The 72,089-nt window shown below is 34.7% G+C and overlaps 1 protein-coding gene and 2 pseudogenes across 3 annotated transcripts; all 3 read left to right on the top strand.

Moving 5' to 3' along the window:
* The first annotated feature begins 21,114 nt into the window (after nucleotides 1-21,114).
* LOC309806386 (SH2/SH3 adapter protein NCK1-like) lies at nucleotides 21,115-22,148 on the top strand (annotated as a pseudogene). Its single transcript has one exon. The product of its transcript is annotated as an SH2/SH3 adapter protein NCK1-like (transcript).
* A 20,835-nt stretch (nucleotides 22,149-42,983) lies between these two features.
* LOC309806027 (uncharacterized protein) lies at nucleotides 42,984-43,205 on the top strand (the record flags this gene model as incomplete). The annotated part of the gene is made up of 1 exon (XM_082624378.1): nucleotides 42,984-43,205. One exon carries the CDS (start codon nucleotides 42,984-42,986, stop codon nucleotides 43,203-43,205), a length of 222 nt encoding a protein of 73 aa, XP_082480504.1.
* A 66-nt stretch (nucleotides 43,206-43,271) lies between these two features.
* Nucleotides 43,272-64,524, top strand: LOC309806026 (annotated as a pseudogene). Its single transcript has 3 exons — nucleotides 43,272-43,311; nucleotides 56,117-56,350; nucleotides 64,352-64,524. The product of its transcript is annotated as an uncharacterized misc_RNA (transcript).
* The last annotated feature ends 7,565 nt before the right edge of the window (nucleotides 64,525-72,089 follow it).

The raw sequence follows: 72,089 nt of genomic DNA, 5'->3' as shown, positions 1-72,089 counted from the left end.
ATCTTCAAGCAGCTCTAAAAAGTAGTTAGAATATTGGGAATAATATGGGTCTGTGAGCAAAGAGACTTAGATTTATATCCTCTCTTTATTACTGACTAATTGTATGATATAAGGCAAGTTTCTTAACTTTTTGATATATTTTTAATTAATCAAATCTGATGACAATTTTTATTTTAAAATACTGTTTTAAAATAAACCTACCCTACATTACACACACATGCATGCAAGCAAATTAGTATATTATGGTGCATAAGACACAGTAGGTGATTGTATTAATTTCCTAGGACTGTTGTAAAAAAGTACCAGTGCTTGGGTGTCTTAAAACAAGAGAAAATTATTTTTTCACAGTTTTGGAGGCTAGAAATCCAAAATCAAGGTGTCAGCTAGACCACACTCTCTCTGAAACCTGCAGGAGAATCATTTCTTGCCTCTTCCTAGTTTCTGGTGATATGCTGGTAGTTGTTGGTGTCCCTTGTTTGCAGCTGTATAGCTCCAATCTCTCCCTGCATCATCACATGGTGTTCTCCCTCTGTGTTTCTACATCTTCTTCTATAAATGTCTGTCTCTGTGTCCAAATTTCCCCTTCTTATTGGGACAACAGTCATTAAATAATAGCATTGAATTAGGGTCCACCCTAATGATCTTGACTTCATCTCAAGTTGGTTAAGTCTGCAAAAGACCCAATCTTCAAATAAAGTCACATCCACAGGTATGAAGGGGCAGGTTACATCTTGAATATATCTTTGGGGGGGGCAAAGTTTAACCAAGAATAGTGATCAATATTCTATGTTTAGCATTACTTTATTTAGATCATGTAATTAATAGGTGATTGAATAGAAAGAGATAATTCAACATAAGACTTTTGATTTCAGTCTTAAAATTCTTTCCACAATTCTAAACATCTCTTCCTATAACTGAAAGAGATTTAAGAAGAGAAAATGATGACTTTGATTTAGAATAGAGTGTGTTTAAACTGACAAATAGACAGCCATTTATAACTGCCCATAAGAAAGCTTGTGATTTAATTTATAACCTCTCATAAATATGTACAGTGAAACAGCCTCATCAGCAAAAGCAGAGGTATTAGCCCAAGGCAGCTTATAATTGATTTCAGAGAACAGGTTTGTGATTTTTCACTAGTTGTTCAAATTAATGATGTAAATCAAGATCTTTCCCCAAATTTTCATTGCCAAAAAGATTTCAGCTTTTTTAGATTATGCATGCTTTTCTCCACATCTTTCTTCACCAACCCTATGTAGACAGCCCTATTAAACTAAATCCTTAGCTCCTAACATCATGAGCTACAATAGAAATTACTACAGAGTTCTGGGTTATGAGTGTAGAGATGGATGCTGTAGCTTCCGTAGACTGGTATATGGATGTGCCTCTGTGTATGGTGGCTATCATACAATTTGTTGTTTGTTCTCTGGCTTCTACAGAATTACTGTCGTGATTATCTGATAACTGCTTACCAGAAGTGGACTTGACAGAGTAAACTGCAGACTACAAGGTCACCATTAGCCTGATAGACTCAAATTTTGGCCCACTACTCCCTAACTCTGTGAACTTGAGCAAGTTAATCTCTATATGCTTTCATTTTCCCCTCTGCAAATTGTGTTCAGTGCCTGTCTCATATGGTTTTGACAGTTAACTAGAGGTGGCTCCTAATCATGGAATTGTGATGTTTAACTGAGTTGTTTATTTTATTTTAAATAAAACTGTGACATTTATAGGACTTAACAATAAATGATTTTTATGTTTCATTTCTTTAATAAGAAAGGCACTTAGTTTAAAAAAAATTGTAAGGAAACATGGTTTTGCTTCCATTCATTTATTTCAACAGATTATTTTCATTTTTTTACTCCTGCCAAAATGAGCTACTAAGAGCAATTATGCTGATCTCTTGAGCTATGACTGTGGATATGAAAGCTTAGAGACCTGGACCATTCCTTTGCTGGCTACAGCTATAGCTCTGTGTGACTGTGACTATAACTGCTGCTGTCAACCTTGTAAGATAGAATTGTTAGGTTAAAAGCTTCTATTGAAGGACTACCATATAATAAATGTGATATTTTAAGTGAGTATCAGTAACTTCAGTTAGTGTCCAAGAATCAGTCAAATGGCTCAACAAAAAATAGAGACAGATGGTTTGAAAGTGTGAATTCTGCAAAGATTGTTTTTTTATTTTTAATAAATTTATTTATTTAATTTATATATTTTTGGCTGGATTGGGTCTTTGATGCTGCTCACGGGCTTTCTCTAGTTGCAGTGAGAGGGGGTTACTCTTCACTGCGGTGTGCAGGCTTCTCACTGTGGTGGCTTCTCTTGTTGCGGAGCACGGGCTCTAGGCGTGTGGACTTCAGTAGTTGTGGCACGTGGGCTCAGTAGTTGTGGCTTGCAGGCTCTAGAGCGCAGGTACAGTGGTTGTGGAGCACGGGCTTAGTTGATCTGTAGCATGTGGGATCTTCCCAGACCAAAGATCGAACCTGTGTCCCCTGCACTGGCAGGTGGATTCTTAACCACTACACCACCAGGGAAGCCCCAGATTATTTATTTTGGAAGAAATATATTAGTGTCCTATGATTCCGCTTCTAGAAGAGAAATAGGGTATTCTCTCTCCCTTACTTGAATGAGCAGGATTTAAAAACCACTCATAATGCACTATATTATTTTTCTTCAGTTATGTACACAATAGATAAAGGTCTGACTCTTATCTGTGGACTAACTCTAATGGGTAAGAGACTCCTTATTTTAGTCTGGCTCCTCTGGTAATGGGACTAAAGGAAAGGAGGCTACTTTGGCAGCAGGCAGTAATACTGGAAACCATCAGGAAAAAAATACATGTGTAATTTACAAAATCCAAGTAAGAACTCATTGATGGAACCAACGTGGAACCATTTTTTTTTTTTGCTGCAGCCAAGAGTACCATTTGGCATGCAATATTAGACTCTAATGTCATATTAATAGTGGCTTTATAAATACATACTGATCTATATACTTTTGCATAAGTTTTTCCTTTGAGGTACTAAATAGATATGTAGCTAGTGTGTTTGAATTTTTTCTGCAATCATAATTTTTCTACAATTTTGGAATGCTTTCAGTGATGAAGCTATGTTTCTCTAGTGAGGGTAAATTTGGTGTTTAAAAATATTTACAAGTAACTTAGGTACACAAATATTCATAGCAGCTTTATTTTTGGTTGCCCAGTGCTGGAACAACCTAAATATCCTTCAAATGGTGAATAAACAGTGACACATACATACAATGGAATTCTACTTACAGTAAAAAGAAAAGATTCAATAAATTCAATAAATTGCACAAGACTCAAAGTCATAATTTTGGATGAGAAAAGCCAATCTTAAGAAATTGCATAGCATATTAGTTCTCTTATTTGAGATTCTCAAAAAGTAAAAGCTATAGTGATAATAAACAGAGTAGTTGTTGACAAGGAATATGGTCAGGAAGATGATGTCACTAAAAAGCTATACTACAAGGGAGTTTTGGGAGTGATGGAGCTGTTCTGTATCTTTATTGTGGTTGTGGTTATACAAATATGTACATGTACAGAAACACAGATCTACACACCAAAATAAAACAAAATACTTTTAATATATGATAATTTAATGAAAATTAAATTAAAAATAAGTAATTTTTTAGGCTCCTGATTTTAGTTTAGAGATGTAGAAGGTTAGAAAGTGGGAAACTATGAAAACCAAAATTTTCTTGCCCTATTAGAGACTAAAGTTGTAAGTCAAATGACCATCCTGAAATTTGGAGATAGGTGCCTTTGGAGAGAAACAAGCTCCAAGCATTTTCTTCCCTTGGGAAGATGCCACAAGATGCATTTAAGTCAGTAGAAGATTAAATCAAATGTTTTGACTAAGGCCAACTGTGGGCTAGTTTAAGGGTATGAAGTTTGGGATGTCACATTCATAGGGAGTTCAAACAATGTTGCTTGTTTTTCTTTCAGGAATTTCATGATAATTACAGAGAACTCTGGAGAATCCATAGAAAGGATTCTACCTTCCCCCTCCCCTTACCCCTCCCCTGCCCCCTCCCCATGGTGTTGCCTGGGGAAGGGGGAACAGCAGATGAATAAAAGGCTTAACCTGTAGGAAGAAGAACAAGGTGGTTTATACTCTGAGCACACTAGTGGAACATCATTGTAACCAGAAGAACATGAAGACATCACAAAATCCTACCCCAAAACTTTTTTTTTTATTCATCCCTAGGTAAAAGAGAAAACCCTCAATCTTCAAGGGGATGTGCTTCAAACCCATAGCTAAAGGACATTGGTGGATAACCACTGCATGCAGGAGAAAAGAATGGAAACAATTAAAAAAAAGAGAAGCTTCACATCTAAAGAAGGGTAAGGCTCTTCTGAAGGCCACACTCCTGAGACCCAGACTCCAAAATCTGTCAGTAATTAAAACATCAGTCTCACTCTTTTTCATCACTCCCACAGCCACACTAACAAAACTTGAGTACAAATAACAGTGGAATACAGCTGAAAGAAATGAAAGAAACCGATACTCTAAAGACTAGCAAAAATGTAAGACACAAGTCCAAATATTGGCACAAATAGGAGGAATTTGAAGTTTCTGGTGCCATTATCAATAACAAATTTTCACTCTGGTTACTAGAGCAACAAAAAAATATGTTCAAACATGGGTCTAAACCGGCCTATATTAACACAAATCTACACATTAAAGGCCTTAAAGGAAACAATCTTACCTCCAAGAAAATCCTACATTTACCACAGTATCTTCAATCCTGTGCAATATGTCCAGCTTTTGGTAAAAAGCTACTAGGCATACCAAAAGGAAAGAAAAATTACAATCTTGAAAGAGAAATCAATCATCAGAACAAGACACAGTTATCACACAGGTGTTGAAATGATCAGAGAGGAAATATAAAGTAATGATTAATATGTAAAAGGCAGTAATGGAAAAGGTGGACAAAATGCAAGATCAGATAGGTACTTTCAGTATGGAAATAGAAAATATAAGAATCAAATGGAAATGCTAGAAATAAAAAATATACAACAGAAATGAAGACTACCTTTGACATACTTGTTAGCAAACTCAACACAGCTGAGAAAAGAAACAATGAGCTAGAAGAGAATGTAACCAAATCTAAAAATACTGAACTGCAAATATAGAAAAAAGGTAAAAAAGAAAAAAGAATAGAGCCTCTAAGACCTTTGGGAAAATATTAAATGGTGTAACATGCACATAACTGGAAACCCAGAAGAGAGAATGAGGCAGAAGAAATATTTGATAAAATAATGTATGAGACATTTTCAAAGTTAGTGACAGACTCCGAACCTCAGATCCAAGAAGCTTAGAGAATAGAATGCTAAGCAGAATAAATACTAAACAAACTAAACCAAACAAAACTCCCAGTGTATCAAGGCATAGCATACTCAAACAGATGAAAAGTAGAGAGAGAAAGAGAGAGACAGAGACAGAAAGAGAGACAGAATATACCTTGAAAGCACCCCGGTAGAGGGGTGGTTATTTACACAGCAATAGGATAAGAATTACAGCGTATTTCTCATCAGTAACCACACAAGCAACAAAATTGATTGAAATATTTAAAATGTTGAAAGTAAAATAAAACTATCAATTCAGAAATTTATGTCTAACAAAAATATACTTTAAAAATGAAGGAGAAATAAAGACATTCTAAAAATCAGACAAATAAAAACAAATGAAAACAACAACAACAAAAACAAACTGAGGAAAGTCGAGAATTTTTCAAAGAAGATTTCCATGCAGAAGGAATATGAGTTAGGTGAGAAACTTGGACCCACACACAAAAAAACTAACAGTGCAAAAATGTAAAAAATAAAGGTAAAAAAGTATTTAAAATTTTTTTCTTATTTTTATTTTCTATTAAAGATAACTGACTAAAGCAAAGATGATAATAATGCATTGTATATTTATAGCTTTTGTAAAAGTAAGATATATGACAATGACATGAAGATGGAAGGGAGGAATTGGAAGTATCTGTTGTAGGGACTTATACATTATATGTGAAGCAGTATATATTATTTGAATGTGGATTCAGATTACTTAAACATGAATATTGTAAACTCTAGAAAGATTAATAAGTAGACTTTTCAAAAAGCACAAATTACAAATCAATAGATGAGATAAAATGTACTCAAAAATAATACTCAATAAAAACCAGAGAGAACAGAATAAGAGGAAATAGGTAACAAAGAAACAAAAATGCAGTCACCATAAAATAGGTAAAAAATTGGCAGATTGAGATCAAACTATATTAAAATTTCTTTAAATAAGAATTGTCTAATCATACCAGTTTACAAACAGAGATTGTCACAGTAGATGAAAAAAGCAAGATCTTACAAGAACAAAAAGCCTAATTTAAATATGGAGACTTACATAAGTTAAAAATAAAGTTTTGGAGAAATCACAGCAAATTTATCAGAGATGAAGAAGAACATTACATAGTGAAGAATGGGTCACTTCAAAAGTAGAAACAGACAAATGCATAATTTTAGGTGGAGGCTTCAAGATTCCTGTCTGAATAATTGACAGATCACATAAGCAGAAAATCAGTAAGTATATAGAGATATCCACTACCAACCACCTTGACCTAATATTTAGATAACACTATACCCAGTTTCTTCACGGGTGCATGGTATGTTCACCAACAAAAAAATGTGTTAGGCCATGAAACGAACCTTAAGACATTTAAAAGAATATAAATCATATAAAATATGTTCTCAAACCCTAACAGAATCAAGTAGAAACCAATAACAAAGAAATAACTAGAAAGTCAACAAATACTTCTTTTTTCTTTTGCGGTATGCAGGCCTCTCACTGCTGTGGCCTCTTCCGTTGCAGAGCACAGGCTCCGGATGCGCAGGCTCAGTGGCCATGGCTCATGGACCCAGCTTCATCTTCCCAGACCGGGGAACGAACCCATGTCCCCTGCATCGGCAGGCGGACTCTCAACCACTGCGCCACCAGGGAAGCCCAACAAATACTTTTAAATTAAACAACACATTTCTAAATAACCCATGGGTTAGAGAGGAAGTCTCAAAGTAAATTAAACATATTTTGAAATAAACAAAAGTGGAAATACAATATACCAAAATTTTGGAACACAGCTATTATAATACTTAGAGGGCATTTTTTACCATTAAATGAATATTTTACCAATGAAGAAAGCTCTAAAATGAGAAATCAATGTTTTCACTTTAGGAAACTATAGAAAAATGGGAAATTTACCCCAAACAGGCAGAAGGAAGGAAGTGATAAAAATCTGAGCAGGAATCAGTGAAATTGAAAACAGAAATACAATAGAGAAAATCAATGAAATAAAAATCTGGTACACAGAAAACATAAAGTAAACTGATAAATATCTAGGCATGCTAAACAAGGGAGGAGAAAGAGGGAGAAGACACAAATACAAAAATGAGAAATGAAAGATAAGAAATCACTACTGATCTCACAGATATTAAAAGGGAAGGAGGACAGAGCACATTCCAACTCATTTTATAAGGCCAACATTTCTCTGATGTCAAAACTGAAGAGAGAGTACAATACAAAAAAACTAAATAACAATTCACCTCATGAAACTAGATGAAAAAATCCTCAACAAATTTTAGCAATCCATCAGTCTATAAAAACAATAATATCCCGGGGCTTCCCTGGTGGCACAGTGGTTGAGAATCTGCCTGCTAATGCAGGGGACACAGGTTCGAGCCCTGGTCTGGGAGGATCCCACGTGCCACGGAGCAACTAGGCACGTGAGCCACAACTACTGAGCCTGCACGTCTGGAGCCTGTGCTCTGCAACAAGAGAGGCCGCGATAGTGAGACGCCCACGCACCGCGATGAAGAGTGGCCCCTGCTTGTTACAACTAGAGAAAGCCTTCTCACAGAAACGAAGACCCAACACAGCAAAAATCAATAAATAAATTACTAAAAATAATAAAAAAAAATAATATCCCATGACAAATCCCAGGAATGCAAAGCTGGTTCAATATTTGTAAGTTAATGAAAGCAATATTAGCAGGCAAGAGAAGGGGGAAAACCCCTCATGATCATTTTTATTGATACAGAAAATATTTTGACAAAATTCTGCATACATTAATAAAAAAGACTCAGTGAATTAGGAAGGAGACAGTTTCACCTTGAAAAATGTATCTATAAAAATCCTGATTAAAATCATACTTGAGGGCCTCCCTGGTGGTGCAGTGGTTGAGAGTCTGCCTGCCGATGCAGGGGACACGGGTTTGTGCCTTGGTCTGGGAAGATCCCACATGCCGTGGAGCGGCTGGGCCCGTGAGCCATGGCCGCTGAGCCTGCGCATCTGGAGCCTGTGCTCCGCGACGGGAGAGACCACAACAGTGACAGGCCTGTGTACCACACACACACACACACACAAAATCATACTTGATGGTGAAAGACTGAATGTTTTCTTCCTAAGATTAAGAACAAGGAAAAAAGTCCAGTTTCAGTACCCATATTTGATATCAAACAGGAAGACAGTCAGTAAAATATGGCAGATGAAATAAAAGTCATATGTGTTAGAAAAAAGTAATAAAACTGTCACTGTTCATATATTTCATAATTGTGTATGTTGAAAATCCTAAAGTATCTACAAAACAACTTCAGAATTAATAAGTGAGTGTAGAAAGATCACATAGATTTCAACGAGTGTAGAAAGATCATATAAATTGCAATGGTTAAACAAAAGCAAATAAATAAAAGAATCAAGTTATACTATAAATAAGTTATCGTATAAATAAATTAAATATCATATTTCCCCAGATCTTTTTCATCAATTGTGCAGTACATCCAATTAAAAAGATACTAACATACAAAGAAGTGAATTTGTTAAAAAAAAAAGACCCAAAAAACAAAAAATCTACTTAACTCATAAACTACCTTAAACTAGGAATGAGGAAAATTTTTAGAGATGTTGCCTGAGCTTATAGTTTAGTGTCTCTACAAAAATGGATCCACTGTCTTACCTTTTTCTAATTGGCTAAATTTTGAAGGTGAGGTGAGGGCAATTGAAGTGTAGGGGACTAGCTACTTCACTTTCTACTATTTCCAATAGAGAAGAGTCTTGTGCCAGCATGGTACAACAGCAGCAAAAGTACAAAAACAGCAGGATATTATGTCCCAAGGTAAGAGTAAAGAATAACCCCAGATTCCCCGAGGACCTCAGAGTAATACAAGACTCTGTACAAAAGCTTCTGGACCTCATGGAAAACAACAAACACAAAAACAAACACAAACAAATTTAATTTGAAGTTCATATTACCAATGAGCTGCCATGTCAATTACCCTGGTGGTCTTGGCTATAGCCTTAATGTTTTTGGAAGCCTGTGATGTAGCTGTGGCAATGACTCTGGCTATATTGACTATGGTAGATTCAGCTAGAGCTATGGTCCCTCTTTTTAGAGAATATATTTGCCCTCTGGGGTCCACTAAAAAATCTTTCAATCACTAAAACATTAGAAACTTTCTATCACTCTAACTGGGGAACTTCTTTTTTTTTCTTCCTGTCTTCAAAGTCAGCACACTTTTAACCTTATTAACTGCAAAGGCTACTAATGTCACACACCTTTACAGAAGGCCATTTGAAGAAAGCAGAGCAAAAAGACACTCCTCTTAGAGAATATCATCAAAGAAACTGGATTTCCTTTCAGAATGGCTGCACTTTGAAACTGTTGCTACTTCATTGATCCCCGTGTGACAGCTCTATGCCTGTTTCCTAATAAAGTTTCTTCATTGGCATTGCAATGTTGTTTTCATTTTTATTTGCTTCTGTTAAAGATTTTTTTTTTTTTCTTTTTTTGCGGTATGCGGGCCTCTCACTGTTGTGGCCTCTCCCGTTGCGGAGCACAGGCTCCGGATGCGCAGGCCCAGCGGCCATGGCTCACGGGCCCAGCCGCTCCGCGGCATATGGGATCCTCCCAGACCGGGGCACGAACCCGTATCCCCTGCATCGGCAGGCGGACTCTCAACGACTGCGCCACCAGGGAGGCCCTGTTAAAGATTTTTATATACAACCAAGTATGGGGTTTTCTTTGCAAAACCTAAGTATAATTTTCTGAAACATACATTTATATGTTAATATTTATGTCTATAGATATGATTATTTTTATTATTAATACTTCTCTAAAAGTTATGCTCACAGAAGTGTTTAAAATGAACATGTATTCTATAATATCTTGCTCAGAAGGATGCTCTCTATCTGATTTGACATCCAAGAGAGTCAACAAACAAATATTCCTCATATCCTTTGAAATTTTGCCCTCTCATCCCACAACTATAAAGTTTAATTTATCATTCCCCAGTCTTAATATAAATATAGTATGACTATTAATCTTCATTGCTATATAGGAGAGGGGTCTTCCTTTGTGAAACATTTTCTCCTTGACTTACCTACATCTCCTAAAGGGAGACATCTTCTTTGTGTTCTGTGGTTTTGAGTGGTATTCGTCTTTCTAGGAGTTGAAGGTAGTTTCACTTGTTGAACCCTGCCTAAGGTCCCATTTCTATGCCACTACAATAAGTAGAGAGCATTTTGTCTTTATTGAAACTTTTTCTTATTCATACATTTGGATTTAGATGCTGAATCAATTTTCTGCTTATTTTTTACCCCTGGTATTTACCTCTTAATATATCCTTGACAGATTTCTGATATGCTCTGGTCCCTATATTCAACTTTCAATTGCTTTTGTTTTCTACTTCCCGCTTTAGGGATTTATGTAGCTATCCTCATTTTTTAAACAATTCTTTTTTCCCTATTACAACCATAAACTATGAACCACATCAAATTTCTACTGTACATCATCCTTGTTCTCACTTCTACCTTTACCACAAGAATATCCACTTACCTATATCCTTATATTCCTTGCCTTACTTTCCCAGTGGTATCAGTTTTTTGAAACTACAACCCTTGCTGAAATCCAACTCTTTGCCTACTCTGCTTGCTCATATACAGGGGATTTGGGCTAGAGAAATACAGCCTTGTTGAATTGTCTTATGTTAAATTGATTATATTAAATCTTATTTAAGCATTCTGCCTTCCCCAGAAATTCTTCCCTATTTTCCTATTAAATTCACTCTCCCACTCTCTAAAATAATTATTTCATTCCTTATCTTTTTATCAAACTTCTGACAAAATCTGCCTTACTCCTCATCCAATTATGGTTTGTTTCAAATGTTACAAAAATTAGGAACAATAGAGAATTAAACATCCGCCCATCATAATTGCATTTGTTTCTTATTTCGGCTGTAACAGATTCTCACAAATTTAGTGGTTTAAAACAATGCAAATTATTATCTTGTAGTTTCTGTAATTCAAAGGTACATGTACAGAGTAGCTCAGGTGTCTATCTGTATAGAGTCTTACAAGGCAGAAATGCATTCATTTTTGGAAATTCTGAGGATAAATTTGCTTCAAAACTCCTGGTTGTTGGCAGAATTCAGTTCCCTGTGGTTATAGGGTTTAAATCCCCATTTCATTTCTCAGCCTCTAGAAGCTGCAGGTATTCCTTAGCTCACAGATTCCATTCCTCCATCTGCAAAACTAGAAATGGCAGATCAAATCCTCTTCAGAAGTCTAATACTTGAGTTCCATTTCTGACCTGCCCCTTCTGCCTTTCTCTTTTGACATATCTCTCTGATTTCTCTGCCTTTCTCTCCTGCTTTTAAAAGTTCATGTGGCAGAGTAATATTCCATTGTATATATATATACCACACCTTCTTTATCCATTCATCTGTTGATAGACATTTAGGTTGCTTCCATGTCCTGGCTATTGTAAATAGTGCTGCAATGAACCTTGGGGTATTGCTCAGCCATAACAAAGAATGAAATAATGCCATTTGTAGCAACATGGATGGATGTAGAGATTATCATACTAAGTGAAGTCAGCCAGACAGAGAAAAACAAATATGATATCACATATGTGGAATCTAAAAAAAATGATACAAATGAACTTATTTACAAAAGAGAAACAGACTCACAGACATCAAAAAGAAACTTATGGGTACAGAAGGAGAAAGAGGGTTGGTGAGGGATAAATTAGGAGGTTGGGATTAACATATACACTCTACTTTATATAAAATAGATAACCAGCAAAGACCCACTGTATAGCACAGGGAACTATACTCAATACTTTGTAATAACCTATAAGGGAAAATAATCTGAATTACTCTGCTGTGACATCTGAAACTAACACAGTATTATAAATCAACTATACTTCAATTAAAAAAATACTGTCTCAGTGCTGAAAAATATTTGTTTCCATAAAAAAAAATAGTTCATGTGTTTACATTGGGCTCACCCAGATAATCCAGCATAATATCCGTATTCTAAGGTCAGCTGATTAATAACTAATTATATCTGCAAAGGGAATTCCCTGGTGGTACAGTAGTTAGGATTCCACTTCCACTGCCGGGGCCAGGGTTTGACCCCTGGTCAGGGAACTAAGATGCTACAAGCCACGGTGTGGCAAAAAAAAAAAAAAAAAAAAACCCAAAAATTATATATGCAAAGTCCTTTCACAGCAGTACATAGATTCATCTTCAATTAAATAACCAGTAGAGAGAAAACGCTTATGGTATGTCTTTAGAATTCTGTCCACTACAATCATTTCTCAACATATAATCTACCTTCTATATATTACAGTGCGTGGACAATCTTAACCTGTCTAAAAGCTATTCTTCCATTTGTGCAGTGGATACCAAGGCTCCTTTGCTGGATTCTTTTTCTGTTTCCTACCTTTACATGCTGTAAGTCCCCAGGGCTGAACTCTTAACTACTCTCTCTCCAATTATCCCATGCAGTATCATGCTGTAAACACCGTTTTAATAATTGTCTCTCTAGTTTATATCTTCATTCCTAACCTCTTCCTTGTAGCTTGATGTTACATATCCTACTATCTATTCAACATTTTAAAGACATCTCATGCATGCACATCATAACTCTTGATATTTTAACATCCTGCCCCCATCTAGGCTTCCCTTTAAATATAATGTCACAGACATTCAACAAATTCTTGTCTCAAACCAAGAATGTCACCCTTTATTCCATTTTTATTTCTACTCACCATCTAAATCCTACCCACCAGCAAGCCCTTATAGAGTCCACTACTATCTCTTTCCTGAATTACTGCAATACCTTGGACTCTTCTACTCTTGAGCTCTTACAATTCATGCACCACACAGTAAGTAGCAAGATGTCAATCAGATCACCTTCTTCTCTTAATTAAACATCTTCGATAGCTTTCCATTACACCTACAATTCCATTAAAAATCATTATCAAGCCCCAGAACACCCTGGATAATCTAACTCCTGCCTAACTTTCTGACTTTATCTCCCCACACTCTCTCCTTTAACTGTAATCTAGCCACAATAACTTTCTCACTGCTTCATTATGCAAAAATAATTCCCACCTTAGAACATTTAGATGGAAATTTCCTTCTGCGTAGCTTATTCTTTGACTTATACACTTAACAAATGTATCTCCTTTAATTCATCTTTGTGTTCAAATATCTCTTCAGAGGGACTTTTCTTGATCATCTTATGTTAGTGGCATTTCCCCCTATGCTGCCACGCTGTATATAATTACTTTCTTTATACACATTATCTCTATTACATAACATAATTTTTTGCCTTCTCCCTGGAATGTAATACTAATGAGGACAGGCATTTATTTTTAAGCTTTGCCTTTGAACATAGAACATTGGCATAAAGGGAGCTCTAAATAAATAATTATTGGAAAACTGATGGAATCCAGTCAGGATCCTGTCACGTCACTAAGTTGTTAGTTCTCAACTCTTGTTACATTCTAGAATCTTCTGGGAGCTTTTAAAAATATTGATGCTTTGACCTGATTCCAATTCAATAAGAATTTCTGGAGATGGGGTTGGCCACTCCCACTCATGAGAGAATATAAAAAACAACATTGTAGATGGTGGAATTATGAGCTTCTATAAATCTACTATGATAGCCTGAGCCCTGTCTCTCTCTGTCTCTGCCCCTAACTATGGATTGATGGCCATCGTGGATATGGCTTCATCTTCCACTGTTCCTCTTTTTTTGAAAGATTTTTTTTCTTTCTATTCTACTGAAAAGCTTATATTAAGAAGATCAGATCTTTTATTTCATTAGAACAATATTATTTATTCTACTGAGTTCTTCAATCTTTTCAATGTTATTTTCATTTTGGAATTATTTAATTTTAACTACTTTATTTGGAGCCCACGTTTGGCCACAAAAGGTAAAAACTCAACAAAAAAACACTTACCTTGGAAATAGCTTCCATATAAAGGACTGATTTCTCTCATTATTGTGGCTCATTAACATGGTACTAACTTCCTTATTTATGATAATAATCCTGATCATATTTCCTATAAGCTTATTTTGTTACCATTGCAAATTTGGTTTCTTGTCCATGCATTAAGATGAACATGTTTTATGTAAGTTTTGGAATATCTAAGCAACATATTTTCATATTGAGCAATTACTTTCCCTCCAGGATTAATTTTCTTAGGAAGAATTCTTTAGAAATTGTTCTCAGAATAAGTTAGCTGAGACACTTTCTTGAAAGAGAGCTTGTGCTCCTCACACCCTTGACAGGTATTCTAATTTTAGGTATGTGGCTTGGAAAATGCCTTAAAACTTGAATTTAGTTACTTTCCTTGACTTTCACTACTGTGACTTAGATCTTCATAATTTCTCCTTCCTTTCTATAAATTACACAGAACTGCAGACTTCAGTACTAATGCTAAGAAAACATTGTTATATAATTTGTTATTTTGGTCACTTTAACTAACACAGATTTTTCACTGGTCTTATCATTTTATGAAGAGTCCTGCCCTCACTATCTTGCCATATTTTTCGAAATTTTGTTGGGAATAATTGTCATCAAGTAAGGTCAAGCTCATTGCAGCTGTATACAACTAGAGAAAATTCATATAAATGTTGCTTTCCCCCTTAGCTTCTAATTATTGAAAATTCATTTATTTAATTAAATCATTAACAACTTAGTCTTTCAGAAAAAAATATATTATCAACATAGAGATAAGAAAACAGAAATAGGGTAAGTATTTTCTAAAAGTCAGCTAACAAGGGTACAGCAGTAGCAAGAATTAGAAAGAATCTGGAACTGAGGAATGTCAGTTATGAAAAGCATTAAATAAAATAAATTGTAATAAAATTTAAACCAAGCTTAAAGTCATAAAGCAGCTAAATATTTTTGTTCATTTTTCTTGGGAAATTAATAAAAAATAACAGGGTAATGCTGACTACTCTTTTCAAGGTTGAATTGTAAACACCCATCTGTAGATGGTGTCCTTTGAACTCAGAAGGTGCATCTTTTCTTTTTTTTTTTTTAAACATCTTTATTGGAGTATAATTGCTTTACAATGGTGTGTTAGTTTCTGCTTTATAACAATGTGAATCAGCTATACATATACATATATCCCCATATCTCCTCCCTCTTGTGTCTCCCTCCCACCCTCCCTATCCCACCCCTCTAGGTTGTCACAAAGTACCGAGCTGACCTCCCTGTGCTATGTGGCTCCTTCCCACTAGCTAGCTATTTTACTTTTGGTAGTGTAGATATGTTCATGCCACTCTCTCACTTCGTCCCAGCTTACCCTTTCCCCTCCCTGTGTCCTCAAGTCAATTCTCTATGTCTGCATCTTTATTCCTGTCCTGCCCCTAGGTTCTTCATAACCTTTTTTTTTTTTTTTTTTAGATTCCATATATATGTGTTAGCATACGGTATTTGTTTTTCTCTTTCTGACTTACTTCACTCTGTATGACAGACTCTAGGTCCATCCACCTCACTGCAAATAACTCAATTTCGTTTCGTTTCATGGCTGAGTAATATTCCATTGTATATATGTGCCAAATCTTCTTTATCCATTCATCTATCAATGGACACTTAGGTTGCTTCCATGTCTTGACTATTGTAAATAGAGCTGCAGTGAATATTGTGGTACATGACTCTTTTTGAATTATGGCTTTCTCAGGGTATATTCCCAGTAGTGGGATTGCTTGGTCATATGGTAATTGTATTTTTAGTTTTTTAAGGAGCCTCCATAATGTTCTCCACAGCTCATGCAGCTCAATATCAAAAAACCAAACAACCCAATCCAAGAATGGGCAGAAGACCTAAATAGATGTTTCTCCAAAGAAGATATACAGATTGCCAACAAACACATGGAAGGATGCTCAACATCACTAATCATTAGAGAAATGCAAATCAAAACTACCATGAGGTATCACCTAACACCAGTCAGAGTGGCCATCATCAAAAAATCTACAAACAATAAATGCTGGAGAGGGTGTGGAGAAAAGGAAACCCACTTGCACTGTTGGTGGGAGTGTAAAGTGATACAGAAGGTGCATCTTCATCATCAAAACTGAACTCTAGCCTCTGTGATCTACTGTGGTAAACAACTATGGAAGTCTAGACTATGATTGTTCTTGATATATTGGTGGCCTGGATTTAAAATGGGCAGTTTACTGATTTAGGCTATGGTCACTAACTACTTTCTTGCTATGGAGCAAATAGTTTCTTTACATTGCATTCAAAATTTGTTGATCTCTCAGTGTTTTGGACCTTTATTATTGTAGTCTATTTCTTCCTTTGTTTCTTCAGTGTCAGGCAAGTCATGAATAGTCTTGACCTCTTTATTACAATTGCTCTCCTGATAGTCTACAATGGACCACTAATGAAGCAATCACACTGCAGACTGCATTCTCAGGACATGTGAAATAGGAGAGCCTATTTCTCTTATTTAGAATTCTACCCCCTAGAGAGAATTTCTTATATCATTGCCATATTATTAACATTGTTCTAACTTTCTTATTCCATGGAGAAAATATCTGTGTGTGTTTGTAATAAAATTGCTTTATTGACATAGCAAAAGTGGCTTAAATTTTATCTATTTCTCTAAACAGAGTTTTTTCACTTAAGTTTTGCCAGTATTTTTACAGTAAACAACATGTTTCCTTTTGAATTATGTTTCTTAGTAATGATTCCTTATAAAAGACTTAAATAAAGCTTCCTTATAATATGTCCTACCTTCTTAAAGTGATACAATCTTCTCATAATTAAAATATTTCAGAACTGATTAAATATAGATTTTCCCCCAAATGACAAAGGTATTGCCCTTTCATTTTACAGATAAGAACTCTCACATATCTTCTTTTTCTTGTTGTTTCAGTTTGTGCACATTTAAGCATCTTTGAAGGTATCTAAGAAGGGAATCTTCCATGGTTCTGTTTTTATTCCTTTGACATAATTACTTTTGTGATTTGAGAGAGGAGTAAAACAGACAGGGATTGTTACTCAATGCTTGTACCCTTTGAACAACATTTCCCCATTTTTCTCCAGCCCCAGTCTCTGGTGACCACCATTCTACTATGTTTCTATGAATTCTGCTCTTTTAGATTCCACATATAAGTGAAATCATACAGTATTTATCTTTCTCTGCCCAGACCCTTCTTGCACTGTAATCTGTGTACCTCCCAAATTTAATTAGTCTGTATATAAACTCTGCTCCAGATACACTGATCTACACGTGCTCATCGAGGATACATGTGGTTAAGTCTTGCCTCAGAGCATTAGATAAAGTCATTGCTTCTTTCTAGTTTCTGTCTGTCTCTTTGATGTTTAATGAATCTTACACATCCTTCACATCCAGTGTGCCCCATCTCTTCCAGAATTCTTTGATGAATGAACCTAGCCCATAGAAATCTTAAGCTCTTTTAAGCTGCTTTTGAAATAGGAGTCGTGACCTTTCATTTTACATTTCTCTATACTCCCTCATGTGACTCAATCTATTCCCCACCCTCAGCCCTGCCTCCAGGCTACAATACTCAGAAAATCATAGACACACAAGACACAGATATTTTTAGACCACAGCTAAAGGGCAGGCTTTCTAAGACCATGAGTGGCCATTTATATCTTTCCCTTTTATCATATACTTTGTTCAAAGCAAAGTGAAATAACTTTAATATTCCAGTTACTCAATCAAATTTATCATTTGATTGAATGAATCTTCATTTCACCTGTACTGCTTTCTGTGTGCAACCTAAACTTTAAAATCTTCCATTCTTTACATAACTAAATAGCTGCTCTATTTTCTATTAAATAAAAATTTCGGACTTCTCATTTTAGCTCTGACATGGCAAGAGCTTGGAAATTGTCACTCTGGTCTTTACAACAAGATAAAACTGCACAAACTAAAGATCAATGACTTTTCTAGAATCTAGCAGAAAACTGAGTTTTCAGGACAAACCACTCCTAAAATCTGGAGAAATGGGGGAATCTGTAGTCACAGCTGAGATCTGCTTACCAACAGGAGAAGCCTCTGGAGTCATAAACTGTTACAAATACTCAAGCTCTCATTGTGACAAGTTACTAGAGGCTGAATATGGATTCGTACAAAAGTGGGAAACTCTAAGGGGCTTTTGTCTTAGAGGGGCCCACACTTTTATGGGCTTTATCTACAGGAACTCTACCAGGTTCACACCGTGAAAATTTGAGAAAGATCCCTTCTTTGCTCTGGCAGTGGGAGAGGAAGAGCAAGCTTTGTGAAAGATACCCAGAGTTTTTCCCATAACTGGAAAGGTCTCAACTCAAGGGGAATGAGCAGAGCCTTGTCTCTGAGCCCTGGGAAAAGGACAAAGCCTGTAATTTCTACATCTCATGTGATAACTTGCTCAGATATTGTTCTTTTTTTGATTTGACATCCTATAAAAACAAAATATTTAGGCATAAACTAATTCTTATGAATATAATAACACTTCCTTTGTAAAGTTATTAGTTTAATATAATAACTACTTTACCCTCAGTGTATCAGGGAAAGAATATTTTTAAACGTATATACTCTTTAGAAACTGTTACATTTATGAGCTTGTAAGGAAGAGCTGTCTGTACCTTTTTGCTTGGTCTTTGTTCAATGTGCCCTCTACCAGGAGTCTCCTTAGAAAACAATGACAGGGATACATGTTGTTTGAATCTTTTCCCTCTCCCCATCCTCTGCTGCCAGACACACACACACTGCCCATTCCAGCAGCTTCAATCTTTGTTTTTTTTTTTTTTTTAATATGGCCTTGTGTCTTTTTTTTTTAAATATATATTTATTTATTTATTTTTGGCTATGTTGGTTGGGTCTTCATTGCTGAACGTGGGCTTTCTCTAGTTGCAGCAAGCAGGACTACTCTTTGTTGCTGTGTGCAGGTTTCTCATTACGGTGGCTTCTCTTGTTGCAGAGCACAGGCTCTAGATGCGTGGGCTTCAGTAGTTGTGGCACATGAGCTCAGTAGTTGTGGCTCATGGGCTCTAGAGCACAGGCTCAATAGTTGTGGCACACGGGCTTCGTTGCTCCACAGCATGTGGGATCTTCCCAGACCAGGGCTCGAACTGGTGCTCCCTGCCTTGGCAGGCGGATTCTTAACTACTGTACCACCAGGGAATTCCCAGCAGCTTCAATTTTTATAAAAGAAATAGAAAGCCTGGGCTTTCTTTTTCCATGTTCAGACTTTCCTTATTATTTTAACATTTTAATATGTAACTTTTCAGGTTTTACCCTACTTTTTTCATAAGTTAAAAGAAATTGAGGCTTGAATCAATATTTCTATAATTTTTCCAACTCAGGTTGAGTAGTATTTGTTCCTCATTTAAGTCTTGAGAGGGATTTTATTGCAGGTTTTTTTTTTTGGGGGGGTTGGCTTCCTTCAAACCTGAGACTGTTATGGATTTTTATCTCATATTCTCATAATTAGGGTCTTAAGATCCCTTTCATCTTTAAATTATACATGATGGGACTCCCAATATAACTCTCATTTGATTAGGTAAGTTGCACAAGTTTTCATGGATCTCCAGTGATTCTTACTAATATTTCAGTAATGTGTTAATAAACTAATAATTGTGCTGACTTTTTTGTGATTTAGTGAACGGAGAAATGATTTGGAGGATGAGTTTCATTGATTCAAGCTAGAAATCAAAATCTTCAATTCAGTTATTAGCAGTTACCTACATAACACTAAATCCAACCTGACAGGACATTTTAAATAATGGGACTTAAATTCCAGGAAATAAATAATAATTAAAAAAATCACACACCCAATACCTTTTTTTAAAGAAAGAATCTTTATATCTATCAGGTATATACTGAAATATTTATGGACCTAAATAGCAGGGCATCTCAAAATGATGCAACAATGAAGGAAGCATGTGAGGCTATGTTTGAAATACAATTGATCTTGACTTGGTAATTCATTAAAATGAATGAATAATTAGTGGGAGTTGTTTATATTGTACTACTATATTTCTGTATTTAATTTTTTTCCATAACCATATTTTCAGAAACAAATGTTTTATTTTGTGAGAAGGACTCTAGGACTAAAGGAATGTGGAGAGATGTATTGAATAGAACCGTACTTCGTGTAACCCCTGCCAAGATGGTATTTTAAACAAATTAGAGAAGGGCAGAGTTGAAGAAGTGAACAGCACGTGCATTGTCATGGGGAGGGAGAAGTAACATATTTTCCATAAGATAAAGAAGGAATTGGAGCTTTAGGATCATTGTTGGATTATTAGAGCGAATATAGTATATGGACATCTTTAAATAATGAAAATGATTTTCATTTCATACTGCCATAAATTAAAAAAATAGCAACACAGAACAAATGTTTAAAAGAAAATAATTGAAATGCAGATAAAATACTGTCATCTTGGCACATGCCCAAGAAGTCCCAGCTCAAACACTGTGCCCATATATGGGGTCTGGACTAGAAAGGAAAGCAGCTTGAGGAGATTTATTTCAAGAATGTCATGCAGAATACAGTAAACAGGAAATCAAATTCTAGAGGGACAAAGGGGATTCCTAAGGTGATAAAGACAATTCCCTTAATGCTAACTGATTATCAGATGAAAGAGCAGTAAGTATGGATTTGAACAGTGCAGAAGCTGCTGAAAAATGGCAGGATAAGTGGTGGTAGTAGCCAAATTTGATTATGTGGCCCAAGAAGAACAAGAGCTGGACATCAAGAAGAATGAGAGATTGTGGCTTCTGGATGATTCTAAGTCCTTGTGGCATGTTCGAAATTCCATGGATAAAACGGGTTTTGTGCCTTCTAACTACATGGAAAGGAAAAACAGTGCTCGGAAAGCATTGATTGTAAAAAACCTAAAGGATACATTAGGCATTGGAAAAGTGAAAAGAAAACCTAGTGTGCCAGATTCTGCATCTCCTGCTGATGATAGCTTTGTTGACCCAGGGGAATGTCTGTATGACCTCAACGTGCCAGTTTATGTAAAATTTAACTACATGGCAGAGAGAGAGGATGAATTGTCATTGATAAAAGGGACAAAGATGATCATCATGGAGAAATGCAGTGATGGATGCTGGTGGGGTAGCTACAATGGACATGTTGGATGGTTCCCTTCAAACTACGTGACTGAGGAAGGTGACAGTCATTCGGGTGACCATGTGGGTTCTTTGTCAGAGAAATTAGCAGTAGTTGTCAGTAACCTAAATACTGGGCAAGTGTTACATCTGGTACAGGCTCTTTACCATTCAGCTCATCCAGTGATGAAGAACTTAATTTTGAGAAAGGCGATGTAATGGATGTTATTGAAAAACTTGAAAATGACCCTGAGTGGTGGAAATGCAGGAAGATCAATGGAATGGTTGTTCTGGTGCTGAAAAACTATGTTACCATTATGCAGAATAATCCATTAACCTCAGGTTTGGAACCATCACCTCCACCGTGTGGTTACATTAGGCTTTCACTCACTGGAAGTTTGCTGGCAATCCATGGTATTATGGGAAACTCACCAGGCACCAAGCAGAAATGGCATTAAATGAAAGAGGGCATGAAGTTGATTTCCTTGTTCATGATAGTGAATCTTCACTAAATGATTTTTCAGTATCACTAAAAGCACAAGGGTAAAACAAGCATTTTAAAGTCCAACTAAAAGAGACTGTCTACGGCATTGGGCAGCATAAACTCAGCACCATGGAAGAACTTGTAGAACATTATAAAAAGACATCACTTTTTACAAGTGAACAAGGAGAAAAATTATATCTTATCAAGCATTTATCATGATACTGCTGACCAGAAGTGACTGCTATACAGTTGTAATTCGTCATGTAATTGAAGACAGAAAATATCAGTCCAGTCATGCTTGATTGGAAATTGCTCTTTCTAACTCTATATGAAAATTGACTATAATACATAAGTATTTTTATTATAACTCAGTCCACACACATATAATACAGATGCCAAACATCTGCATAGAGCAATTCCTTATCCTTGGTTTTCTGTTTTATTATGTTTTTGCTCTTTTTCTCTTTGCTTCTAATATTAAGGTTGTATATTTTGAAAAATGATACAGATCAAAAGTCTTTATATGGAAGAATTTCTTTATTGCCTTTCCTTTATTTCCTTGTAAGGGAACCACCTTAGTTACTCCTGCAATGGTTCTCTTCATATAAAATTATTATATCAATTATATCAATATATGGCATATGTTAAAATAAATTTCTTGGAGAGTTGTTTAAAAAAAAGAATGTCATGCATACTGATCATATGAGTGATGATAAAGAAGAAGAATGTGATTTGTGTTCACATTTTCAGGGCTCGAGGCCTTAATTAAATTCCTGCTCATGATCTTATGAGCAGAGAAATAGACATATGTATGAGTAAAAGACAAGAAACTTTGACCTCAGAATATTTGCATCTACACTGCCACTTTGATTGCCAAATGAAGATACCTTGTTGACAGAATATTATGATTGATGTTTTCATCATGTAATTTCTACTTATAAATTATTTGTGGGGCTTCCCTGGTGGAGCAGTGGTTGGGAGTCTACCTGCCAATGCAGGGGACATGGGTTCGTGTCCCGGTCCAGGATGATCCCACATGCCGTTGAGCAGCTGGGTCCGTGGGCCATGGCCACTGAACCTGCACGTCCGGAGCCTGTGTTCCACAACGGGAGAGGCCACAACAGTGAGAGGCCCGCGTACCACAAAAAAAAAAAAAAAAAAATTATTTGTAATTATGAAGAAATGCCTCAAAATTTACTTTCTGCACAGCAGATAATTGCATCTTAAATACAGAGTAAAGGAATCAAAGTGACTTTCCAAAGTTGGTGTTGGCACAAAAATATTTATTTTTTTAGAGTTTTCTTTTTATTGCTATAATTTGGTTGCATTCATGTGTTATCATTCCCAGATATTTACAAATATATTTTCCCTCCAATTGGCTGTTGACTGACTAGAATTCCAAGGAAATGGATTTTGTCATAATTACTTGGTACTGAGAAATTTGGGGCCTGATACTGTTTATTTATTTAATTTTTAATAAAGTTAACTTAAAGGAAGATAGCACATTACATTTAAACAAGGAAAAATAATAAGTATGTCTTGTAAGTTTCATATTTCTCTCTAAAATCTGCACAAATGCTACTGATATTTAATAATATACCTTACATTCATCCTTTCTAGTCCATTTTTCTTATTTCATACTATGACGGGATATTGTAAGAGCTTCTCAAGTGGTCCTCTTGCTTTCAAGAATTCATCATACAATCCACATTTAAGAGAAAATATATATTCCTAAAACATTGCTTATCTGAGTCCATAGGCCAAAACAAAACTATAGAATATAATGTATGGTCCACCCTGCAGGTAAGTTAAAATGTTTCCCAACCATCAATTATTCTTTATTTAAACTCTGTGCTCCAACCACAATGCTTTGCTCATTGAGGACACACCTTGCTTAACTTTGTATCTGATCATAAGCTAAAACCAGTTTCTGTGTTGGAAACTCCTCTTCTCACTTTGTAAAATTCTTATACACATCCTCTAGATGCAGATCATTTTACATTTCTACAGAATTCTTACTTGCAAGACATTGCAGTCACCATAATAGTTAATTCCTCTAAATTACCCTTGAAATCAGTGTAAGTATCCATCACTTTATTCCTCCATATACTGCTTTATGGTATTTATAAGAAAAAACACATATGTCTTCATTCACATACACCAAATAACACACACATACATACAACATAAAGAGACAAGCACACAAGCACACACACAATTGAGAATACAATTAAGTTGTGGGATTTAAAGTCAATGGAGTCATCATTTATATATTTATCATCTTCCTTCCCGAAGATTTATCATTGTTTCTTTCTCATAATATAATGTAAATATGAATATTTTATGGAGTATATTTGTTTTAATTGATTTTTTTACAATTTGAAGTATATAAATATTTATATCCCTTCATATAAATACTTCTCTATTTACAAAAAACTCATACAATATGAATTTGTGTTTCAGGAAAAAAGAAATTAAAAAAATATCAGCAAATACATATGTTGTTTCCTTTTACAAGGTATTGTGTTAGGGGTCAGCTTCATGTCTTTGAAGAGCTTTTAGAGTAGTTCCAGTAACCAGTCAAAAGATGAAAAATTTTGTAAAAGGCAGGGTCAACTTAAAAGAGTAGATGTATGTTTGTAGGTGTTTGTGGACTAGAATTGTTGAAGAAAGCTATGAGGAGAGGGAGTTATTTTAGAGTGAGAAAGGATGTCTGATACAAAGCTTAGAGTGAGAAAGGCAACTGAAGTTTCAAGAAACAATTGGAGAGGGCTCAGCTAGGTAGAGTGGAGGTTTATTGCCACTTGTAGTGGCAAGAAACTGGAGGAAGTAGGCTTAGATTATTTTATGACAAGACTTGAATGTTATCTTTACACGTATGAAGGTGCTTAGAAGGTTATCATACAAATATGCAACAAGAAAGAAAAGCCACATATTTGTGTATATTTCCTGTCTAAAAATATGTGTTCTCAATCATTTATGGATTATTTAATAATTTTACCCTAGTTTATTTCATCATAAATAATAAGGAAAAATCATCATTGAAAGAACCCTATCTGAGGCAAAATGGAGATATTGACAAAGATCAAAATCTCAAATTATCTAAAATAGGGGTGCCTGATCATTATGATGTAGGTATAGAAATATGTAAAAACATAAGCTTTGAAGACATGAAAATAATTATTAACACAAAGCCTGTTTCTGAAGGATGAAAATTCAATTCAATTCAAAGAAAAAATATATTTGTGCATCTCTGGAACTACCCTTTGTAAAGAAAGGTATGGCTTAATAGTACTGTGTTTCACCAAAGATGGATTTTCAAAGAGAATGACACTTGTGTGTTGTGGTTTACCACACCCACACAGAGGGAGTATAAGAGTCAGGGTGCAGCTGGTGATATTCATTCTCAGGAAAGTCACCTTCAACATCCAACCAAAGCTTCAACCCCTGACATAATGAACTACCACTGCAGCAACTACTATGGCGGCCTTGGCTATGGCCTTGGTGGTTTTGGAGGCCTGGGCTATTATGGTCTTGGAGGATATGGTGGTTATGGCTGTGGCTACTTCGATCCTATTTTCTATAGAAGATACTGGTCCTCTGGATGTTTCTGAAAATGTTGTTCTGTTACTCACTCATTATTTTAAAATAATTTTAAATAAATTAGTCATTTTTTTCCTTCAAAGCAAACAGTGAAATTTTTGAGAGGCCACTGAAGATATTGCAATAAGGATTGACACTTTGAATCAGTGGAGACATATGAATCTAAACCAAAGTTTCATCACTCATGCTGGACGTTCTCATTCCTGCAACATTACTGACATGTAGCTTCTTTCTTAATCTATTCTGTGATAATTCTGGGCATAGTTTCTTTTTAATAATCATTTTTCACAAGCATAAAAACTTGGGTTTATTTTCTTTCATTCATTTTGACATAATTGATTTTCAAGATTTGTAATAATGAAGTTTTTGCATCAAAGCTTTTTTCCAAGTGGAATTATTTACTTCCTACTATGTTCCCTTATACATGACACTCACTGATGTTTAAGATTATAACTTCTTCCAGTGATACACGTTTTGCTTAGTTCATGTTTCCATTTGATTGGAAATCTCACAGAACCAAATAGTTTTAGACCTTCTGATTCCAATGAAGATACTTTTTCTCTACAAAATTCAGTGGTCCATGGAACACCTGTTTTATTTTCAATATTGTATCAATAAGCTTGTACCATTAAACATATACATTTTGACATCTATTAAAATAATTTTTATTCTTCATTTATCTATCCATTTGGAATGAAACATGTTGAGGCAGGACCATCTTTCTGTTATTTTTGTATTCCATTCAATTTAGTAGACACTTTACTATTTCTATGGCATTCTAAAAGCAATGGTAACTACTGGGACTATTAAGATGAACAAGCTAAAATCCATTATTTCAAGAAAGATTAAATATTATGCAATTTTTGAGGAGAGAAAATACATGACAGAAAAGTCTGTTTTAATACAATAATTTTTAACCTTAACATTGGATGAAAACTCTTCACATATCTGTATAACTGAATCACTGTGCTGTACACCTGAAACTAACACAATATTGTAAATCAACTATACTTCAATAAAAAAAGAAGATATCTGTATTAAAAAAAAAGATGTGAGGCCTCAGTTAAGTACTGAAAGATGTATTTCATCTTTGGCAAATAAGAAGGTTGAAAGAAACGAGACGTGTCTATTAGCATGAGAAATGGTGTCCAGACAAGCATAAGCCATGCAACTTATGCTGTATAATTATGGTATAGTATAACTTTCTTCATCAGTAAGTACACCATAAAATTTGTAATACTTTGGATCATATTATAAAGCCTTCCACAATCTGACACCAAGGTACCATCAAAGCTTAGGTTCTATAAAGTTTAAAGACTGTAATTTTTATAAAAAGAGACAGTAAGCATGCACAAAATTTTCCTTTATGCATTAATCAGGGAATCAAGAAAATGGCAAAACTGGTTCAAAAAAATATGTGAAAAAACAAGGTATTCATTAGCAGTGAACAAAAGAAGTACTGAGATAGCTAAGTTAGACCAAAAAATGATTAATTTGCAAGTGGGCAATAAACAGTAATCTTTATAGTTTTCTACGCTCATGAAAACAGCCTCATCATACTTCCTCAGTTTTATAGTTGGAAAATGCTGGGCCTTAATACATTATTCAAATAAAGTTTTATTCCACTAAAGAGTCAGATGACTTTCAGGTGAGTTATTTGGAAAATATCCTGTGATATAGACACCTAGTTTCAGTTCTGGCATGTAAAGAGCTTGGAAGTCTTCACTGAGACTCAATTAATTTTCCTAGATTCTTCAGAGAACCAAAGTTACTGGGACAATTACCACTCCAAAACTAGAAAGACGTGTACCTTCAGAAAAACACAGCTACCAAAATCTGCTTACCTGGAGCAGAAGTTGAGCAAGTCATAAACTGATGGGAATAGCTAAATGGTGATATTTTTGTGAGTTTCTATACAAACATAAATGAGAAACTGCTGGGGGAGCAGTGTGTGGAAGTCCTCATACTTTTTTTGGGTTTCCCTCCAAGAACCTCACCAGGTTTTCACTGTGAAAATGGGAAAGATCTCTTCTTGATTCTGGAAGGGAGAGGGAAGAGTAACCATAGTTAAAATATGCCCAGAGTCTTCTGGATAAAAAAGGCCTAATCTCCAGGAGAAAAATAATCAAAAACTCAAAACCAAAAATTTTGCAAGAGTGTAGTTCTGAAACTTTGCCCCAGATGAGGGAAAGAAATTCTCATGACTACAGCTTCCTCCAACCTTCTTGCCTTACCTAAAGTAGACTGAGGAGAACAAATAACAAGAAATAGATGAAGGAAATAGATCTAATTCCAAGGAAGTAGATGGAGAATGCATCAGTCAAGGAAGAGAGTAGGGAGAAGTGGGAGGGAAAGTATATACCTGAAGAAAAATTTAAGAAGGTCATACCACTAAGACCAGTCTCTGTAAAAATAATTGATACTTAATCAGAAGATTGTAGAATGATCCTTTTCCCCACGTCTTATCACCAAACTATTATTGGGTTGACCAAAAGGTTTGTTCAGGTTTTTCTGTAAGATGTTACAGAAAACAAACAAAACTTTTGGCCAACAAAATACATTGAAGGGCTTCAGTGTAATAAATTAAAATGGATTCAAATTGAAAGGGGTGTAATACACAGATTCTCTCTGAGGAGGGGTACATAGGGAAAACCAAGGTCTAGAAGGATGACATCACTTTTAATGTGAATGATATAAATGCACCAATGAAAATACAAAGATTGTCAACACAGATTAAAAGCAAACAAAAAAATAAAAAACAACACCCAAGACTCAACTGCATGTTATCTGCAAAGAAAAACCCACTTTCAGAATCAAGACTCAGATATAGTAAAAGTATGGAGAAAATACACTATGCAAACACAAATCTAAAGAATACTGGGGTTCCTGTATTAATTTCAGGCAAAAATACTTCAGAACAAGGAAAATGATCAAAAACAAAGAAGGCATAATTCTAAACTGTATGCACTTAACAAAAGAATGTGAAAATATATGAGGCAAAAGCCAATAAAATTTAAAAGGGAAATAGACAAATTAAGTAATGTAGCTGAGAATTTAACACCCTTCTCTCAATAACTGATAGATAAAGCAAACAAAAAATCAATAAGGATATAGATGACATGTGTTTATATCTTTTCATAATCAGTTTGATACAATTCATATTCACAAAATATTCCAACCATTAAAAGCAGAATACATATCCTTTTAAAGCTTGCTAGGTGCATTCATCAAGATAAACCATATTCTGAGCCATTAAACACACTTTAATAAATTTAAAAGGATAGAAATCATAAAAAATTATGTTCTTAGACCACAAAGGAATTAAACTAAAAATCAATAGCAGAAAGATAACTGGAAAATCCCACATGTTTGGAAAGTAAACAGCATACTTCTAAACAAACATAAATTATAAATATGTCTCAAGAGAAGTTGAAAAGATATTTTAAACTTAATTAAAATGAAAATGCAACTTATTAAGAGGTGTGAAATCAGCAAAAGCAGTACTTAGAGGGAAATTTATAGCATTAAATTTATATGACAGAGGGCAAAAAAGGTCTAAATCAATAACCTTACTTCTACCTTAGGAAACTAGGGAAAGAAGAGCAATTCAAGGTCAAAGTAAGCAAAAGAAAATATAGAATAACATTGGAGCAGAAATCAATAAACTTGAAAATGGAGATCAACAAATCCAAAAACTAATTTTTTGAAAAATTCAATAATTAATAGATTTCTAGCCAAGACAAAAAAAGATAAGACACACATTACTAACATTAGAAATGAAATAGGGGTCATGACCACAGATCCAATGGATATTAAAATGATAGTAAGTGTTCTACAAACAATTCTACACCCATAAATTTAGATAAAATGGACAAATTACTTTAAGATACAAACTATCAAAACTCACACAAGGAGAAATAGATAATTAAATAGCCCTATATCTATTAAATTAATTAAAGCAATAATTAAAAACCTTCCAAAAGAGAAAACACCTGACCCAGTGCTTTTCCAGTTTCACTAGGGTATTCTAACAAACATGTAAGGAAAAAATATTACAAATTCTCCACAATCACTTCCAGAAAATAGTATCTGAGAAAACATTTACAAACTCATTCTGCTGGGGCATTATCCTAATATCAAAATCAGACAAGAATATTAGCAGAAAAGAAAATTATAAAACAATGTCTCTCATGGAATTTGCTGTAATAATCCTCAAGCAAATCTAATCTAAAAATTTATTTAAAAAAAAATGAATGAGGTAGAATACATTCTAAGTATGTAAGCCTGGTTTAACATTTGAAAATCAGTTTATATAGCCCACCATATCAATGAACTGTTAACCAAAATTTCAGAAAAAAAGACTTGATTGAAATAAAGGGACATTTATTTGGGGTTGGTTAAGACTGTAGCCCGGTAACACAGGTTCAAGAAGCACTTGAATTGTGGTTCACTGGACTACAAAATAGAGGAAGCTTATAAGGGCAAAGACTGCAAGGCTCCAGTTACATGTTATTTGTCCAGAATTATGATTGGAGAGGCAAGAAGTAAGAGTGCTTGTTAAGCAAGGATTAGTTGGGGTCTGAAATGGTTGCATATTTGCAACAAGGTTATAGCTAACAGATGTTGTACTAAAAATGGCTGGTGGTTACCTTGGGTTTGGTACAGTTCAGAAAGTTCAAGTTCTCAGTGGTGCAGAAACGTACCTGAGACCAGAAACCCAGTGGCTGCCCGACTCAATTTTGTATGCCTGAACTATGATTATCCCATTATGATTTAAATCTGTCATCAAAGCAAAAACAAATAAACAAAGAAGCAAAACTATATGCTCATGTAAATGGATGTGGGGCATGCAATTCTCAATTATGCTTAAAAACTTACCTCCAACTAGGAACAGAGTAAAACTTCTTCAACTTGAAAAATAACAAGTAAGGAAAAAAACCTCTACTGCTAACTTAATCTTTAGAAACTAGAGACTGTCAACTAAAAAATTATTCACAACCTAAAAACTGAGTTATACTTTATTCAGCTGGAATTTTTAAGGCTTCAAGCCCGAGGGGCAGCATCTCAAGTAACCCTGAGCGAACTGCTCTGAGGAGACGAAGGGGAGAACCAGGATACATAGGAGTTTTGTAATAAAGGGCATATAGTCTGAACATCAAAATATTATTGTTAATTAAAGAAAACCAGATATGTCAAGTTAAGGAATTTAGCACTTTGTATGGGAAGGCAAGAGTCTGGGCTCACTGAAATCATTCGTTTGATATGTACCTCAGCTATCTGGGACCAGTATCCTGTGTTTTCACATCCTGAGTTCCTTCAGGGCTCACCAGCTCACCTTCTGCTGGTGGCTGCAACCTCTAATGACTGTGACGTCCTTTGTTTACTGATATTGAAATGGTTAGGTGTCATTTCCAGAGGCTCCGAGGAGCTTGGTCCTTTATGCCTCAATGCAGAACGAATTCAGTGAGTGGCAAAATGATAGATAAGTGATTTATTAGAATAGGACGCTTGTGAGTCTTACAAGTGGGTGAGCGACAAGGTGCTGCCCCCCGAAAACTTAGTGGGCTACAATTTTATAATCAAAGGAAGAGAGGGAAGGGGGCAAAGACCATTTTCTTCTTCATTCTTGAGTAGACATCATGCTTTCATCATTAGCTCCTCCTCCAGATTGTGTTTCTTGTTCCTACATGGTCAGGCCAGGACTGTCATGGCACTATGGAAATTATTATTTTTTATGTGTGCAGAGAGCATGTCCTAAGGGTCATTAAATTACTGAGCTTACTGGACAAGATGTAGGTCTCATGACACCATTGTTTTGCTATTTGGGAGCATGTCTCTTGTCTCTGTCGCATGGTTTTTGTTGCTAATCAAGCCTTCTTTGTTTTGTGGTTAAGTAAACCTGTTTTCTCGAGTAATCATCAATTACAGGGGTCTCCTACACTTTTTTCTTTACTTACAATCCCCTAGTGGGATTAACTATTTAAATACTTACTTTGTTCCTTTACTCTGTACATATCATATGGCAGGAAATATTCCATTTTTCAATATATTAATTCTAAGATTGGGTTATTTTATACAGATTGACTCAGTTGTTTTCCCTTTTGGAGATCAAATGGATCCACATTAGGTATGAATATTCACATGCTTTTTTCCTACAGCAATTAACTTTAATAAAAGTTTTGAGACACTTTCAAAATTGCCTTTGTTCAAATGAGTTATCCTCATTCATGTTGGTTCTAAATTACAGACTTGGAGTATGTTATTAAACTACTGCTATTTCCCCTAAGCTTAAACAAACAAACAGACTTTGTTAAATTTCTTGTGATATCTCAAAGAGACATGTTTCTCCCATTCCCCACCAATTCTGATCTTACTTTCATTCATTTCACAGGAGTATGGAATAAGTTACAAAATGGAATAGTAGTTTAGAGGGAATAAGTTATTACTAGGATGACTCTCACTTCAAGGATTAAAAGGATAAATAACACATATTCTCCTTAAATATCTCATTGGGAGATAACTTCCTGGTGTATTGGCAGTATATTTACTTAAATATAAAGACTGGGTAAGGCTGATCACATCCCCTCTTCTTGGATACCTCTGTGGGCTTTCCCATATCTACAGCAGGAGTCAGTGACAAACTTTTTCTGTAAAGGGCCAGACAGTAAATATTTTAGGTTTTTCTGGTCAAATATTCTCTAACACAGCTACTCAATCCTGTTGTTGTAGTAGGAAAGTAGTCACAGAAAATATACAAATGAAGAGTGTACTTGTTCGATAAAACTTTATTTACAATTACAAACACTGGCAGGATTTAGCCCATGGGCTATAGTTTTTATATTATCCGACCTAAAAGATAAAATAAAAATACTTTAATAGGCATGTAAGGTTTTTAGGAATAAAGGTTTTCTTTTTTTTACCTTATGTTATACCAATACCTCCCCACCCCCCTGCCGCTTTTGATTCCAACATCATTAAACTTTATTCTACATACAAAGTATTGTGGTTCTATAGCATGCTACTTAAAGTTCCTTCAGTATAGAAGGTCATTTTTCCTTTTTTCTTCTACCTGTTTAATTCTTAGTTTCTCTTTCTGAAAAAAACTTATACATATGCAATCATGTTTATAGGAGATTTGCTGGTTTGAGCTTCTTAAGATATGAATTACTTCTGGGGTGACCAACCATCCCAATTTACTTGGGACTGAGGGTTTTCAGTGCCCAAACTGGCACAGTTCCAGGAAAACCAGGACAATTGATCACCCCAGCTGTTTCCACGTTCTGCTCTCTTAAATATTTAAATTTAATACTCTTATTAAATTTAAGAGATTTTATATTCTACCACAACTATGACAATATTGAATTATAAAACATATATTTCATTTTCTATTTATTTTCCATAATAGTGAATTCTATAAGTACAGTAAAAACTAGGTACTATTCATCATTTATTGTCCAAAAATATCATATAGTTCTTAAGTATTGCATGACTATATATATACATATATATAAATTAGAATGAGGTTAATAGAAAGAGTGGAAAGAAGAAAAGAGGAAGGCAAAAGAAAAAAAGGAAGGAAGGAAGGGATAGCTCTGTGTAAATAAAGTATACATAAAAAGTAATTTTTTCTTTAATAACCAAAAACCACAATACAATTATAAAATTATTTAGCCTTACAAATGTAAAGATAGATTTTGGTAGAAATCTTTAATTACTTGTAATTACTTGGAATTAAGGATTACAAGTAGTCTTTAATTACTTGTTATTACTTTTTGATATAAGAAATTGAAGTAGTATTGACAGAAGAATATGAAAATATACTACTTCTTGCTATTACCAGAACATAATTGTAAATATTAAATACTGGTCTTGTTGATTGCCCACTAAAATGCCAAGATCAAAATTCTCACCCATGAAATACATTTGTGTTACCAAAAGATTAAAACATGATGCAGAAAATAAATGGTAAAATGTAGCATCAGATAGTTTACAAAATTTGAATGAAATAAATGTTAAAAAGCATATATATTACTAAATAATTGCCCTTTTATGTTAAATTAATTATAATTTTATTAGCATTGCAACTTCAGTGACTAACAGGTCTAAGAGATGTCTTGAACATCGAAGAGATAGAAATCATTTGCATCATTTAATATGATGAAAAATTAGTGGCCAATAAAATAGATTGGGTTGTGGCTTCTGTGGCCAGGGGTGTTGCTAATCTGTGGATGTGGCAGCTTTTGTGAATAGGTGGTGGTGGATATGAATGCTGCCATCCAGCTTGTTATGGAAGACACCTCTGGTTTCTACTAAGTTTTAGGACCTAAGATTCTTGGGAGAATGATCTAACAACAAAATTAAACTTTTCAAGTGTTTCATCCTATCAATTCTATTTCCAGCTTGTAACAAGCAGAGAAGATGAATTGCAAGTTTACAAACTTGTTGGCATAAGATTTAAGAGCTGTCTGTATATGTACAGCTGTTCAATAGCAATTTGGACTTATTCTATAAATATTGGGTATTTTAACACAACAGTTATCTCTCCTTGCACTCTCAAGATAATGATTTTTCATCTGAAATTCCTTTTGTGTATTTTACACTGGGAGAGATCTCTATAATCACTTTTCAATACATGTGTTTAATATGGTTTTAACTTTCATCATTTATCTTAATAAATTTCCTTTGTTTTATGGTATTTGAAATGAAGGCAACTGTTTCTCTTCCTGAAGACAACATTTATTCCTATTGTTAAATCAGTGGAAAACAAATAGCACAAATTAAGTTTGAGAGGAAGAGATTGCTGATCTTTCCTGGTTTGCTTTTTTTCTTCTCTATTCTGTTTGTGAGTGAGAATCCAGACTTCCAGTCCTAAGTGTCATAAGTTATCACTGAAGTACTTATTAGACAGTAAATATGGACTCAATGGCTTTTTGAATTTTTAATCAAAATTTATATTGGTGTTAACTGCAATTTATGGCAATGATCTTGTGTGCTAAAATCCCTGGGTTGAGATTCTGGTTATAAACATTCTTGATTTTAATTTCTTTAGCCACCTATACTCTGGTTATATCCACAGATAGTATTCTGAATCACCAAAGGGAAATTGATATCAACGAGCTGTGTGAGAGCTTTATACTGAACCAGTGAATCAAAGAGTCTACCCATCCTATCACACAGACCCTGTTATTTGTCTTTTAATTAGCTGACTCACGACTTATTTATAGGGTGAGGACTACTTAAGCTGCTCAGCCAGAAATTTTGATTGATTTTCTTTCTCCAAATCTTTGCTATTTCCACCTTTTAAAAGCATGTTTACAGAGTCTTTTTGGTACTCTGCACCAAAACCTTAATTAGGAAATTAATTGAAAGTCATACTAATTTAAATTAGAAACATTTAAAAATTAACCTGATAGGAAATTTTCTGCAAATCACAATTAATCTAAATCATAGTCCATTGAGCAAAAAAAAAAAAAAAAAAACATTTTTTTTTTAATTTTAGCACTTCTAGTGGATGAGTTATAACTGTGGTTTTAATTTGCCTTTTCCTGATAACTCTGATAGCTGATGATGTCAAACATTTCATTTACTTATTGGACGTTTGTATGTCTTTGTTTCAGTGTGCCTAGGTTTTTAGTGATGTTTTATCTTTGGACATTCGAGTTGTAAGAGATCTTATGATGAATATATCTATCTCTATCTGTATCTCTATTCCCTGTGTCTAATCTATATCTATATTATATCATTTATATCTATATGTATATCTATCTATATCTATATTTATATTTTATTTCTTCCAGCCTGTGGATGGCTGTTGATGACGTAGATTTCACAATTTTTATTTTATAGTCTGTGTTTTCTGTGTCTAAAACAAAACAAAACAAAAACATCTAGAGGCTTTAGAATTTTAGTTCTTATTCTCGGGTCTATAATACATTTTGAATTAATTTTTATGTATACCATGAATAAATTAAGCCATTTTTTTTTCTGTTTTCATATGAGTATTTCATTGTTTCAGTACTATTTAATGAAAAGTCTTTTGTTTGTTCTGGAATCTTTGTAGAAGAAAAAGTCAAATTCTAGACTTCTTAATATTTTCCATTCTTTTATTTGTGTATCCTCACTTGAATATCACACATTCTTGATTATACTAGTTTAATGTCTTAAAATCAGTTAAGGCAATTTTTTAAAGATTGTATTGGATATTCTAGGTCCCTTGGATTTCCTTATACATTTTAGAATACTTTGTAAATATATATTTTGTACAGGCTTTTTGATTAAGATTTTATTTAATATATAATTTTGAGGTATTCAATCTATTGTCAATACACAAACATTATATATATATATATATATATATATATATATATATATATAAATTTATTACAGCATTAATTTGTAACTATCAAGGATTGGTCTTGTGCATCTCTCTTTAAAATAATCTCTAAGTATTTTATGTGTTCTGATAATATTTTAAATGATATTTTTGCATTTTATATTCTAATTTTTTTTTTTTTTTTTTTTGCGGTACGCAGGTCTCTCACTGTTGTGGCCTCTCCCGTTGCGGAGCACAGGCTCTGGACGCGCAGGCTCAGCGGCCATGGCTCACGGGCCCAGCCGCTCCGTGGCATGTGGAATCTTCCCAGACTGGGGCTTGAACGCGTGTCCCCTGCATCAACAGGCGGACTCTCAACCACTGCGCCACCAGGGAAGCCCTATTTTCTAATTTTTAATGTATAATTTCATACTGGATTGTAGATTGAGTTTATTTTTTCAAAGATATTTTTATATTTTATTTTCCAATTTTTCATGTATAATTGTATTATTCATTTGTATATAATTAAACTTGAGCTTATTTTATAAAAGAATTAGTGTAAAATTAATATTATTTATTGCACTAATTAGAATTATTTAGATAGTTGCTAACATTCATCATTAAAGCAATATGGACTTAGTGTTTTCTTTATTAGAAGTCTATTTTTTTCCTACAAATTTATTTTCTTAAGAAATATAATCTTTAAAGTCTTTATTTTTTCTTGTTTCGGTTTTAGGAAACTTTACTTTTAAGAGTTTGTTAACTTCTTCCAAGCTGTATGCAGTTTAGAAATCAGTACAGAGTGCTTGATTTTTATCTTATTTGGTATTAAGAAAGCCTTTGGGGGACTTCCCTGGTGATGCAGTGGTTAAGAACCTGCCTGCCAATGCAGGGGACTTGGGTTCAAACCCTGGTCCGGGAAGATCCCACATGCCATGTAGCAACTAAGCCCATGAGTCACAACTACAGAACTTGTGCTCTAGAGCACATGAGCCACAACTACTAAGCCCGTGTGCCACAACTACTGAAGCCCATGCACCTAGAGTCCATGCTCTGCAACAAGAGAAGCCACTGCAGTGAGAAGCCCACACACCGCAACAAAGAGTAGCCCTGCTCGCCGCAACTAGAGCAAGCCCGTGTGCAGCAATGAAGAACCAACACAGTCAAAAATAAATAAATAAATTAATTAATAAAAAAAGAAAAGAAAGCCTTTGGGAAATCAGGTAGTTTGTTTTCTATTGTATTAATCCTGTCCTGGGTGGAACCAGTACTAGTACAAACGTTTTGAGCAATTGGTCATTATATATGTAATCATAATGATATAGCTCAATAAAATCCAAAATTGAGACAGTAGAATAAAGCAATGGCATGAAGTATTTTGTGACTTTTTAAGTCACCATAATTATCTTGAAGCTCTGTGGTAATCTCACCTCAGAGAACTTCAAATATGTTTCTAGTCATTTAGTAGCAGGTTCTCAAAAATGAATCACATGGATATCAGGCAATGGAATATCAAATATCCCATTAACATTATGTGTAAACCCTTAACAAATATTTCCTTCATTTGCTCATCCTTCGATGGAGATGAATTTTAAAAATGTGTCCAAATTTTTTTAAAAATCTGTAATATTAAAGATATCCATAATTAATCTCTGAAAGAAATCGCTATTGCATGCTCACATTGTCTACAACTTTATTCCTCTTCCTAGTTTCTACACAAGAAGATCAATAGAGCCATTTATTTATTTTCAGCATGGTATCATAATCCTGGATTCCAGAAAGGAGTCCTAAATTTCCAGAATGCCCTCTTGAGTTTTTTGAGGTTATTATGGAAAAGGATTGTCAACATTTATTTAACTGGGGCACTGTCAGTTTTGACTAGGCTTAAATATAGGGGAGAAGGAACATTTATTTGTTTTGTTTTCTCTCTCTTCTTTCTATCTCTTCTCAGGTTTGGAAATGCTTTCTTTAAGGAAGCATCAAGGTTTTAAATATTGTCCGTTAGAAATTAAGAAATAGGTCTATGCTGGACACTTTAAACAAGATTAGCTCTACTGGACACTTTAAACAAGATTAGTTCTAAGTTGGCTTCAAACTGCACACAATCAAGTAGAACTTGTTTGTATATCAGTATTTTTAGATATTTGACATCTAAATGATTTTAATTTCAAATGAGACATGGATTTAGGAGTATAATTAGTGCCTTGATTACCTCAAATGATAAGAACTAGTCATTATTATGGAAAAATAAAGACAGAGAGCCTTCACAGCAAAGGAGTATCATCTTCACAGTGTTGGCAGCCACTAAACTGGACTGGAGAGATTCTCAGAAGCCTAAATGAGGTGGAGGTTATGCCATCCCTTATGTTAGAACAGTCTTGAAGTTGCAAATAATAGTTCTTATTATAGACACAATTTAATCAGAGGAATCCTAATTGAGCTAAAGAGTTAATTTAAAAGTTTTACTATGATGGGAGATGACTCCATGCATATTAAACAAAACAAATAGCCAATACAAGTTGTTTCATAAAATTTCTTCTGAAGAATGAAAATGAGGTAGTTCTGAATGATTTACTACACCTGTAAGTTAGGGTATAAAAACTTCAGCACAGGTGTTGAGATCCATACACAGGAAACACACCTTCAATAGCAAACCAAAACTTCAGCCCCTGATACCATGAGCTATTACTGCAACTACTACAGAGGCCTGGGCTATGGCTATGGCTATGGTTGTGGATGTGGCAGCTTCCACAGACTGGGCTATGGCTTCAGAGGTTATGGATGTGACTCTGGTTATGGAAGCTTCAGATATGGCTGTCATCACTACCTATTTTTCTGTGGAACATATGGATTCTCTAGCTTCTCTTAAAATTCTTCTTTATGAATCTAATATCTGGCTCCATAAGTAGACTTGTTTAATCTGATTTCAATCATTGGGCCAATCAAGATTATGCTGGGTCCATTTGTTCAATATAATTAGTGCCTAAGACTTTTAGTACATTTATAATTACATCAGGTCTCCTGTATTTCCTTAATAAAGTCTCTTAATTTGAAACAGCAAATATAGCTTTGGTTTAATTCATTTATTCTCAATTATATACACATATAACTCAGTACAAATATTAGTCAACATTGAAGGAATATTTTAATATACTTTCTTGAATTTTTATTTCCTGAATTTTAATCAGATAATACTTAGAGTTTATTTCAACAACAATAAAAAATTCAACTTTAACAATTTTGAGTAACATATCTATGGTAACAAATAAAAATGATTTATATGTTTTACATTTGACGCAATTTTGTTTATCAATGCAGTACAAAATATGTAAATAATCTATCCCTTTTTTCAAAATTTGTCCTTTTGTGGTAATTAAAGAACAGTGGTAGACTCCAAACTTCTAGGAAAGAAAAATATTTGTTAAATGAATTTCTTGATTATATATATCATATTTCTCTATTTCCTGTTATTTCACTTGGTATTCTCGTGAAAATAGTTATTTTATAATCTTACTAAAAGTGTTACAAACTAGTTAATTAAAATATATGTAGTATTAAAAATATAAATTTGTTTAGATTTTTGTTGTTACTGTTCTTCTGTGGCATGTAATGATATTCTTTTTCACTATCATCACCATCATCATCATGACATTAAATTCTTTTGCAACTGTAAATGAATGAAAACAGTTATAACCAATAAATATATTACTCTGCAGCTTTACTTGATGAGAATCATCAAAAGAGTTTTTTTTTTTTAAAGTGGAATTTCAACCAATTAACACACACCAAAAAGCAAACATTTTATTGCTGGTGTTTCATATAATTGGATATATAAATGATACAATATAAATATATTGTTTCAAATTTGAATGGCATGTTCAGGTAATATGAACAATATGAATATGAATAATTCATATACAGTGAAGTTTGTTGTTGTTTAAGTTGGTGAAATCTAATAAGGACAACAGAAAGAGGAGCTGGACCTAGCATTAAGATTGTATAGTGCTGCCCCCTATAGTACAGCTAGGGAAACTGTAAATGGTTAAATGGCTTGCCTAGAGTCACAAACCCAAGTGTCAGAACCAAGATCAGAAAACAGTTCCCCTGAATTCTGGTGTTCTGCTCCATTATGCTGATTCTTTTTCATTGTATACTTTAAAAATTTGAATACCATCTGGAAAGTTCTCATCATATTTTCATGAACAGCTATAATTTTATAGCTAAATTTATGGGGATTAATTTCCTCTTAGATTAACTACCTCTTATTGTGTTTCCTTTTACATTTTTATTGTTACAATTTTATTTTATTGTATGTAATCTCCTACTTCTCAATTTCTAATTTAGTTTTGCTTCGAGGCAAATGAATAATTTTAAAGCTCAATTATCAAGATCATGACTTTTTATTAGATTTAGATTTGTTTAAACTATATGAAGATAGAAAAAAATAAAACTCGGCCAGTTCTGGTCACTTGTCCAATCATACGTTATGCTTTCATAGGACAGGTTATGCTAGTTAAAATTTGGTCATTCCATTAAAGGAACTTTGACCCATATAACCAAATTTCATTTGAAACTATTCTATTTTCACACAGGTCAGTATCTTCACAGCCTGAGGATGTTGTTGCAAAGTTGCAAAGAAAAATAATTATTAGAAAATTAGAATGAGAAATATGCATGTGTGGCACTCCTAGTATAATATAATATTTTTGTAACCTACATTTTCATATTTTATTTATTTGTGTCTGAATTTTAAGAAAAACTATGGAATGTATAACAAAAGTTTCCATTACATGTAAGTAAAGACCATTACTCACCCTAAAAGAAAACATATTTTCTTCTTCGCCATCCATTTTCATAGAATTGTTTAACATAAATTTCAAAGGAAACTTCCTAAAAGTGAAATGAAGGAAAAAAAAAAGATCATCATTCAGTCTATTTAGGGCCTAACAATGAAGCATAAAAGCAATATTTCTCTAAAGAAATATATAACACTCATTTTCCAATGGCTACTTTCATTTTGATCATTTTTTTCACTTAGAAAAAAACAAGGCAAATATTTATTCTATAGAGTCTATAATATTTTAGTGTTGATATTTTATTGCCAATGATCATGAATCGAATTGGTTTTGTGCAAAACTCTCACATTTTATTCCTTGAAACTATTTTGATTTTTATTTGACTGTTGAAGTTTTCCATTTATGTTTTGTTTAGTGTTTTATCTCAGGACGATGCATCCTTTTTATCCCAAACAAACAAGACTCTCCATTAATCACTCTCACACGATATGGCTGAGTTATATGGGCAAAATGTGATATCCTTAACTCAGTCTGAATTAGTTGGGATTCTATGTCTTCAAAAGGACTCACTGAGAATGAAAATTGGGCTTATCAACTCTTTCTAGTCCAGAATGAGAAGTCATGAAACAGTATTTGGATAAAAGACACATGGCACATGGACTATGGCATACTGAGTCATATTGTCGTTTCAAAAGGTAGCTTGCTAAGGTGCAGTCAGAGAGTTGCACAGATTGTGGTAGCCATGATAGTAAATGTAATTTACTTATACTTTATTTATTAGTTCTATTAACAATTTTTAATTCCCTACTCTGTTGTTTAGGATTGAAAACATCCATTTGAAGAAATTCCTCTTTGATAAAATACTTGAAAATCTTATAAAAGTTCAACTACTTGTTCAAGACCATGTAAATTAAACAACTTTTTACTGACTCAAGTCAAGAGTCAGGTGCTACATGAAGATTAATCCAGTGTAGGGTCAACTTTGGACCTCATTGATTAGCTCAGTGAAATTAGCAGAGGAACTCCATGAAGTCCAAGCCGAAAGTCCTCACATATATTTCTTGTTTCTTAGTCCTTTCTGTGTTATTTTGACATTGTGTTCTCATTTTCAAAAATTTGAAGATATTTTCAATATTAAGATACTATTTTAACATTCAGAAGGACCTAGGAGTTTGTTGTATGTTTTAAAAGATAAGACCTTAATGAACAATTAACAGATTAGTAGTGAGTGGTAAGAAATCGCCTGAAGATGAATGGGTACAGGACACACATATAAACAAAGGGAAAGATATTATGGTAAATATAAAGAAGAGGTAGAAAGAAAGACATTTATTGGAATAGCAAGTGGAAGACTGGAGTAGGGGGAAATATTGTCAACTTTAAAAATTTACCTGGTTGTTCCTCGTGAGTATTGAGAGGAAGGGAAGAAGAATGAGAACTAAAGGGAGAATGAAAATAGAGATCATATATGGATAACTGAAGAAGGGTAAAGAAAGGGAGAGAGTCTGGCTTGTGCAAAAACATAGATGCACATGCAATCTGCAATTTTAGTAGGACTTTGAATAGAACCAATTATGGAGGAAAGTTTTAGGATTTGAAATGCAAATTGAACTACTACTCCGATAAGCCAGCTTTTGAGATGAATTTTGTGCCCTCAATTTCTGAAATTAATTGTTCCATGTTTTGCAACCAAAAGCTTCTGAAGATGGTGTGTAAAACCAAAAATTATAAAGGTTATTATGAGTTAAATGATAAAAATCAACATATGACTTCTTTTTAAAAAATTTAAGATGTTTTCATATATTCTAAACAGAGGCACTTTCTTCAGTCCTCACCCCATAAGTTTGCTTTCTAAAAAATATAGATTTAACATCTATAAATTGAACAAAATATCTGTGAATTTAGTTGGAGATGCAGTTATTCATTCAGGAGATGACAGAACAGAGGAAATGTTTAATTATAAAGAAAAGACATCAAATGTAAATGGTGTAGTATACCTGATAATAAACAATTCAACTTAGAGTTTGGAAAGCACAAATTTTGACGAGTCAGACACTTCTTCCCATAAAATCAAAGCAACAGGCTCAAGAACATCTTAAATAAGAAGCTAAGTAACCTGAAATATTTTAATGAGAATGAGGACCTCTCTCTGTGCCAGGAGACAGCAGAATAATGAGTTATAACATTACAGGTAATATGCAGAATGACACATAGGAAGGCTATAGAGGTAATATGCAGAATGACACATGATTTATCACATGCTCTAACCAGGGTATATAAGCTTCCCTCTACACATGCTGAGATCCACACTCAAGATCTTGTCTTGAACAGCAAACCAAACTCACCACCCCTGACACCATGAGCTACCACAGCAACTGCTATGGAGGCCTGAGTTATGGCTATGGCAGCTTTGGTGGACTGGGGTATGGCTATGGTTGTGGATGTGGCAGCTTCTGCAGACTGGGCTATGGTTGTGGTTTCAGAGGCTATGGATATGACTCTGGTTATGGAAGCTTTGGATATGGCTGCCATCGCTACCCATTCTTCTATGGAAGATATGGATTTTCTAGCTTCTGTTGAAATCCTACTCCAGGAGCCCAATATTTGAGGCCATAAAATAATTATCTAAGTCTGACTACAATAACTATGCCAAACAAGATCACCCAGGACCAAGCCAAGATCAAAAGTATTTAGTGTCTAAGATTTTAGGAATATTTATCATTTCATAATTGTCTGCTTCATGTTTCTTGTTGTCTCTTATTCATGGTTTCTCAACTGTGGGATTTCTCTAATCCTTTTGCAATAAATTTTCCTAAGTTAAAACAGCATACATGGCTATTATTATTTTTTAATTTAATTCACAATATCAGTGTGATTATTTGTAATTGCACCTAATTGACAATGAAAAAAATAAACTACTCCATGAAGAGCTAAAGTAATAGGAGATCTTACACTCACCCATATGGCTAGATAGATACACGTAAACCATAACCCTCAGTTGAAATAAAGATCTTTTCCTCTGAATGCTAAACCAGATCTTATTCAATACTTTTATTGAGATAACCTTGATATTTAAAACTAGCACTGAAATGTCAACTTTATATACTTTCATATTTAAAGTGAAGTTAACATGAAGAATAAATGTTTTTCTGTTTTGTTCAAAATTGCTATTTATTTAGCTCTTTCAGTGATAAGAAAATATGATGATAGAATAAAACATCTCTCTAAATATACACTGAAAAATGAACTTCTTTTTGTGAATCTCTATCATGTTTTCCTCATGGTCTGCCATGGTGTGACATGACATTGTTCTTCAGTGTTATCAACACACTGAAATATTTTTCAGTTCATCAGAGAAATTTAAAAATCACTGTTATTCCTTGGGAAGTAATCTGTATTAAGGCTATGGCTGATCAGAAGCTTTATACATTCTAGCAAGTGTCTTAAAATGCTGACCTTCAAAAAGTGGGTCATTTCTTGTTAGTACTTCAAATAAATATTTGACCATGAAAAACACATAACAAAATATCAGCATTTTGCCAAAAAAGTTATATATTTAGGTAATGAAACAAAAGTGAATATCTTTTGTTTGAGTTATTAAATTCAATAAAACCAAGGCAATAATATAAGGACAGAATTGTGAAGCTGGCTGGGGTACTGTAAAACTTAGCAAAACAGCATCTTAGATGGGAAGGTACCTCCAAAAAGTAAAATGAATTGTTAAGGATCAAAAATGGAATAAGCGGTACAGCCTAAGACGAGAACCAGTTTTACTGAATACTAGACAGTCTGCTTCACCATGCTTCCTATCCCATTCCTTGAGAACTTCCCTTTTAAGTGCTATCAAATAAAACATCTTGAAAGTTCTGGCCATGTGTCTTTGAAGAGCTAAATTATCACAGCTTGTTGACCACCTCTATTTATTTTGATTTGCAAATATTCTGACACAGAATCTTGAACTATCAATTTCTTTTTTTTAACATCTTTATTGGAGTATAATTGCTTTACAATGGTGTGTTAGTTTCTGCTTTACAAAAAGTGAATAAGTTATACATATACATATGTCCCCATACCACTTCCCTCTTCCATCTCCCTCCCTCCCACCCTCCCTATCCAACCTCTCTAGGTGGTCACAAAGCACGAAGCTGATCTCCCTGTGCTATGCGGCTGCTTCCCACTAGCTATCTATTTTACATTTGGTAGTGTATATATGTCCTTGCTGCTCTCTCACTTTGCCCCAGCTTACCCTTCCCCCTCTCCGTACCCTCAAGTCCATTCTCTAGTAAGTCTGCATCTTTATTCCCGTCTTGCCAATAAGTTCTTCATGACCATTTTTTCTTTTTTTAGATTCCATATATACGTGTTAGCATACAGTATTTGTTTTTCTCTTTCTGACTTACTTCACTCTGTATGACAGTCTCTAGGTCGAACCACCTCACTACAAGTAACTCAATTTCATTCTTTTTATGGATGAGTAATATTCCACTGTATATATGTGCCACATATTCTTTATCCATTCATCTGTTGATAGACACTAAGGTAGCTTCCATGTCCTGGCTACAGTAAATAGAGCTGCAATGAACATTTTCATACATGACCTTTTTGAATTATGCTTTTCTCAGGGTATATGCCCAGTAGTGGGATTGCTGGGTTGTATGATAGTTCTATTTCAGTTTTTTAAGGAACCTCCATACTGGCTGTATCAATTTACATTCCCACCAACAGTGCAAGAGGGTTCCCTTTTCTCCACACCCTCTCCAGCATTTACAGTCTGTAGATTTTTTGATGATGGCCATTCTGACAGGTGTGAGATGATATCTCATTGTAGTTTTGACTTGCATTTCTCTAATGATTAATGATGTTGAGCATTCTTTCATGTGTTTGTTGGCAGTCTGTATATTTTCTTTGGAGAAATGTCTATTTAGGTCTTCTGCCCATTTGTGGATTGGGTTCTTTGATTTTTTGATGTTGAGCTGCATGACCTGCTTGTAAATTTTGGAGATTAATTATTTGTTAGTTGTTTCATTTGCAAATATTTTCTCCCATCCTGAGGGTTGTCTTTTCGTCTTATTAATGGTTTCCTTTGCTGTGCAAAATATTTTAAGTTTCATTAGGTCCCACTTGTTTATTTTTGTTATTTTTCTTTTTCCTTTTCTCTAGAAGGTGACTCAAAAAGGATCTTGCTGTGATTTATGTGATAGAGTGTCCTGTCTATGTTTTCCTCAAAGAGTTTGATGGTAGCTGGCTTTATATTAAAGTCTTTAATCCATTTTGAGTTTATTTTTGTGTATGGTGTTAGGGAGTGTTCTAATTTCATTCTTTTACATGTAGCTGTCCAGTTTCCCCAGCACCACTTTTGAAGAGGCTGTCTTTTCTCCACTGTATATTCTTGCCTCCTTTATCAAAGACAAGGTGACCATATGTGTTGGAGTTTATCTCTGGGATTTCTATCCTGTTCCATTGATCTAAATTTCTGTTTTTGTGCCAGTACCATACTGCCTTGATTACTGTAGCTTTGTATTATAGTCTGAAGTCAGGGAGCCTGATTCTTCCAGTTCCGTTTTTCTTTCTCAAGATTGCTTTGGCTATTCGGGGTCTTTTGTGTTTCCTTACATATTGTGAAAATATTTGTTCTAGTTCTGTGAAAAATGCCAGTGGTAGTTTGATAGGGAGTGCATTGAATCTGTAGATTGCTTTGGGTAGTATAGTCATTTTCACAATGTTGATTCTTCCAATCCAAGAACATGGTATACTTCTCCATCTATTTGTATCATCTTTAATTTCTTTCATCAGTGTCTTATAATTTTCTGCATACAGGAGTTTTGTCTCCTTAGGTAGTTTATTTCTAGATATTTTATTCTTTTTGTTGCAGTGGTAAATGGGAGTGTTTTCTTAATTTCACTTTCAGATTTTTCATGATTACTGTATAGGAATACCAGAGATTTCTGTGCATTAATTTTGTATCCTGCTACTTTACCAAATTCATTGATTAGCTCTAGTAGTTTTCTGGTAACATCTTTAGGATTCTCTATGTATAGTATCATGTCATCTGCAAACAGGGACAGCTTTATTTCTTCTTTTCCGATTTGGATTCATTTTATTTCTTTTTCCCCTCTGTTTGCTGTTGCTAGGACTTCCAAAACTATGTTGAATAATAGTGGTGAGAGTGGGCAACCTGGTCTTGTTCCTGACCTTAGTGGAAATAGTTTCCGTTTTTCACCATTGAGGATGATGTTGGCTGGAGGTTTGTCATATATGGCCTCTATTATGTTGAGGTAAGTTCCCTCTATGCCTACTTTCTGGAGGGGTTTTATCATAAATGGGTGTTGAATTTTGTCAAAAGCTTTCTCTGCATCTATTGAGATGATCATACGGTTTTTCTCCTTCAATTTGTTAATATGGAGTATCACATTGATTGGCGTATATTGACGAATCCTTACATTCCTAGGATAAAACCCACTTGATCATGGTGTATTATCCTTTTAATGTGCTGTTGGATTCTGTTTGCTATTATTTTATTGAGGATTTTTGCATCTATGTTCATCAGTGATATTGGCCTGTAGTCTTCTTTCTTTGTGACATCTTTGTCTGGTTTTGGTATCAGGGTGATGGAATTAGTTTTGGAGTGTTCCTCCTCTGCTATTGTTTGGAGGAGTTTGAGAAGGATAGGTGTTAGCTCTTCTCTAAATGTTTGATAGAATTCGCTTGTGAGGCCATCTGTTCCTGGGCTTTTGTTGGTTGGAAGATTTTTAATTACAGTTTCAATTTCAGTGCTTGTGATTGGTCTGTTCATATTTCCTATTTCTTCCTGGTTCAGTCTTAGAAGGTTGTGCATTTCTAAGAATTTGTTCATTTCTTCCAGGTTGTCCATTTTATTGGCATATAGTTGCTTGTAGTAATCTCTCATGATCATTTGTATTTCTTGAATGTCAGTTGTTACTTCTCCTTTTTCATTTCTAATTTTATTGATTTGCATCTTCTCCCTTTTTTTCTTGATGAGTCTGCTAATGGTTTATCAATTTTGTTTATCTTCTTAAAGAACAAGCTTTTATTATTATTGTTCTTTACTATCATTTCCTTCATTTCTTTTTCATTTATTTCTGATATGTTTTTATGGTTTCTTTTCTTCTGCTAACTTTGGGTTTCTTTTGTTCTTCTTTCTCTAATTGCTTTAAGTGTAAGGTTAGGTTGTTCATTTGAGATGTTTCTTGTTTCTTAAGGTAGGATTGTATTGCCATAAACTTCCTTCTTAGAACTGCTTTTGCTGCATCCCATAGTTTTTGGGTCATCGGGTTTTAATTGCCATTTGTTTCTAAATATTTTTTGACTTCCTCTTTGATTTCTTCAGTGATCTCTTGGTTATTAAGTAGTGTGTGTATAGCCTCCATTTGTTTTTATTTATTACAGATTTTTGCCTGTAATTGATATCTAGTCTCATAGCATTGTGGTCAGAAATGATACTTGATACGATTTCAATTTTCTTAAATTTACCAAGGCTTGATTTGTGACCCAAGATATGATCTATCCTGGAGAATGTTCCATGTGCACTCGAGAAGAATGTGTATTCTGTTGTTTTTGGATGGAAAGTCCTATAAATATCAATTAAGTCCATCTTGTTTAATGTTTCATTTAAAGCTTGTGTTTCCTTATTTATTTTCATTTTTGATGATCTGTCCATTGGTAAAAGTGGGGTGTTAAACTCCCTTACTATGATTGTGTTACTGTCTATCTCCCCTTTCATGACTGTTAGTATTTGCCTTATGTATTGAGGTGCTCCTATATTGGGTGCATAATTATTTACAATTGTTATATCTTCTTCTTGGATTGATCCCTTGATCATTATGTAGTGTTCTTCTTTGTCTCCTGTAATAGTTTTTGTTTTAAAGTCTATTTTCTCTGATATAAGAATTGCTACTCCAGCTTTCTTTTGATTTCCATTTGCATGGAATGTTTTTTTCCATCCCCTTACTTTCAGTCTGTATGTTTCCCTTGGTATGTAGTGGGTCTCTTGTAGACAGCATATATACGGGTCTTGTTTTTGTTTCCATTCAGCCAGTCTATGCATTTTGGTTGGAGCCTTTAATCCATTCACGTTTAAGGTAATTATCAATATGTATGTTCCTATTAACATTTCCTTAACTGTTTTGGGTTTAGTATTGTAGGTCTTTTACTTCTCTTGTGTTTCTTGCCTAGAGAAGTTCCCTTAGCATTTTTTGTAATGCTGGTTTGGTGGTGCTGAATTCTCTTAGCTTTTGCTTGTGTGTAAAGCTTTTAATTTCTCCAGCAAATCTGAGTGAGATACTTGCTGGGTAGAGTAATCTTTGCTTTAGATTTTTCTCCTTCATCACCCTAAATATGTCCTGCCACTCCCTTCTGGCTTGCAGAGTTTCTGCTGAACGTTCAGCTGTTAACCTTATGGGGATTCCTTTATGTGTTATTTGTCATTTTCCCTTGCTGCTTTTAATATTTTTTCTTTGTATTTAAATTTTGATAGTTTGATTAATATGTGTCTTGGCATGTTACTCCTTGGATTTATCCTGTATGGGACTCTCAGTGCTTCCTGGACTTGATTAACTATTTCCTTTCCCATATTAGGGTAGTTCTCAACTATAATCTCTTCAAATATTTTCTCAGTTCCTTTATTTTTCTCTTCTTCTTCTGGGACCCCTATAATTCGAATGTTGGTGCATTTAATATTGTCCCAGAAATCTCTGAGACTGTCCTCAATTCTTTTCATTCTTTTTTCTTTCTTCTGCTCTGCAGTAGTTATTTCCACTATTTTATCTTCCAGGTCACTTATCCATTCTTCTGCCTCAGCTATTGTGCTCTTGATTCCTTCTAGAAAATTTTAAATTTCATTTAATGTGTTTTTCATCACTGTTTGTTTGCTCTTTATTTCTTCTAGGTCCTTGTTAAATGTTTCTTCTATCTTCTCCATTCTATCTCCAAGATATTGAATCATCTTTACTATCATTATTCTGAATTGTTTTTCAGGTAGGCTGCCTATTTTTTCTTCATTTTTTAGGTCTGGTGGGTTTTTGGCTTGCTCCTTCATCTGTCGTGTGTTTTTCTATCTTCTCATTTTGCTTAACTTACTGTGTTTGGGGTGTCCTTTTCGCAGGCTATAGGTTTGTAGTTTCCATTGTTTTTGGTGTCTGTCCCCAGTGGCTAAGGTTGGTTCAGTGGCTTGTGTAGGCTTTCTTGTCGAGGGGACTAGTGCCTGTGTTCTGGTGGATGAGGCTTGATCTTGTCTTTCTGGTGAGTAGGTCCACATCTGGTGGTGTGTTTTGGGATGTCTGTGGCCTTATTGTGATTTTAGGCAGCCTCTCTGCTAATGGATGGGGTTGTGTTCCTGTCTTGCTAGTTGTTTGGCAAATGGTGTCCAGCACTGTAACTTGCTGGTCCTTGAGTGAAGTTGAGTCTTGGCATTGAGACAGAGGTCTCTGGGAGATTTTTTGCTGTTTGATATTACATGGAGCTCGGAGGTCTCTTGTGGACCAGTTTCCTGAACTTGGCCCTCCCACCTCAGTGGCACAGCCCTGATGCCTGGCTGGAGCACCAAGAGCCTGTCCTCCACACGGCTCAGAATAAAAGGGAGCAAAAAAAGAAAGAAAGAAAGACGAAGATAAAATAAAATATGATAAAGTTATGAAAATAAAAAAATAAAAAATAATTATTAAGAAAAAAATGATTTTCTAAGTAATAAAAAACAAAAACGAACAAAAAAACAGATAGATAGAACCCTAGGACAAATGGTGAAAGCAAAGCTATACAGACAAAATCACACACAGAAGCATACACATACACACTCCCAAAAAGAGAAAAAGGGAAAAAATGTATATATCATTGCTCCCAAAGTCCACCTCCTCAATTTGGGATGATTTGTTTTCTGTTCAGGTATTCCACAGATGCAGGGTACATCAGGTTTATTGTGGAGATTTAATCCTCTGCTTCTGAGGCTGCTGGGAGAGATTTCCCTTTCTCCTCTTTGTTCACTCAGCTCCGGGGGGGCTCAGCTTTGGATTTGGCCCCGCCTCTGCATGTAGGTCACCTGAGGGCGTCTCTTCTTCTCTCAGACAGGACGGGGTTAAAGGAGCAGCTGATTCGGGGGCTCTGGCTCACTCAGGCCTGGGGGAGGGAGGGGTACGGAATGCGGGGTGAGCCTGCAGCGGCAGAGGACAGTGTGATGTTGCACCAGCCTGAGGCGTGCCGTGTGTTCTCCCTGGGAAGTTGTTCCTGGACCCTGGGACCCTGGCAGTGGTGGGCTGCACAGGGTCCTGCGAGGGGAGGTGTGGAGCATGACCTGTGCTCACACACAGGCTTCTTGGTGGCTGTGGCAGCAGCCTTAGCATCCCACGCCCATCTCTGGGGTCTGAGCTTTTAGCCGCGGCTCATGCCCGTCTCTGGATCTCCTTTAAGCAGTGCTCTTAATCCCCTCTCCTTGCATACCAGGGAACAAAGAGGCAAGAAAAAGTCTCTTGCCTCTTCGGCAGGTCCAGACTTTTTCCTGGACCCCCTCCTGGGTAGCTGTGGTGCACTAACCCCCTGCTGGCTGTGTTCACGCCACCAACCCCAGTCCTCTCCCTCCTCTCTGACTGAAGCCTGATCCTCAGCTCCCAGCCCCGTCCACCCTGGCGGGAGAGCAGACAAGCCTCTCAGGCTGGTGAGTGCCGGTCAGCACCGATCCTCTGTGCGGGAATTTCTCCGCTTTGCCCTCCGCACACCTGTGGCTGTGCTCTCTTCCATGGCTCCGAAGCTCTCCCACTCCGCCACCCGCAGTCTGAGCCTGTGAAGGGGTTTCCTAGTATGTGGAAACCTTTCCTCCTTCACGGCTCCCTCCCACGGGTGCAGGTCCCGTCCCTATACTTTTGTCTCTGCTTTTTCTTTTTTTTTTTTGCCCTACCCAGTACGTTGGGAGGTCTGAGGTCTTCTTCCAGAGTTCAGTAGGTGTTCCGTAGGAGTTGTTCCACGTGTTGGTGTATTTCTGATGTATCTGTGGGGAGAAAGGTGATCTCCGTGTCTTACTCTTCTGCCATTTTGAAGCTCCTCCTCCAAACTATCAATTTCTAATTGAGCTTCTTTGTAAAAATAGGTTCTAGTGAATAGTGTTAAATCCAACTCTACTTTTAAAAAATTATTATAATGCATTTGATAAGCTTAGACTTGTTTACTGAAAATATGGATGGATTTACTCAGCCAGATCATATCCTTTTAGTCAACTCAGCAGAGGAGTTGTAGCTTCATAGTAAATAGGTCAGGGTAGATATATTTCAGTGTCACCTTTGGAGGATGATAATCTTCAGTTTGACTGAATAAAACATAATTTCATATGAAAATATTTTATCCCCTAACAGGACAATAGAATCATAGTCTAAAGAAAGACTTTATGTAACTAAAGAAAAACTATAATCAGTATAACTATTTGGAGAAGATACTTAACATTCTTAGTATAATGTAGCTTCATTATTATACCTCTTACTGGTAAATTATATTGATTTGTGTTGGAATTAACAGAAGAGCTCTAAAATCTTTTTTTAGGGAAAAGCTGTTACTGGTCTGAAGAAAATGCATCACAGAATCATCAGCATCACAACTGAGGGAAGATACGACAGAATTACATGGTCAGTGTGTGACATCATTAAACCTGTTTGAGTTATTTCTGATTTTATGGTTTCCTGTCGACTTAATGAGAATGAAATATTGAAATTAACAACTGTCTTTTCATCTAGGATGAACAATAAAAAGTGGAACAAGTTCTGAAGAGAGAAAACAAAGGAATTAAAAAAATAAGAGGTGAGGTAGCCAAGAGTTTCTTAAGTAAGACAAAAAAGCATTAAACATAAAATTAAAAAAAAATTAATAAACTGGACTCATTCTATTAAGAAATTCTGTTCATACATAGACATCACTTTAAAGTGCAAAAACAACCCACATACAGAGAGAAAATACTTTTAAAACGGATTTGACAAAATACTTGTACCCAAGTACTCTACAAATCAATACTAAAATATTACAATCTCAATTAAAAATGAACAAAATAATTGAACACTTCCAAAAGGTTATCTAGCTGATCAGTAAGTGTATATAATGGTCCCTAGTATTATTACTCATCAGGTAAAAGCCAAACTAAAACAATACTCAGCTACTACTACTTTCCCACAAGAATGATCAAAGTTAAGTAGTCTTAAAATAGCAAGTGTTGTCAAAGATTTAGAGCAAGTGGAACTCTCTTACATTGCTGGTGGGACTGTAAACCTGAAAATCATTTTGGAAAACTATTGACAAGGTCTACAAAAACTGCTGTCAAAATCTAGAAGGATGGTTATCTCTAGAGAGTGAGGACAAAAAAATAAAAATAAAAAAAGAAGCAGTAGAGACACTTTAGGCGTTAGGGCATGCTTAGTATGGGTAGTGTATGCCTATTTATAAGAATTCATCAAATTTTACACTGAAATTTATATATAATATATAATTCATTATTATGCTTAAAAAAAAAACCCAGTTCAGGGGCTTCCCTGGTGGCGCAGTGGTTGAGAGTCCGCCTGCCAATGCAGGGGACACGGGTTCGTGCCCCGGTCCGGGAAGATCCCACATGCCGTGGAGCGGCTGGGCCCATGAGCCATGGCCGCTGAGCCTGCGCGTCCGGAGCCTGTGCTCCACAATGGGAGAGGCCACAACAGTGAGAGGCCCGCGTACCGCAAAAAAAAAAAAAAAAAAAAAAAAAAAAAAAAAAAAAAAAAAAACAGTGCAAATGAAATGATGGTTATATGTTCCTCTAAATTCAGAAAGCCATTTGAGCTTATTCCTCCTTTAAATCTTTATTGTTTAGATGCCGTCACAGAGTTACCCATGCCTGTCAGAAGCGTGATGCTTAATTTTAAAGACCTTAGAATTCATTCATCCTTTCAACACATATTTGTTGTGTTCTTATTATGTGGTATCTATTAAGAGAGGTAAATAAATCCAGTTTGGAGAATGCATTATTTGAAAATTACTTAAAAGACTAAAAGAACCTGAACAATACACTTGAGATTATATAAAGTTCACACGAATTTAAGGACTAGAGCCGAATATTAAACGCAAAACTAGATAAATTTAACCAGGTTTGGGATCAGGTTCAGCTATAAGTGACTAACTTCTTAGAGTCAGCTGAGGGACTTTTGCTCTCAATTGTCTTTTTCCACCCCTTATCTTTTAACATAACATCTACAATTTGGAGATACTGAAGACATTTCCAATATTAATGGTATCTTATTGAATTTGATAGAGTCCTTGGATTTGTATTATTTTTTTAAAATCAGAAACCTTAACAAACATTTAATATCTTAGTGAGGCTAGGATGGTATTTCCTGAGAATAAGGGAACCAAAAAAACAAATAAATAAAGCACAGAAAAAGCAAAGGGAATAAAAGGGAAAGCTGTTTTCATAAAAGTAAAGATACAAGAAGAAGGAAACAGAAGAGATTAACTAATTAACTATAGACTGAGTGAAAATTGATGGGTGCCAAAGAGAAATTTTATGTACCTCACAATTTTACCTAGCCACCATAGCCTAATGGCTAATTGAAGGACAGAGGCTAGATGATACATAAAAAGAGATTGTAACATATATGTTAGAATGGCTAAAATTTAAAGCACTAAAAACAATTAATGCTGGCTTGATTGTGGAGCAACAGAAACTATCATTCATTGCTGATGAGAATGAAAAATGGTACAGAAACTTTGGAAGACAGTCTGGCAGTTTTTCACAAAGCTAAAAATGGTTTTATGGAAAAGATTCAGTAATCATTTTCCCTGGTATTTACCCAAATGGCTTGAAAATTTATGTCCACACAAAAACCTGAACAGAGATGTTTATAGAAGTTTTATTTCTATTTGGCAAAACTTGGAGGCAATCAAGATGTCCTTCAAAAGGTGAAAGGATAAATAAACTGTGGTACATCCAGACAATGGAATATTATTCAGGGATAAAAAGAAATGAGCTATCAAGCCACAGAAGGATAAGGAGGAATCATAAAGGCTTATTGTTAAGTGAAAGAAGTCAATGTGAAAAGGCAAAATACTGTATGACATTCTGGAAAATAAAAAACTATGGAGACAGTCAGAAGATTAGTATTTGCAGGAGTTTGGAAGGATGGAGGGAAGAATAGAGGGGGAAAAGGGGATTTTTAGGGCAGTGAAACTATTCTGTATGGTTCTGTAATAGAGGTTAATGGCATTATGCATTTGTCAAAACCCACAGAACAGTACAACAGAGTGAACACTAATCTACACTACAGATTTTAATTATTAATATATTAATATTGGTGTGCATGTGTGTGTATGGGGGGTGGCATATAGGAATTCTGTATTTCCTGCTCAATTAATCTGAAAACTTAAAACTATTCTTCAAGTAAAGTTTATTAATTAAAAAAAGGATATTGTATAAGATAGATATATGGATGAATTAATAGGAGGAAATGGTGAATGTAAAGACAGGGAGGAAGATGTATACTTTGGAGACAACTTGGATAGATGACATGCCAGAGAATAGGGTCAGGATTTGAGAAGATAACTTTTAATATACTATTAAAGCTACTTTTGAAATAAATTTTTGATTCCTGTGATTTGCCATCAGTTTCTGAACAATTTTATCCCATGGTTGTCAAAGCCCATGGAAGGGTACAACAGAAAGAATGAAGAGGAAACTATGGATTTTAATTAATAATTATATGCCATTATTGGCTCATCAACGTAAAAAGCAAAAATGTTTTTTATTTTTTAAAGTAGCATGAAAAGTAAAAAGTATGTCAGTTATGATGGTTAATGTTCTAAAACTAAATAAAAAGTAGATTTATTTTTCTAAAGTTCCTTGTTAGTGTTCACAACAGTCAAGCTGGTTCTTTCCAGCTCTCAAATGTTTCTGTTTTCTTATTTCTGAAAGAAATAAATCATTCAGTTTTGAGACAGAGGAAAATATGCTTTAAAATGATATTATCGATTACAGAACTTTGACCAATTTCTTTGGTTTAATTTTCTTAAGTGAAGTATCTAAAGAAAACCAGAGATGATGAAATATTTAATTGAAAAACCACAACACCATCAAACCTGATTGGTATGCCTGACTATGAAGAATAGTATTTGGGGTCTGACATGTCTAGACATTGAAGATACAGCATTCCTTCTTATAAAGTGGTGCAATAACTTTTTTCACCTGCTTTCTTTAGGTATAATTGACAAATATAATTGTGTATGTTTAAAGTGTGCCAAGTGATGATGTAATGAAGTGATGCAATAACTTTTAAGAGACACCCTAGCTAGGTAACAAAGTGATCCCAAATATTTTAATGAGTGTGAGACCTTCTCCCTGTGTCAGGGGACAAAGAATTAATGAGTTGTTCCAAGTATATATAATGTAAACATGACATAATGGAGGGTATACACATGATTTATCACATGCTCTGACCAGGGTATATAAGCATCCTTCTACACATGCTGACATCCATACTTAGGTTCTTGCTTTGAACAGAAAACCAAACTCACAACCCCTGACACCAAGAGCCATTACAGCAACTATTATGGAGGCCTGGGCTATGGCTATGGAGGCTTTGGTGGTCTGAGCTATGGCTAAGGTTGTGGATGTGACAGCTTCCACAGACTGGGCTATGGCTGTGGCTTCAGAGGCTATGGATATGGCTCTGGTTATGGAATCTTTGGATATGGCTGCCATCACTACCCATCATTCTGTGGATGATAGACATGGATTTTCTAGCTTCCACTGAAATCTTACCCTAGGAGCCCTATATCTGAAATTACAGGGGACTTTCCAAATCTGATCTCAAAAATTGGACCACAAAGATCATACTGGAGTTATCTGCACAGAAGTATCTAGCTTCTAAGAATTTTGGACAATTTTTCAATACACTCCTATACCTCCATCATAATCCTAGAATCATCTAATTTTTCTTTGAAAACTAAATGGATTATCTGTTTACCTTTCAGTAAAACATTAAATTTGAAAACAAAATATGTTTTTTGTCTTGTTCATGAAACTCAGTTATATGGAAGTGATGATGGTTCCATTCTCCTCAATTGTCAGTAAGGGATGGTATCTCCTTGGCTTAGAATCATTTTTTTTCCCATATACCTCACAAATATCCATACAGATAGAAAGACTGATATAAAGACTAATTATAGACTAATATGAAAAGATGTTTTCAAAACTGTTAGTGATTTAATATTTTTACATCTCTTGCTTTGTTTAGATAATATTCAGATTTAAGTCAACAACAAAAAGCAATGCCGATTTAACATATCTATATATTTATTTATCAAATAAGTGTGTTTTATTTAACTTAACTCACATTTCTCAATTCAGCCCAAATGCATAATGAATCCTTCCATTTATTCAAAATCTATTTGGCTTTTTATTGTAAATGCAAATACATGGTAATAGATCAAACCATCACTAGGCTAATTATGAAAGTAAACCTCCTTTCCAAATTTTTTATATTTAGTATAATCCACCCTGTGTATAATAGTCTTCTACACATTATTTTCTTTGATATTTTCATCAAGCAGCTGATCTATAAGTAAATAATGAATTAGGGTAACGTTTTTCATATGAGGTCATTTAACTCAAAGCGTTTTAACTAAGACTTTTCTGTTAGCTTTCCTATATTCTTACTGAATCTTCATGACTTGACATGGTATTCTTCTTTACTACTATCATTATATTGGCCATTTTTTTCAACCTAAGAAGGGAAACAACAAGATATAATCGTGAACTAATTTATTTTTTAGCTTAAGCTGATAACAAAGCACAGCTATACACAAAGAGCTTTCCTATAAATCTGAATTTCAGTTAAATCTGAATTTCCCCTTATAAAAATGGACAGGAGGGGACATTTCATTGGTGAAATGAGAAAAATATGTAAGCAAATACCAATTTTTTCCTAAAATCAAATGATATACTCAGGTAATAATATAAAATTAAGATTTTTTTATTGAGGTATACTTGACATATAACATTCTATCGGTTTCAGGTACAAAACATAATGATTCAATATTTGTATACAACATTTGTATACACCACAATAAGTCTAGTTAGCATCCATCACTACACACAGTTTCATTTTTTTCCTGTGATAAGAACTTTTAACATTACTCTCTTAGCAACTTTCAAATATGCGATATAGTATTATTAACTGTAGTGACTATGCTGTACATTACATCACCATGATTTACTTAGTTTGTAACTAAAAGTTTGCAGCTTTTGACCTCCTTCACTCATTTTGTCCACTCCCGACCCCCTCACTTCTGGAAGCCACCAATCTATTCTCTGTATCTATGAGGGGATATTTTGTTTAAACTGGTCAAAATTGGTCAAATATATTTGATTCAGTCAGATAGCAGTATCATAAACAAACATTAAATATCAGCAGTGCTTTGTACCCCATTTCTCAGCTTAAAAAATTCTCTGAAAAGTAATTGGCTTCTATAGAATTATATATTAGCTCTAGTGATAGCATCAGGACGAAGGCCAAGATCTGATGCCAGAAGATTCTAGGTGCCAGAATGCAGCCGCCTTCTTCAGTGTATTTTCCCCATTCATGCAAGCAAACGGAGTATCTTGAAAGCTTTGCTCAGCTTCCATGAACTTAGCTGAATTTATGGGGGATATGAAAGAGGACTCACCTTCTTGGATAGAATTACCATTTTTATAACATTTTATTCTTATAGAACATATAAAATATAAAACTCAATTTCAATGTTAGCTTTATCTAGATTTCACCTATACCTATATGTATATCTATTATATTTATACATGTATACCTATATTTATACAAGATCAAAGTCTTCCTTTGAAAGTTACATACTTAATCTACATAAAGAGAAATTTGCTCAGGCATCAGTTATCACCTATCCTTTCAGTCAATTCAGTCTGGGTGTTGTAGAGTCTCAGTGTACAGAGCAGGAGAGATAAAGTTGTGTGGCTCCATTTTGCACACTTAATGAGGTAATAGTTCCACAGTCTATGGACATGCCCTATAGGTCTAAAAATAAAAATAGCCATAAACGTCATTAGACTGAGAAACAATCTAGTGTGCATGATACTCCTAGTGAAATACATTATCATATTTTATTACATCCTATTTTATGATTTAATTAATTATGTCTAAGAAACACATTTTTGAATTCATTGTAGAATTGCCATTAGCTTCCTAATAAAAGCTTCAATTTGGCCAGTGGAAGAATATATTTTCATCATTTAGCACATCAACACAGGATCTGAGCTTCACAATCAACTGATTGTCTTCTTGTAGAAAGCTCCCCAAAGATTAATAAAGAACTGTGCAAGTCTTTGAGTCCACTGAATTAACAACAACAATAAAAAACTCAAAAAAATCTCAAAAGAAATAAACATTTTTCAGTTTTCAAAGATAATTAATATCCAAAGGATATTACAATTGTTTTATTTTTTAACCCAGAAAAAATCAATAAAAAATATTTGGTTCATATATTTCACAACATAGTTTCACAATTTTTTGTTCTTAATTATATATTTACATAATATTTTCTTTGAAAATACACAAATAAGTCATGGTATATTTCATTATTGAGTTTTTTTTAAAAATTGTAAAATCTATTGGATTTTATCTCATGTGAGCATAGCTATTTTCATTGGAAATAAGAACATAAATTAGCCCTCATCACAGACAATCTAGCAAATTTACTTAATCATTCATGGGATTCTTAAACTTGGTGGATTTATTTGTGATCATTTGACTTCAAAATGACTCACTGAGGAAAAAAGATAGTTTTTACCAACTATTTTCTTTTTCAAAATAAAAAATAAAGATGGAATAACGTTCCCTAAAGGAAAAAAACAGGATTTAACAGTAGGATTAATTATTCCTTTGAGTTAAATATTCCTTTAAGACCTGAAAGCCATTTGAGCCCATAATTCAACTTAGAGAATTATTACAAGTTGTGTGTCATGCAGAATTTATTTTTTCATTAATTCAACAAATATTTTTTGTTTGGAAAAACAGTAAACACATCCAGTTAGGGAAATGTATTATCAAAAATGTTATAAAAACACTAACTCTAAAAGATATTTGAGGGGAATTCCCTGGTGGGCTAGTGGTTAGGATTCTGGGCTTTCACTGCTGGGGCCTGGGTTCAACATTTAGTCGGGGAACTGAGATCCCGCAAGTTGTGTAGCAGGACAAAAAAAAAAAAAAAAAAAGAGACATTTGCACTCCCATGTTCACTGCAGCATTTTTTACAATAGTCCAGGTATGGAATCAACCTAAGAGACAAGTGATGGATAAATGGATAAAGAAAATGTGTTACATATATATGTGTGTCCAAGATATGGTCACATCCAGTGGGGCTTAAACTTGGAATGGGTTTACTATCTTCACAGAGTGAACTGAGAAACAGCAGAAGACTGGCCCACTACTTCATATACCTGATTCCTCTCTCAGTCTTTTCATCACTGTACATTCATTTTTGGAGATTTCAAGGCAACATGATTTTAAGAAGCCCTGTTAAAAAATATTCTATGATTTTAAGAGCATACAAACATATATATATATATATATATATATATATATATATATATATATATATATCTTAAATATAAAACCTTAATGAATAAGTAATTATAAAAAAATTTGCTGATTACCTGAGAAAAAGTAAGGGTCTGGTACACACAGAATAGGAAAATAAAAATTTAAGAGCAAAAATATTATGATAAAATTAGAGACGTGAGTAGAGGGATAAAATATTGATTGGAAAAAGTGGATAAGAACAAAAGACCTAGCTGGTGCAAGCATGTATTGAGAATGAACGTAGAATGAGATTTAAAGAGATGTTTAATAAGAGAATGATATATAGATTATGAAGAAGTGTAGAGAAGAGAAGAAAAATGGTAACTGTGTAGCACAGAGCCAAGATCATCTGATTTTTAGATCATATTTTGGGTATTGTCCATTCTGGAAAAGTGGGTAATTGTGTAAAGGGAATACTTTTTAATGGCTTTCAGACTGGTTTTGAAAGTGAGTTTGTCTTGTGTGTGTATATATATATGTATATGTATATACAAATGGGAAATAAATTTGATATTTATTTGGAGACTTTTATAGATTTTAAAACTTTAATCTTGATCAGCTTATTTAAATCTAGGTGAAATTAATACACAACAATCCAAAGAATGCTATGAAAATGAGAAAATATTTAATGAGAAAACTCCATCAAATATGAATGATGTAATATGCTTAATAATGAAGAATTCTATTCAGGGAATTTTTATTTTGTGACTTTGAAGACAGATTTTTTTTTTCTCATTAAAAAAGACTGTAATGAGTTCAAGGGCCTTTTGACCAGGCAGCTAAGCAATCTCAAAAATTTTAATGAGTGTGTGTCTCTCCTTGTGTCAGCAAACAGATTAACAATTTACCTCAAGTAAATGAATAATCTGGAATGATACAAAAGAATGGCCACATGTTTCAGGAATAGAATAGGTAAAATACAAAATTTCCTAACTTGTTTTCCAAAAACTGAATAATATCTTCAGGTAATGATATAAACCAAATAATATTTGGTATAAACTGGGCAAATATAATTTTAAAAAAGGACTAAAATTAAATCATAGAGTTAAAAAACTGAAAGGGATGTTAGAACTCTATAATGCTGCCTCATAATCTTGCAGGCAGGTTATCTCAGAATAAATGATTTTCCCTTGAAAATTAGTGGTAAGACTAGGGTCTGAACCCTGTTGTCCTGAGTCCCAGGACAACTATACTATGTTGACTCTCTCTTTATGTATTCTCTCTTTGAAGGTTGTCAAATAGACCATTTAAAATGTTCTGTTCATAGTTACAACAAGAGCTAAATTATGACAACTGATTTTTGAAGAGTGGTCCCTTTACCTTGATTAACACCTGTGCTTCTTTAACATTTTTATTGTTCTGAGATAGAGATTGTACTTATAATTTTCTAGTCTATCTGCTGTTGTATGTAACTAAACAATGAGCAATGTTAAAACTCAAGTCTAAGTAAAAGCAAGACACAAAAAACCAAAAAAAACCATGACTTCTTCTTTTAGTCATTGCTACCTAAGAGTTGTATGTAGCTTCACAGTGGGCTGAGCAGGAGAAATAAAGGCAAGTTACTCTATTGAAGGATCAGACTATGTACTTTGACCCAGGAGGACAAAATTTCTATTTTCCTTTCATTTGGTTAATAACTCTAGGGACAGTATCCATGGGGCTTCCAAGGAGTAAGTAATCAATACAATCAAACAATATTATTATTGTTGTTAACATTCTTAGTATAATCAATATTATCATAATTCTATGCTAAGATTGCATTGATCTATGTCTTAGGTGAGAGAAAATGTTTTGAATTTATAACAAAATACTTCTTTACTTCCAGGGAAAATGTGAGAACATTTTTCACTCCATGAACAGAAACTTAGGTCATGAGTTAAAACTTTAAAAAATATAATGACAATTCAAATCTGCTTTTGATCCACTGATAGGACAGAAAAATAATAACTCCCCAAAGAAATTTCCAACATGACTTTTTCTCTTGTGCATGTGGAGGAAAAAAAACAGATTTGTTCCATATTTTTCAAACTGTTTTTTCTTGCTTTTGCAACTAATGGACATTTATGAAATATGCATACCTTTGTCACATGTTTTCTTTTTTGAAAACACATTTAGCATTATTGTTATTGAAGATTTTCATTGTATCCCATATTCTTTCCATATATAAAGTAGAGACAGTCATACATTTAAAAAAATAGCTCTTAATCATGGTCGCATGCTCTGACAGAGTTACTCAAGAAGAATGTGAAATCCTTAAAGTTATGTAATTTATTCATATCTCTAAATTATTCATTAAAAATAAAAATATTCTTATTTTCAATTGGCTGATTTTCTGAAATGAGGAATAAAAATGGAATAAAGTAGGATTAGAGTAGTATGGAGTTTAAAGCCTTATACTGGGTTAAATGTTAGCCTGTAACCAGAAAGCCTGTTGGAACTCATGTCAACCTTAAAATATTTCTAGAATAGCCAGTGAATTGCTCAGGTTATGATACGCATGTTCCTTGTTTTAATGTTAGTTAAAGTCTTATAATTCTTTAAAAAATAACTGTTGCTATGCTTTATTTAGATACTAGGGTCAGCTTAGTGAACAAACCTGTCAAAAAATGTCATCGAAATATTACTTATAAATCTCAGCAAAAGCTTAGCAATATGGTTATAGTCATATAAGACATGTTTTGTGAGTCTCAAGTTTCAAGATATGGGCACATTTACCTAGGGCTTATTCAGGTATGGGATCAACTTTGGGTGTTAGTAGCTACCTCTCTGGGCTGAGGTGAGGAACTTTGTGAATATCAGGCCAAACGATTCCAAAGAGTGTCTCCTTATTCTCTGTCCATTTTTACAATTATGCTGCATATTTAGATAATTTAAGTATTCCAGATTGTACAAGTCCTTTTAAAATTCAGATGATTTTAGGAGTTGAAATATGTTTTAAACAAGTATCAATATCTTGTAGAAAGGTCTAGTTGATATCTTAGGAAAAGCTAGTAACAAAAAATTGGCACAGACTAGGTAAAGAGAAGACAAAGGCAAATGTAATATATTGCCTATGAGATCTAGATGGAAGGAATGCAGTGTTGATTTGAGTATGTAGGTTGGAGCCCAAACCATTTTTCTCTATTCACACTTTTACCTGGATGAAAAATGAATCATGGAGGGAGGAAGTTGGATGATGTTCAAAGTGGAATTAGAAAAAAATGTAAAGTACATGGATAAATGATGAAGAGTAGAGAAAGAGAGAAAATGATGTGTGGAGGTGAGTATAATCTGCATTTGGAGCAGCAGTGAGACTAGAACTTATTCTGGAGAAACGGTTCAGGATATTAAAAAAAATAACTGCGTGAAGGTTTTTCACAAGATGGATTTTTGATCACTGTGATAGCCTCTTCATTTCTGAGTCCAATTCTGCTATGTTTTTAAACTAAAACAAATATGCTGGTGTGTAAAAACAAAATAAATCTATCATAGTACATGGTCAAAGTTCTAAAACTCTAGAAACCAAGTGAGCTTTTGTTGTCATTTTCTGGTATACACAGCAAGCGAACCAAATCTTTCTGCACTTAGAATGTTCTTTTATCTTCTGAAGAGAGGTGCAGTCTTCGTGTCTCATGCTGCAAAATATGTGTGCCTTTTGACAAAATTGATCAATTTAAGAGTCTTGATATTTCTTAGAATCAGTTATGACAACCCTAAAATGCCTGTGATGAGAAGATAATTTGAAATTCAACAACATTTAATATAACTGATGTTAAGTGACTGGTGATAAAGAATTCAATTTAAGTTTTGGTATGCCTATGCTTTAAAGAAAAAACAATTCATTTTAAGAAAATTAATGCACCTATCTCAGGAACAACCTAACTAGGAGCCAAGCTGGTTAACACATTTTTAATGAGTATGGTCAGGGCATCATAGATTAAGGAGTTGTCTTAGGCAAGTATAATTCATGAATGAAACCAAAGGATGGGCACCTGTTTTATCACATTCTCTGACCATGGTATATAAGCCTCCCTGTAAAGATGTTGACATTCACACTCTGTCTTTCATGGAACAGCAAACTAACTCACCACCTTTGATACCATGAGTCATTACAGCAACTATACGGAGGCTTGGGTTTCAGCTATGTAGGCTTTGGTGGCCTGGGCTATGGCCATGGCTGTGGGCATGGCAGCTTCCAAAGACTGGGCCATGGCTGTGGCTTCAGAGGCTATGGATATGGCTCTGGTTATGGAAGCTACAGTTACAGCTGCTGTCATCATCCATCATGCTATGGAGGATATGGATTCCTTAGTTTTTACTAAAGAAAATGGAAATTCGATGCAGAGGGAAAACCTCCAAATTTGTTTGGTCTTATTTTGTGCTTTCATCCCCAAAACACCCACCCTATTTTATCCAGGATCAATTAATAGTATTTATCAATGGTTACACTGCCCCTAGGAATATTTGGTGAATTTTTACCTCTAAAGTTGCCATCTAAATGCACAGTCAATATGTATCACCATTCTAATTTGATATCCTCATTTTGGTTTACTCTTCTTGCCACCATTACCATGATGTTCTCTTTCCAGCAAGACCACAGAGAAAACTTGTATTTTGCTTTTGTCTAATAAACTGATACTTTAATGAAATATAAATGTTTCTTTCTGATGCTTTTATTTTTATTATTTTAACTCCTTCTTTTGCAACTAATCTAAAAAATTTACTTATGAAGCAGTGAGAGCTGTGGTTACATGTTATAGTATGATGCAAATGTTTCTAGTTCACCACATTATATAAGCTTGAGAACACCTAGGGTGTCAGTTAACACTAAATGAAATTAACGTGTCCCTGTTTACTCACTTAGGATATCAGCCCCCTCAAATGTCCCTCAAATGTTCCTAGAATTACTAAGGATTCTGTGGTTCTCATATTTGCATTCAAGTGCATTCTTCTGTGTGACATTGCTGTTAGCTAAATATCTTCTTTTTTTGAGTTTTTTTTAGAATAATTTTAGGCTCACAGCAAAATTGAAAATTAGGTATTATAATTTCCCACATACTCTCTGCTCCCACACATTACCAATATCTCCACAGAGTGGTATACTGATTACAACTGAAGAACCTGCATTGACATAGCATAATCACTCAAAGTCCATAGTTTACCTTAGGGTTCATTCTTGGTATTGTACATTCTATGGGTTTGGACAAATATACAATGGCATGTATCCATCATTATAATATCATACAATGTATTTTCACTGTCCTAAATCTCTTCTATGCTACTCTTATTCATCCTTTCTCCCACTGAATATCTTCTTGGTACCACTGGCCAGACATGCCTTTGCTTTATTTCCAAACTTTTTATTGGACAAGGGGAGGTGATGGGGAAGGATCACTGATTTCCTGGGAAGGAACTACATTTCTATAGTTGACATCTACTGAAGGACATTTTCCCTTACAAGGCTGATCCATCTAGCACTTCCAGGATGCACTGGATCAGAGAGGTACAGTGTTCTATGGAAAATAGGTGTGGGGGATCTTTCTCATTTCTTTTTGCATTATATTAGAGTGTTCTTACTATTCTATACATTGTCTCATGAATGGATGATGGTACAAGTCAAACCTGAGTAACAAAAAAGATGCTTTGCTGATAAGAGTTTCTCATGGCTGTCAACTGTGGCTCCATTACTCAGTCAAAGTCAAGAAAACTGGTTGGCTCTTTCTTCTTTCAAGATTTATTCTCTCCCAGAAAATTCCTCAGTTTCTCTAGAGGGACTTTCTTTTTGGCTTATTTCATCATTCACCACATGGAACAAGCCTTTTGGAACGAAAACAGTGAACACAGATTGAATCCTCCTCTAGAAGGTTTCTTAGCCAACAGGCTAGAGCAGCCTGTTTCACCAGTTTGTCCGGCATGACCAGACATGTCTGAATCCACTTAAATTCATACTTGGACCACTATTGCTTATCTCTTGAGAAATACTTTTTATCCTTTTGTAAATCTAAAGGAAGAGCATTACCGTATGAACAATTTCCCACTGAAAAAGTGTTACTTTTTAACCTACACTGCAGTTTAGATTTCAAATTAAAAAAACAAACATGGGAAGCAAAAAAATAATAAATGAAAAAGAAGAATTCATAGATCAGGGGCTCAGTGTCTTACATAGAAGATGGCTTATATCATGGGGATGACATGAAGCTCAGAGTGAACACACACCCAAGTGCTATTAGCTGGAAGGCATCAACTCAAAGAATCTCCAGAAGATCGCTTTGTATGCATTTAACCTTGCTAGTGATATATAAACTTTGTATTTTCATGCATAAAGCTTAGTATGTTCTAAATCCCTGGGATAAAATAGAAGAGTTTTTCAGATAATTATTTTGTCCTTTAACTAAAAAGGGCAATGGAATGATCCTTGTAGATTAATAATGATGATAATTGCAGTTCTTGTTCTATATGATTTATATCTTTGATTTTTTTTTTTTTATTCAGTACGCGGGCCTCTCACTGTTGTGGCCTCTCCCGTTGTGGAGCACAGGCTCTGGATGCGCAGGCTCAGCGGCCATGACTCACGGACCCAGCTGCTCCGTGGCATGTGGGATCCTCCCGGACCGGGGCACGAACCCGTGTCCCCTGCATCGGCAGGTGGACTCTCAAACACTGCACCACCTTGGAAACCCCTGATTTTCATTTTCTATTGTCTAAAATTTAACAATATGTGAGTTGATGTGCATGTACTCTGATAAACATACAAAATGTATGAGGCTTCTAGAGGACTATTACTTAGAATATATAGTATGTGATTGCTCAACTTAATTTTCTCCAGACAGATAGTACCTCCTACTAAGTATGACCTTGTATACCATGTATGTTATGTTTAAATATTGGCCTTATTTGAAGGTGTTTCTGATTTTTTGAACTGTCTAGATGCTATTAAATTGGATTTGTGCCCAAACATAATTAGTGATTCTCCTGAATGTCATATCTTTTAGAAGCATACTGCAAAAGTGACGTTTATGTCCTTGGTTAGATTGTAAAAGAATTGGAAGCCAGGAATATGAGACATTTTAAAATTGTGGTCACTAAATAGTTCTGTTGAGAGAATTTTGTTTATATCTATTAAGTCAGTAATACATTAGAAAATAAGTAGGGGAGAAATCTCTTGATTAAAAGTAAGGTCTTAATTTTGAAGAAAGCATAATAGTGTTAGTTTTACCCCTGGTATGCTAGTAAATAAAGATTGCATAATTTAGGATCCAAGATTAATGTTAAAGGATAGAGTGGAGGGAGAATAATTTCTTGAAATGTGGATACAAAAAGTAAAATTTCTTACCCCCACTAAAAAGGGTTTTAGAGACATAACATTCATAATCACAACTCTTTTTTTTTTTTTTTTTTTTTTTTTTGCGGTACGCGGGCCTCTCACTGTTGTGGCCTCTCCCATTGCGGAGCACAGGCTCCGGACGCGCAGACCCAGTGGCCATGGCTCACGGGCCCAGCCGCTCCACGGCATGTGGGATCCTCCCAGACCGGGGCACGAACCCGCGTCCCCTGCATCGGCAGGCGGACTCGCAACCACTGCGCCACCAGGGAAGCCCCATAATCACAACTCTTTACAACTTAAATTGGTCACAGGGAATCTAATGATAAAAATAAATATAAAAGCTCTCTAATCAATGAAAAATACTCTATTAATATGAAAGGGCAGTTTAGTAAACATTTTATCATATGTACGTATAGAATAAAAATTCAGTATACCTAGTCCATTTTCCAAGTCTGACTCAAAGTTTATTTTTTAAAAATATATTTAACAAATATAATTGCTGGTCTCCAAATGAAGGGGCCTAGGCTAAACCTATGAATCCGCCTATAACTATAGCTATGAACTTGGAGATTATGAGGCTTAATATTGGCCTATATTTAGTTATGTTCTTGCCAAGCACCTTGCTATGGGCTGTAGAAACCATGTGGATTCTACTGTCCAGTTTGTTGATAATGGCACAGTGATCCATACAGCCACTCCGGTCAGAATTTGGAGAGGCTTCACATGTCTTTTCTCTCATCCATAACCAATTGGTAACCATTTTGTGCTACCTACTTAATGTATGTATTTCATTTTACTCACTTTTTAAAGTCTATAGTCATCGTTTGTCTCTTGGGCTATGGCTATACATTCTCATCTATTCTTTTCTTCTCTCTTTTTTTTATAAATTTAATTTTTATTGGAGTATAGTTGCTTTACAATGTTGTGTTGGTTTTTGCTGTACAGCAAAGTGAACCAGTTACACGTATATATATCCTCTCTTTTTTAGATTTCCTTCCCATTTAGGTCATCACAGAGCATTGAGTAGAGTTCCCTGTGCTATATAGTAAGTTCTCTATAGATAATAGCTATCTATTTTATACATAGTACTGTATATATGTGAATCCCAATCTCCCAGTTCATCCCACCTCCTTCCCCCCTTGGTATCCATAAGTTTGTTCTCTACATCTGTGTCTCTATTTCTGCTTTGCAAATAAGTTCATCTATACCATTTTTCTAGATTCCACATATAAGCGATATTATATGATATTTGTTTTTCTCTGACTTACTTCACTCTGTATGACTGTATGACCAGTCTCTAGCTCTGGTTTCCAGGATTCAAAGCCTCCTTTCTTTTTTTTTTTTTTGGTTAATTTAATTTTATTTACTTATTTTGGCTGCATTGGGTCTTCGTTGCTGAGTGCAGGCTTTTCTCTAGTTGTGGCGAGCAGGAGCTACTCTTCGTTGTGGTGCGTGGGTTTCTCATTGTGGTGGCTTTTCTTGTTGTGGAGCATGGGTTCTATGCACATGGGCTTCAGTAGTTGTGACTTGTGGGCTCTAGAGCGTAGGCTCAGTAGTTGTGGCACACGGGCTTAGTTGCTCCGCGGCACGTGGGATCTTCCCGGACAAGGGCTCGAACCCATGTCCTCTGCATTGGCAGGCAGATTCTTAACCACTGCACCACCAGGAAAGCCCTCAAAGGCTCCTTTCATCCTTTGGTCACTTTGTTGAAAGCCCTTTGTTTAAAATGGTTTCTTATCTGTCTTGGGATGACACATTATGCTGCTATTATGAAGAGAATAATTCAGCTCCCAATGTGCTGATATGGAAAGAATTCAATTAAAAATCAATTTGCAGAAGAGCATGGATGATAAATTTTGTCCACCAGATATGAAGCTAAGTAAACACTGACTGAATGAATATGTGTAATTACCTAAATAATCCATAATCTTTCCCAAATAATTGCCTTTGTCCTAGCTCCTTCCTCACCTCAGATGGTATGGTCTTCATTTTTCGTGATGAGCTCCTACTCATCTTCAAATATCAACCTAATTATTATCTCTGTTGGGATGCCTTCTTGTATTCCACAAGGCATCCAACAGCATCATGTACAAATGTCCGTTCCTGACTACCTTATTGGCCTCTAGTACCCTATGTAGTTTTTTCCTCGTAACACTTATCACCAATGGATATTATATATTTGCTTATTTATTCACATATATCATGTGTCTTCCCCAGGAAATGTAAATTCCATATGGGCAGAGACTTAATATGTTTTACTTACTGATGAATCTTCAGTGTCTAGAGCAATGTTAGATCCATTTAAAGTATTTCATAATATATGTACTGAATAAATCTCTGCTAGCACTAATCTATTAATTTTTTATGTCACATTCTTCATTAAATTAGAAGTCATTTATTATAATAATATGATTCTATTGATGAAAATGAAAAATACATTTTTATTTTAAACATCATGCTTCACCATCTTTTTCACAGATATTTATTAACCATTTACAATATGCTAAACACTCTGCTTGGTAAAAAGGCATAATCATAAGCCAACATCAATATAACTACTAGTAATAATAACATATTTCTTGTGTTCTTACTTTGCCTGTCATTGTCACACCTAAACTTCAGAATTTTAAGAGATTGTTGCTATTCTAGGGTAATAAGTGAGGGAATGATAGTTTGAGAGGCTAAATTACTTATTCCAAATCACACAATAGTGAGTTGTGAGATAATAATAATCAATGATAAATTAAAAAGTAAAAGATTTTCAACCTCAGCACAAGTTCGTATACATGTAGTAAAGATGGTCGGTTATAAGAATGTACCTTCATGCTACCATCACATTGCTGGGTAATGACTACAAACCTCAATTGTATACAAAAATAAGTGTAATGCTCATCCAAGAGCTGGGGGAAGTGAGATAGATTTGCTGGGTTCACTAACATGACTGGGGGTTGGTATGGGTACTTGGCTCTACACCACACATCTTTCATTCTCCAATAGGCTAGACCAGATGTGTTTCCATGCAAATGTCAGGGGTATGAGAGCAAAATAAATACCTGCAAGGATATTGGATACCCAAACCCAGAACTAGCACACCATTAATTCTATCTCATTTTCTTGGTCAAAGCATCTTATATGGCTGAACTAGGGGTCAGACTGGGAGAACACTAAAAAGTCATAAGGTAAAGAGAGTCGAAGAGAGAAGGGGCAAAACTTTGTATTTTATCAAGGACCCCATTTTCTACCCTCACCTTTGAGAATTCTTTTTCTTAGGTAATGTCATTACTCAAGGCAATCAGTGATCTCTTCTCTGCAAGCTGATGATTCTCAAATCTATATCTCCAGTTTGTAGGGATGCCAAATTAAAAACAGGACAACCAGTGAAATTTAAATTTCAGATAAACAAAAAATACATTTTTAAAATAGGAATGTGCAAAATATCAAATGGAACGCACTTGTACTAAAAATGTATCATTTGCCTGAAATTCAAATTTAACTGGCACTATGTATTTTTATTTGCACTATATTGTATCTGTCCTGATCTAGCCTTTCTTCTGATATTTTTCTGCTTGAAGAATGTTTTCAAATGTGTATCTATGTAGGCAACTGAACCTCAACATGGTCTAATAGTTTATTCTTACACATGTACCCTTTCTGCCTCCAGACCCTTTGTTCTGGTATTTCCATCCACCTAATACTACAAGACTGAAAAATCAGTCATGAAAATAATTCTCAATTTGTCTCCTCTCCTCATGCATTGATTTATCTTTAATTCTGCCATTTAACTCTTCTTAAAAGAGATCTCATCTTCTTCATCACCAATTCTTCTCCTTTACTTGACACCTTTCATCTCTTCATCACAATATTCTCCATTAAGAGTCTTCTTAAATCAACTTTTACTCCATTCACATCTTAAGATGTCATTCTCTTTTACATCCATTGAAGTCAGACTGCTTGGGTTACAATGTCAATGTCGAATAACTCTATTACCTTGGGCAATTTATTTTACCTCATTAAGTCTCATTTTTGTTATCTGAAAATTGAAGATGATTTCATTGTTTTCCCTGTAATGTTGTGAGGATTAAATGAGCTAATGTTTGTAAAGCCCAAAGAATGGCCAGAGTAAACGATAGACTTGAGCTATAAGTATAATTATTACTCTAATACTTTCATTGCTGTATAACACCTTTTTCCTCTATTTCATTCCATAGAAGCACCTCCTCATCCTGTAAGGCCTAGCATATAAAAAGTATTCTTACATCATGGCCCTGAAAAAAAATAAAAATAAAAAATCTGTCCTCAACTATATTCTTTTCACGTGTTTTATTTTTTCACAACAACCTTTATTTTATAATGTGATGTTTGCTTATCTTTCTCCCCTGCTTAATAGTGATCTCCTTCATTGAAGTCTAGATTTACTCAAGATTAATGCAGCTACATTGAAATTCATTACAGACTCATACAGTGAAATATCTTTCTTTTTTCCTTCATTGCTGTAATACTAGATTCCTATTAAGACTGTAATACAAGATGGTTCTTAAACTTGATATGATCTTATTATAAGTT

This window comes from Mesoplodon mirus (assembly GCF_964341445.2).
Source record: "Mesoplodon mirus genome assembly, chromosome: 6".
Taxonomy (NCBI): Eukaryota; Metazoa; Chordata; class Mammalia; order Artiodactyla; family Ziphiidae; genus Mesoplodon; species Mesoplodon mirus.
Note: the sequence above shows the minus strand (reverse complement) of the source record. Positions and strands in the feature narration are given on the sequence as shown.